Genomic DNA, 72,089 nt, shown 5'->3' with positions numbered 1-72,089 from the left:
GTAATTTGGTCTTTGGAACACCACCTAAAAAGGGCACTATAGGGGTGACAAGAGCCTTGTCCACTATCTGGAAACCCAGGGGTGACAGATGCAGGCTGTTTCTGGCAAAGCATTGAGGTCTGTCAATCATGTCATCTCACTCAGATAGATACTGGACCCCTTAGAATGACACCAGAAACTTAGCCAATTGTTGAAGTCAATCATTTTCTCCTTGGACTGTGGTATTATTCTGGGTGATGGTAGGATGCTGCTCAGGGCTAGGGTCACACCCGCCTGAACTACATAATCAGAGAGCTCCTCCATGTCTCTTTTCATGTAGTCCAGAGAGGTACATCTCAGGTCATTCACACTCACATGTAGAATGACTGAGTCATATTTGTACCTTGTGCTGTGTGCATTATGTGGTGGATCCTGCCACCTGACAGGCAGCTGACTGTTACTTTCTCCTTATTCAGCCTAGTGAGTGAGACATCAGTGTGCCTCACTATTGAGTCACCTATGACTAGTGCACCTATGACTAGTGTGTTGGGCATGCTGTTTTGCCTTAGGGGCTTTGGTTGAGTGGCACACTGTTTAGGAGAGTTATGTGTCTCATGATTAGTGTTGTGTTGTGGTGGTCAAGTATGTTTCTGCCTTGGAGGTCTCTGCTGTTTGGGTAGATTTTTATTGAAAGTCTCCGCAAAAGTGGGTGTGTGGTTTGTGTTTTTATGTGAAGGTAGTGCTGGTGTGTGTTCTGGAGGGCTATGTGTTCCATGTGGTGTGGTGCAAGTGTTGACCTTCTCCTCTTGGCCAGCTATTTCGGTCTTGGCTGGAGAGTGCAAGGCTTCCAGTTTTGATATATAAGTGCATCTCTAGCAATTCTGAGTGTTGGGAGGTAAGAGGAGAGGGTTTTTGGTGTACATGATGCAGTTGCTACATTGCCTCAGGATACCCAAGTTCACCAGGTTATAGGAAAAAGCACAGGGAACTGACCTTTAGACATGCCTGGAGGGGTGGGCATTAATAATAAGTACTGGATCTGTTTCCTTGTAGAATGTTTAATTGCTACAAGAAGTCTGGTAAAGTGCTAGAATAATAAGCTAGTAAAAGTGCAGGAGAGGCGAGAACTAGTAGATCTAATGATCTAATAGAAAAATTGAAGAGCAGACTTTGGCACTGCTCAGATGCTTACAGACAATCCTGGATACAGCAAGTCTGTATCCGGACTAGACTAGTTACAGGAAAGGTGGGAAACATGTGCAAACATGGGCTTTTAAAACCAGAGAGTTGAGAGAGATGGAAAAACTGTTCAAACAGCCAATAACCAAAATTTCTGAGCCAGAAACCATAGGCAACCTAGTACTTACCACTCCCATTGATAGGCTAGAAGGCTTCCCTCCAATACAGAAAAGCTTGGTGGCTCAGAAGATTACATAAAATCCTGGATACACCAAATCTATATCTGGACTAGACTAGTTACAGGAAAGGTGGGAAAAGTGCAAATGCGGGCTTTTAAGCCAGAAAGTTGAAAGAGATGGAAAAACTGCCCAAACGGCCAATAAACTACAATTTCTGGGCCAGAAACCACTCTTCTTGTGGTAGATAGGCTATCTAGTGCTTACCATTCCCACTAACAAGCTAGAAGGCTTCCCTCCAACATAGAAAGGCTTGGGGGGCTCATAAGCTTACAAACAGTCCTGGATACAGCAAATCTGCATCTGGACTAGACTAGTTACAGTAAAGGTGGGAAACAAGCGCAAATATGGGATTTTAAACCAAAAAGTTGAAAGAGATGGAAAAAATGTCCAAACAGCAATTAAACCACAATTTCTGGGCCAGAAACCACTCCTCTTGTGGTAGGTAGGCTACCTAGTGCTTACCACTCCCACTGATAAGCTAGAAGACTTCCCTCCAACACAGAAAGGATTGGGGGGGCTCAGAAGCTTACAAACAGTCTTGGATACAGCAAATCTGTATCTGGACTAGACTAGTTACAGGAGAAATGGGAAACAAGTTCAAATGCAGGCTTTTAAACCAGAAAAGTTGAATTATATGGAAAAACTGCCCAAATGGCCAATAACTAGGATTTCTGGGCCAGAAACCACTCCTCTAGTGGTATATAGTCTACTTAGTGCGTATTACTCCCGCTGATAAGCTAGAAGGCTTCCCTCCAACACAGAAAGGCTTGGGGGGCTCAAAAGCTTACAAACAGTCCTGGATACAGAAAATCTGTATCTGGACTAGACTAGTTACAGGAATGGGGGGAAACAAGAGCAAATGCACTCATGGTGTGGAGGGCTGTGGAGATTGTGTGTGTTTTTGCCTCGGAGGTCTCCTTTGTTTGGGTATGTTTATGTTGTGGACCTTCGCATATGTGGGTGTGTCTTGTGTAGGTGTGGGTGGTGTGTGAGGTGTACTGATTATGCTGACAACCTTTTTGGTGCCAGATATACTGGCTTGAGAGTGAGTGAGCATGCACTCTAGGTTCCTAATGTAATTGCATCTCTCCCAAATTGTGTTCCTAGGTGGTGGTAATAGATGGTTGTCCGTGTACATGCGGCAGGTGGTACACTGTGTCAGGATACCCATATCAACCAGACTGGCAGGAGAAACTGTAGGAAGTTGCTCATCCATATTTGTCAGAATCTGAGGGAGAAAGGCCAGAGAGACCTAAGGGGGGGGGGGCTAAAGCCGATGTGCTTAAACCAAAAGTATGAGGCTTACAATAACACTTACAATTTAGACAGGGTTTAAACAAGCAGTACTAAATACAGCAGACAAGAAACAGTTGAACACTTTAGAGAACAAGCAGCAAGTAGCAGGAAAGAGCAAGATGAGCAAGAAAATGCAAGATTTATTGCCACTATGTTGCTGATAGTCACATACATACTATGTTGATAGATGGCGAGGTATCATGTGGTAGTTAGCGGAGTTTAGTACTGGACAATCTGGATGTGCAGGGTGTGTACATAGTGGAGAGCAATGTAAGTGGTCTTGTGATGTGTTCCCCTAGTCTTGTCTTTCAGAAACCATGTACAGACAGAGACACCCACCTTCTTCTGCTGCTGAAAACAAAGTGATAATGGATGGGCTCAAACTCCATCACAACATCCTGCTTTCTAGGAGTCACCAGAATCAGGAGCACAATGCTGCACTGTGGGCTGACCTCATTGCCTCAGTGAACCAAGTAGGGCTACAGGAAAGAAGCTATAAGCAGGTCCAACACTGGGGGACTGATATGATAAATGCTGTACAGCAAAGGGACACTGCTGTGGCCAGGGACCATGCTGCCACTGGTGGAAGGCCTGCTGCAGAACAACCACTCTCAGCCACAGAGGAGTACCTGGCATCAACCACCAGCTCCGAAGCATCCATCATCCCATACATCATGGAGGTGGGTGGCACAGCTTCCACAGCAGAGAAGCGTCCAGGTAAGCTTCTTGTGTTCATCAATGTAATACTGTAGCAGTCATTGTGGCAGCCTCTGCATACCAGTACACAGATGTCGGGTCAGTCTGCATGGGGGGGGGGTTGTTTGTAATGCACACTTGTGCACACATACTCAGAATGTCAGCAATATGGGCAGTATCAGAGTTCCTACTGTACATGTTGAAATAAGCACATATTATCCTGTAACAATGCCACATTTGTCTTTGCTGACAATACCTCTTCCTCACATTTTCATAGGTACAGCTGGTGTGGCTGGAGTCCAACATCTTGCAGTTGGTGAGTGTGAAATTGTTTTGTTATGACTCACATGTACCCTAAGAATGTTAAGGACAGCAGGTTTGCCCTAAACACAACTGTTATGCTTAGCCAGAGTACAATACTTGTATGTTCAGTTTTGGAGGGGTTTACTGCAGTGCATTGAATCGGTAATCATAGTAGTGTATTTGCAGGAGCTGTTACATATTTGCACTTATTGTTGTGAAGGTCTATGCAGTCTACTATACCGGGGGCAATAGTATGGTGAAGATGGGTGCACTGTGTTGTAGGTGTAGGTCCATCACATACACTGACATATCGCTTATCTCACAGGTGTATAGTACTGGCAAAATTAACCGGATGTAGCTGCAGTGCATGTTATCAAGGTCCTGTCTTGTCTGTGTATGTTGTGGTCTGCTTGTGTGTTGTGCATGGGATCAGAAATAAGACATGGTATGTATAATTCAGTTGTGCCACCTCACTTGTATGTGTGTGTGGATCAGCAGACATAATAGGGCAGGTATTAATGTAAGTATGTTCTCTTCCTCCTCACAGGTGACCATGGGGGTTGGAGTGTGTCCCACTCACAACCTGATGCCAGTGTCTCATCGAACTCTGATGATGATGGTGGCCATAGTGAGGCACAGATGGGGTTGTTGGGGGCTGAATCTATTCCATGGATTGACATCCCACTTCCTCCCAAATGTTCCCGCACACAGTCAGTATGTCCAAACATACCCAGTCCCCTGTGGCCACAGATATTGGACAGTCAGAGTTTGACAGCATTGAACAGGAGAGTGTGACAACTATGGCATCAGTGACTGTTGACACTAGCCATAGCCATACAGCTGGTGAAGTCCCACCCAGGCAGATTGATAGGGGTGCTCGAAGGAGGACTGCTGCCCATCCAGCATCTGTCACAGGTATCACATCACAGGTCACTCGACACATGTTTTGAACCATCATGGAGGCACAGGCATATTCCAAACACACCAGATGGATGCTCAGGATCATGGATGCATCACTCTCTGGCATCCTTGACTCCATCCACAGCATTGGTGACACCACTGATGTAGTGGACAGATGGTAGGGTGAGACATTGTCAGTCCTTGACTGTACATTGCTCATACTAGAGCATGTGGTGGGAGTAGAGCATCGGACATGTGGCCGTAGGTCAGCAGCATCTGCTGAAAGTCCACATTACCATGCACACTCATGATCCTGTAGTGACAGTACCTTTAGCACTACAGAAGGGGGGTGCTGTCCACACCATGACATGACAGCCCATAGGCACGTGGTTTTGGGCAGTCCTGTGAGATACGCAGTCCCAGCAGACACCAGTCACCTTCAACGACTAGTATCGCATCTGACTCTGGGCATGGTGGTGCCAGTGCCACTCCTGGCAGAGCCAGTTCCCATGTTCATGGCTGGAGATGGTGAACTGTTCAGTCTGCCATGTACAGTCCACTGCTGTCCAACATACCCATGTGTAGGGCTAGCACATGGCTTGACTGTACACACACACACATATACACACACACACACACACACACACACACACACACACACACACACACACACACACACACACACACTCATTCATCAGTATCACATGCAAGTCACCAACAGACACACACGGCACCTCTCCATAGCCCAGCAGACCATCACCCCTTGCTGACCCCCACACATGATGTCAACTGTTTGGCACAGCCTAGGCCTCTGGCACCCCCACACCACACCCTGTGCATGTAATGATACCTGTGCCACATCACTGCCATCTATAAAATCAATGCAGGGACATGGAAATATGGGTCTGAGGCAGAGTGTGACTATAGTACATTACATTACATTGTTTACTGTGGTTCTGTTAAGCCATGACAGGTGCTGTCTGCTGGCATGTGTCATGAGTACGCATTAACGTGTTGGTTTCTTTGTTGCATGATGTTAGATTGGTGGAGGTGTCGCAGAATGACAGGTGTATCTCAGAACTTTGTATGCATCTGTTGTAAGGGTCTGGTGACTATGCTGTGGAGACTTGGTGGTGATGCAGTGGCTCAGGATGGCATGGTAGCAAAGCAGACATATTATATCAGCAAGGTGAGGCTTTATATGGCCATGGTTACCTAGGTGCATCTGTGTAGAGCAGTGTGTCAGGGGCAATGGGGCAGACAGCGTACTCCTGCATGCATACCCCATGACAAGGCATGTTACCCTTGATACATGTCACCTGAATGTTGTGTACCTACAAATGTAAGTAGTGGCAAATAGCATTTATGCCTAGGTAGATGTGGGCTATTTAAGGGCAGCAGGTACTCACAGGGTCTTAAAATGTTTAACCATTGCACGCACATAGCAAGACACACTGTTGCAAGGGAGTATATTTACATACATACACAAACAGAGCTTGTCTTCTTGAGATTAGAAGCCCTACCTATCTAGTTATAGATACTATAGTACTATGTACTAATTACATGGGCCACAGAGGTTATGTGCTGTAGGAGTGTCTTCCAGTACTGTTAAGGTGAATTACATCAGCAACCCTTGTAAAGGAGGCTAATTAGAAAGTCGACAGGTTGGCACAGGGCCTTAAAATGTTACACCATTGCACCCAGATGGGAAAGAGAAACACAATGCTGCAGGGAATATATTTACACACACACTGACAAAGTTGCCATTACTAAGAATAGAATTCCTGCCTATCTAGTTATGTACACTATAACACTATGTATTTATTGCATGCGCAAAGTAGCTTATCTGTTTTGAAAGTTTCAGCCAGTGCTGTCAAGGTGAATTACATCAGCAGCCCTTGTAAAGGAGGCCAATGGAGAGGTCAAAAGGTAGGCACAGGGCCTTAAAAAGTGTAACCATTACACAGAGATTGCCAGAAGGATTTCTATTTCTACACACTTAAAGTTTTCTGTTGTGAAAGTAGAACTCCTACCTATCTAGTAGTATATGCTAGAGCCGTAAGGACATATCATGTGTGCCATGGTGCTGATTTATTTTGAGATTGTCAGCCAGTGCTGTTAAGGTGGATGACATCAGAAGGCCTTGTAAAGGAGGACAATGGGGAAGCTGGCAGGTAGGCATAGGGCCTTAAAATATGATCATTGCAGAGAGACAAGTTAGAGAGGCACACTACTGCAAGGAGATGTATTTACATGCACACACACACACACACACACACACACACACACACACACACACACACACACACACACACACACACACACACACATACACACACACACATACACACACACACACAAACAATTTCCGGTTGTGAGATTTGAACCCCTACGTATCTAGTAGTATACACTACAGCGCTATGCCCTTATCGTACATGCCACAGAGTTTATCTGTTATTAGAATGTCAGCCAGTGCTGTTAAGGTGGGTGACATCAGTAGGTGTTGACAGGGAGGAAAATGTGTAGGAGAACAATACTCACAGGGCAATAAAATGATTCACCATAGCACTCATAAATGCCAGATGGCCATATGTGTGCCTATGTTAGAGAAATACCTACACACACACACACACACACACACACACACACACACACACACACACACACACAAGGTGGCTGCAGTGAGATTAGAACCCCTACCTACTATTACACACTATAGATTGCAGTACGTATTGCATGTGCCACTGGTAAAATCTGTTGTAGACGTGGCTGCAGCCACAGTACTTGTGGACCATGCAAAGTGGCCTTGTATTACACAGCATGTGTGACCTGCAGAGTGAACCTGCTTTATGCTGTTAGTGTATCTAGTGTCCTAGCAGTGGGGTACATGTTAATACCCCTGCTATGTGTGTGCAGGTACCAGTTCCACCATGTCTGCCCAGTTGCAGTTTTCTAGGTGGACAATTGGCCACTGACAATATGGCCTGTCCATGTCCTGCATTGACGCCATTGCACATTACACCACCTGCTCACCATTGTCTGTCTACAGGGTGACATTCCACAGGCAGAGGGTTCTGAGTTTGTGTGGTTATTTCATTATGCGACCTTGGTCTGTTACCATCAAACAACTGCTGTGTATGTAGGCGCAGATAACTCCAGCATCCTGCATGTATGTTTGGACATTCGTACATCTCCATACACATATACACATGTGTATATATGTATATATATATATATATATATATATATATATATATATATATATATATATATATATATATTTATATATTGCTGCTTATTTTTTCATTGTAAAAAAAATCATGAGTATTATACTTCACTGTAGTTTTAACATTACGTTTTAAATTTCTCTTTAACTATAACTTATGTATTGTAAATTTCTTTATATTAGAGTGTAAATTTTATGTACCTTAAATTGTTTATATCGGAGCTTTTCTTATCGGGTCTTCACATAAAATGGGCTTCTGGCCCAGTTGAACTAACCCGGTTAACAAATGTCAAAATTAAAAAAAAAAAAAATATATATATATATATATATATATATATATATATATATATATATATATATATATAAAAATGTGTGACTGTGTTATACAGATATATGTGGAGGGTCTACATCATTCTATACTTTTATGTAGCTCTGTGTGTGTGTGTGTGTATATATATATATATATATGTATATATATATATATATATATATATATATATATATATATATATATATATATATATATATATATATGTTATCTCTGCCACAAACTGATAGATTGGGTAATCATGTATGAGAAGGATAGGGAGAGACAGATACATATATATAGTTGCCTGTATGCACACACATATTTTCATATATCAGTTCCTCAGGCAATGAGGCATCAGACATGGGCTCAATTTAGCTCAGACATGGGCTCAAGTTAGCTAAGTGTAGGAGCTTGCCCAGTGTGACTGTCAGTACTTACAAGGTGAGACCAGGCCAGACTTACCTGCAATCCAGTCCAGTATTTTGTGTGCTTCAGCCAGTTGGCTGCTGCACCTGATTCAAAAGTCACCTCCTTAATATTTTTTCCAAGGCATTGGCTGACTGTGTGCTAAATGTAATATATATGTCTCATACCTATCAAGTGTGACGACTGTAATTAAATGTACAGAGTTCTGCATATGTATGTTATGTTGTACATAGTATTGTTGATTTCTGGTACATTATTGGCAAATCATTATAAGTTAACATTAGGACATGCTGACAGACATTTCAGTTACTGACTCCATACACATCAGCAAACCCATGCTAAAGCAAAGCTTGTTATTCTCTGCACTTTATACATTTGTCTGGCCAGTAGTTATTCCTTCCCCTTGTATTTGGGCCTTTGTCCCACCACTGTTCATGGCTTTGTCCAGATTTCCTGCTCTAACTGTTTGAGAGGTATGAATTGTGACTGGGGTACATGATGTAACACCACATACAGGGTGACAGTCTTCACACCTCTCACTGTACATGTTTTTGCAGAATGTCCAGCATTCCACCCCATAAGTCTGGTTTGTTCCTCATACAGTTGTGTATATTCAGTAATCTACTACTAAATGCAGTCCACTGAATTGTTGTAAGTACTGACACAGTTAAGTGATTGCCTATACATCCTGCTGCTAATCTGACCTATTGCAACCTGCTGTTATACTAGCCACTTACTAGGTTACTCAGAGCATATATATAATGTCTGTTTGTTTGGCCCTCTGCCACCCATTGTCTCTGCATTTGTCCAGGTTTCTGGCATGAACAGATCGGGATATATTGACAGTCTGTAGGACTCCTACAATAGGACTACCTCACATGCAAAAGTTGCAGGTGCAGCCAGCTTCGAACCATCAACACCTTTAACCATCCTAATGTACTTAGCCCAGTGAGCCACCAGAAGGTGAGGTTTAATTCCACACACTATCAACAGTAGGCAGACAGATATAGACTGTGTGAGCTCTACTGTGACCCCTGCATTTTGTGTAAAATAGGACATTTGGGCAGGTTCTTTGTGACCACCCTGGGATTGTGTGGTCTGCGGATATATCCTTGCAAACATATAGCTGTTACTACAGTTGTATGGGAACATTGTATGTTGGGGGTAGTGGACTCTGGCATTGACAGTATTACGTCTGTCTTATGACCCCGCTATTTGGCATTCCCCTTGCATACTGTTGTGGGTTTTCCAGCTCTGTGACCTCATGCATATTATGGGGTGCCCAGCATTGGACAGAATACCTGTTGTCCTAAGTAGCTGTTAGTTTTCTGCAAGTAGCCCAGCAACCCACTCAATTCCCTTGCATACATGCAGCAGGTCCATACATATGCTACCACAGTCTAGTACCCAGTACATTTGTAGAAAAGGAGAGTGACTTACCTTGTGGATGCAGCAGTTGAGAGACCTGTGTTTCAGGATTGAATCTGTCTGATGCACACAGTACACAGCTAGTACATGGTAAGGTAAAGATTGTGTGGTGTAGCTGGTATCCTTTTTACTATGTATACGAGCAGAGTAAAGTGTTAGTCCCTAGGACCCTAGATTGTCAGTGCATGTGCTGTATGTTGCCTCTTTGCCAAGGCCAGGGCATACTAGGTATGACTACGTCTGCCTACAGGGACATCATCAGGGAGTTCCTCCTTCGAGTACCCCTGTGCCTGTAGCTGTGGGGACCTAGGATCTGGTGGGGGGCTGTGTGTCCCTTCCTTCTGATGGTCCTGCCACAGCTGTTTCCATAGGATCATATTGTGTAGCATGGCACATACTGTGAACATCTATGCACATGTTGCTGGAAAGTACTGCAGGGCTCCACCTTATATATCGAGACAGCAGAACCGTGACTTGAGCAACCCAAACACATGCTCTATGATGTACCTAGTTTGTGCGTGTACCTCATTATGGTGTTCTTCAGTAGGTGTATGCACATTTCTGATTGGTATCATCGTCTATGGTTTCAATGCTTAGCCAGCATCCCCCAGCAGATGGCTTTATGACATGTCCCCCCGGCAAACATCTGGTACAGCTGTGCTGCATACCAGATATGGGAGTCATGATGGCTGCCAAGGCTGCTGGCACACTCACTCATGATAATGCCCTGAGCATTGCACATGACCTGGCATTTGATGTGGAATGATACCCCTTGTGGTTGACGTAGATTCTACCCTTCTCACTGGATGGTGTTTTGATATGTACATGAGTGCAGTCTATGGCACCCAGCACTTCAGGGTAGTGTGCTACATGGTGGAAGAGATGCATACTGCTGGCCTTCTCCTCAGGGGTGCAGGGTAAATAAATGTTCTCACTGACATGTCTTTGCATGACATCCAGGAACTGCTGGAGTACCCTGGATCCAGATGCCTGTGAGACCCCTATTATGTCCCCAGTTGGTCTTTGAAAAGTACCTGTAGCTAATATTCTAAGGGCTACACATACCTTTGTTTCCACTGGGATGGTTTCCCCCTCTGTTGGCTCTGGGTCTGAGTTGTGGATGGCAAGGCTCGTTGAGTTCTTGTAGTATGTCCCTGTCCACCCTGTAGTGCTCTACAATCTCCAGCTCATGTAGTCCCTGGAAGGTTACCCTGGGCCTGAACACTCTTCTCTTTCTCAGTCTAGGCCTATTGTCAGCAGCACCATCAGAACTGCCCTCAGCATCTAGCACATACAGATGTAGCAGAGCAGCAGCAGCCCCTAGCATTCTGTCAGTTACAGTTCCCAAGTATGCACTCCAATGGCCCAGCGTACGTGGGAAAAATCATATTGTAGAGTATATGCATACTTTATAGTGGCATGTTACAGATGCAGCCTGTGTAATTGGCTAACTATGATGCATTCCAGCTGTCATGTATATCACTGAGGGGTTTGAATGGCCCAGTGTCTGTGGAACAGGGCTTAGCAGTACTTTATACATGATTGGCTTTCCCAGGCTATTATCTTTTTTTTTTCCATAAAATACATTCCCTGCTAACCACTGCGACATGGTGCTCAAACCCACACTGCTAGTATAAACACTGCTCAGCAGTCTGGACACACCCCCATGAACAGGCACACTCAGCATACCTTAAATAAGCTAAAACACACACCCCACAGTGAAACAAAGCTTAGCAGCACTAGACACACACCCTTGTTTAGCTGAGCTGCACGGCACACAAACAAGCACCTCTGATCTCCAATCCACTTAAACAATGTGACACACCCCATTTTGGTGTCAGCTACCTCTTCTGTGGACACCAACATGGTTCAGGGACTACAACAGTTTTATCTGTAGACACAGTAGCCCATGTTTGCTGTTCAGTATCTCCAGCTCATTTGCATACTGATCCATGCATACAACCTGGATACTTCACTATTCCAGGACTTGCCTCCTTAGCAATCACTGAAATCTACTATTGTACATACTGCTTGCAGGGCCCAATAATGCAATATTCTCACATATGCCTTGTTTTTGGATTTTACAGGTTTTTTTTGTATAACAGCATGTTTACACACCACTGTGTGGCACGCAAACATGATATAGCTATTAAAAAATATATATTTTATTTTATTTTTTACAGATGCAGAGCACAGTTTTGAAAATATTTGTCCCTAATATGCAATCCCTGACCTTCTAAAAGAGTTTTTATAGCCCCAGTTCAATTTTTAATTTCTTGTACACAGTTATTTTCTGTGTACACTTTGGACACCTACACAGGGTCTGTACAACTACCTATCTGCTTGCTGGATCACTCCCACACCCTCATTTGACCTAATTTGCATGAAATTCACCTCTTTATGTGGTGATTTGCATTCCACAGACAATTCCCTGTCCTCACACTTGTGCATACTCCTCTCCTCTATTTACTGGATTGCACGGCTGCCGGTTTCCGTGTTGGGGCCATGCCTCTATGTCTAAATGGAAAATCACTCCATGTAGGCTTTACTGAATTCTCCCCAGAAATAACATAATATTGAGGAAAAAGAGAAAATCCTCAGTCACACTGTCAGGCAGTCTCCCACCAAAAGCCCTTACATTTACTTGCTGATGGTCACACTTCAACACACACACACACACACACACACACACACACACACACACACGTATGCACATGCACACACGTGCAAACATGCAAACACACATGTGTGCGCGCACTCTCATTAACTTACACAGTCACAGACACAGACACAAAGTACTCACCTTACATAGAGAAACACCATAAGTACATTTAAAAATTCGGTAAAAAAAGCACCATGACTCACATGCATTCTCTGACCTCATACTTTATAAAATGGGAAACAGACAAAAAATCAGTTATTCCCATATCTACAAAGAACTACTTCAAACAACAGACATGGAACATATATGAGAGAAGAGAAAAAAAAATGTAGACATATAAATAAATATATATATATATATATATATATATATATATATATATATATATATATATATATATATATATATATATAGTATGGATACATGTGAGCATGCATTTATATTTTTAAGCACACACACAGATACAAACATATGTATATTTACACATACTCATATATAAAAGCAAGCAGACTTTATATTGGTAGATAGATAGATAGATAGATAGATAGATAGATAGATAGATAGATAGATAGATCGATCGACAGATAGATAGATAGACAGATAGATAGACAGGCAATCAGTACTAACACCGATTTAAAAATAAAAACTCTCATTTTACATGTCGAGGCCAATGCTTGCTGGATATAATAAAATGAGGGCTGGGTTAAACTGCTATCATAACTGAATAGGATCTCCCCATGAGTATTGCTAAACATTAGAGCAATAGTTAAAAGAAGTTATAGAAACACTGCCATATATTATAGTTATCCATGTGCTGTTTGCCTTCCCTAGAAAGTTTTATAGCATGAACTGGCATATGACTGCACAGGAATTTTTATTAAAATACAAGTTTTTATGAAAGGTAAAATAATTCACTTTGCTGTATGGCACTTCACACCTCCTTTGTATACAAGTGATGGGCATTTCTATCCTATCATGCTTGCCCCATCACTAAGTTCTGTAAAGAACCACTTCTGTTATGAAGCCATATGGCTCTAATGGACTGAAATGAAGAGTCTCCTGGGTCCTACTGGAGGTATGTCATTTGGAAACAGATGTTTTAATGAGCAGAGTACAACTGTGTGCAGACTGCTGATAGACTGGAACTACAAAAATGTGTTGCATTGTTTTATTATGTGCTATATTCTATTCCCTGCCATTTCTAAATTCCTGCTATAACGACATGCACTCAGAGGCAGACAGAAACCTATATCTGTTTATCTGCACACATGCACACACATATTGTATATTTATATTTCAGTCTATATTCTGTCTATCTATGTAGCTATAAAGATGAACATATGCATACATACAAAGCAGTGGTAGAAGTAACAGGACTAATAAAATAAGAATTTATAATTGGACTTAAATATGTTACCAATACATGTAACCCCATATGAACTGCAGATGGAGGCAATTCTGGGCACATTGTAGAGACTGAGAAGAGCATTCTTGGCTAACATCTAAGACTGAAGCAATACTTATTTCATGAACTTTAATAATACCCTGACTTAGGAACGGGGTCCATTCCCATCAAGGTATGTAAAATAATCTAAGCAGTTGGAAAAATTAAAGCAAGAGATTAAGAAAAGAAAAATCATGTGTATTAGTCATATATTATAAAGCTGAAATTCTTCCAAACTACATTTTATTTTATCACTCAGTGCCAGGAAATGATAGCTATGATGCTATGACAGGTGGACATATGATTTAAATACAGTAAATACACCTATATAGGTAGCAAAGCAGTGTTTAGCAGGGTGACTTCGTAATTATACTTTATAACAGATAATTATAAGAAAATTTGGTTTGAAGAACTTGCAGTAAAGAAGTGTGCAGTTCTGCTGATAACCTCTTTCAAGACCTGGTATCTTGAAAGTAGCTGTACTAGTTTGGACTTAACCAGCTCCTGACTTAATTTCTTACGTCAATATTTTTTTTTAGTTAATACACTTGTTAACCAGCTAAGCCAACTGGGCACACCTGTTCCTTTTAAGGAGTGACCTAACCACAGTGTCATCATGATGCAACCTGTCATAATAAAAACACAAAACTGTCAAATGTCTATTAATCAACTGTCTGTTTAAGAATAAGACAGCATTCTTAAATTATATAGATATACCTACTAGCAAAATGCTATTACCATGTCATTTAATTTCACAATTGCAGTCCCCACCTCATTTCTTTAAGATTTACTGTTATGTAGTTAAAAATAAGTTGGTGGTAAACCTGTCCTAAAAGTAATACCATAAGGCTAAAGTCAATATTCTGCTCTCCATTCTGTGGCTGGCAGCATCCACTAAGGTACTGTTACGCTACAACTAGATCTAATAAGCAACGCATAATCTGCGACAATTCCACTGTAATATTTTACATCAGCTGAATCTAAACAAACCCATCAGAAATACAGGCATTTTAATAATTGGCCTGAAAAATGTTAAACTATAAAAATTATGTCCAGCATAGGGAGGACAGATTTGCAAATCCTAATAAAACTTTAGTCGTGCCCTGTTAATTCACTCGCCAATGAACACACAAAGCATACAGGTCACATACAGTACAGTGAATGGCATCCCCAAAGTCATGATAGCCTGTACAAAGTTGCCACCTAAACATCACATATACACCAACTAAGAGTCATTTCAAGTAATACAAAAGTTGCAAGGATTGGGAGAGTTATAGGTCAAATAGCTAAAATGACTTATGTATTACTTTTGATTCAAAGCACAAATCTGATTTAGGAAAGGGGTATTTCAGGTGACCATCCCAAAGACATACACTTGAGCTCTCACTTGTTTAATAAAGCAAACATGCAATGAATGGTCAAAACTCATAAAAACTCCCATCCCATTGTTAAACTTACCAGCTGCCTCAATAGTACAGCAAATCTTAATGATTGTTTACTAATGCTACAAGACCTGAGGAGCCCATAGATAAGCAGTGAACCAAAGGAAAAAATGTTAATTGTCAATGGAGCTGGGGGGTTTCCAAGGGGTGAAGTGTCCCAGGTCCTCACTAAATGTTTGGAGAGACACCTATGAAGTTGTGCAATCGTAATCATTCTGACTTATACTAGTATGGCTGGTCACTGGTTCCAGTCTAGCTAAAATCTCACCTTGCCCTGGCTCACATTTATATCACAGAATCCCACCAACCATAGTAACCTCCATGGCTTTACACAAATCATTCAAAGTCCAACTAGAATAGATAAAACCTCAAAAGGGCAATCCATTCTAGACTGGACACTAACTAATAAAGCATGACTCTCGCAATACCCCGAGCTTAGTGACCACATACAAACCTACCAACTTTGTCAAAGGACTTATTCTCATAAATATACCATTTACTGCCACATCCGAAATAAGAAAAATTTCAACACCGAAGCCTTTATATCCTTACTCAACCACTGTAACTGGACTCAACTAAAACACCTGCCCTTAGATGCAGCCATTGAATATTTCAGTGCCACCTTCCTCAGTATATTTAATAAATTAGCACTTCCTAGGACAATACAGTCAAAGTCAGACTATGCCCCTTGGTTAACTAATGAAACTAGAGCTCTACACAAATTGAGAGATAAGGCCTGGGAAACATGGTACAGAAATAAGTCTCAGTGTAATCATCTAGCATACCAAGAACTCAGAAACAAAGTAAAAAAACAAATTAAACAGAATAAAATAAAACACTATTCCAATATCCAAATTAAACATAAAAGTAATCTACAAAAAGTTTGGTCAGTAATAAAAAAAATCCAAAACCTGGTCAAGCATCAACCCCACACACCCCTCTTCCTCAAATAATCTAGGTCCTATAGCTGAACAATTCAATAAATACTTTAATGAAAGCATGCTAGTACTTTCCAGAAGTAACTGCTCCTCTACAACAACAGTCACACAGGCAAACAACAATGAACATACCTTTTCCTTCCAGCACATTCCAACAAGTAGCATAGAAAAACTTATCCAAAAACTTAAACCAACCACTATGGCAGCTGATAATCTGCCAGATGAATATCTAAAAGATGCCTCACAGTAAGATGATGTCCTGTTCAATTCTCAGCTAAAGCGTCTTCTATGTGGAGACATGCGTGAATGGGCGTACCTTCGTTGAAAGTTGTGCATCAGGGCTGGCAACTCGGTACGTAAAAATCTACTGCCAATCATTAGTGGACCGGAGTTCCACTGTGGCGACCCCTAACCGGGAAAAGCCGAAAGATACAACAACATCTGCTGATGCTATTTCTCATCGAGTCTCAGTTCGTATCAATCATTCTATCACTGAACAGCAAATTTCATCTGTCTGGAAAATTGAATACATAATCAGTTTACATAAAGCTGGCACCTCTACCGAGCTGTCAAATTATAAGTCTATTGTTATTCTACTCCCTCTATCCAAAATTCTGGAAAAATGTAAACATTCAAAACTTCTGGACTACCTTTCTACTAATAACCTATTAGCCACATCACAACATGGATTTAGACCTAATCACAGTACTACAACTGCACTCCTTAGCTTCACAAACTGTAAATCAATACAGGAATAAAGGTAAAGTAGTGTCAACCATCTTTCTAGATCTGTCAAAAGCCTTCGACACTACCTCCCACCCCAATCTGTTGACAGTACTCTCTAGCCTAAATCTTAGTCTCTCTACACTTACATGGTTCAGAAACTATCTAACAGGATGTCAACAGGCTGTAAAATAGGAAAAAGACCTCTTTTTCTCTACTTCCAGTTACTCTAGGTATACCCCAGGGTTCTAGTCTTGGCCCCCTACTCTTTATTCTCTTTACTAGTAATCTTAACACAGCTACGTCTCTTGCCTCCTTAGTCCAATATGCTGACGATTCCACACTTACATGTGTTGCTCCTTCCATACAACTCCAAGATATAACCCAAAAGTCCTTCTCTACAATTGAAGCCTGGCTTTCAAAAACCACAACTCATACTCAACCCTAGTAAAACTAAACTTATGACATTCCATTCCACTAGAGCCAATGACCCCTCCCCTTTCTCCATCAAAGCTATAGATAATACAACTATTACACCAGTATTCTCCACAAAACACTTAGGTGTCATGATTGATAATAATATGAAATTTCACATACATATATCCTAAACTATAAAGAAAGTTCACAAAAAAACTAGGTACACTTTATAGAAATAAATAAATTCTAACTAGTAATACTAGGATAGCCATAGCAAGAACATACCTTCTCTCTTCTCTCCTCTATGTTTCACCCATACTCACCAACCTGAAAAATGCAGACCTAGGAAAACTTGAAGCTTGTTATAATAAAATAGCAGCATTTGCTACTGACTCTGCACATTGTTCACACCACTGTCTATCCCTGAAACAACTCTCCTGGTTGGAACTACCACATTTATTAGCTTATAATCAACTGATAGCTCAAAAACTACTTAATTAGACAGAAAAGACCCCAGTTCTTAAAAATATAGTTGAACCATATTCCAATAATTGAGTATTGGACTCCATTACTAAATCGATACCAAAAGTAAACAAAGCTAAAAACACTGCAGGAGGCTCTCTTTTTTTTCAAATCATGTAGCTAAAATCTGAAATTCTCTCCCTCATGCCGTGAAATCCGCTACTAACACTGCTTATTTTAAAAAGTTACTTAAAACTCTTAACTAGTGCATAGCTCTGTTCATGTAACAGTCCAGGTTAGCGTAGACCACCCACAACAGACCTCACTACCCCACATAAGCAATATCTGAGAAATCTAACTTCTGCTTCTGGCATGATACTATACCTATCTCACCTTCAGTCTCTGTAAGTCTAAAGCCCAATTTCATTTCTTGTAATATCAATCTAAATCTAAAACCTGAATTTAATTTCTGATCATTTCAAAATATTACACTACTATCTATATTTCTAGAGATCATAAAATCCTCAACTTACCACTGTATACAAGATTTTATATATGAATCAAACTTTTTGCTTTGTTTAAACTGTACTTGTGACTGCAATAGAAAAGAGTGCTTAGGTGTCTGTATTATGTAGGTCTAATTGCATGTATTGTTTTATATCTCTATCTTTTTAAGTATTACCTTGTGCAGATTTTCAACATATGTATAGGTTCATAGGTTCAGACAGGTACTAGGCTATCTGCCCGAAGGCATTTATAAGCCTAGCTGGAATTGTGTTGGCTTTCGCCACCCCCTTAGCTTAGTTCCCCGTGCCTCTGTCCAGCAGAGCTATTGAAGTGATCCCCGGGGTAAACTTTCTATTTCCCATCCACTAGTCAAGGATCCTCTTGAAGAGTGTTAGCGAGGAGCTCTGCATAATGTACATCGAAATCTTGTTCCAGAGCATGGGAAGTCTCTGGGACAAGAATCTATCCCTCCAGCATGTTCTATTTATTGTTGTGGTGAGGTTCAGATCCCTAGAGGGTGGTATATATTACCTATAAATCGTATTTCTTATATTTTTGTTGATTGTATGTGTAGCTTTACTCCCCGGGCCTCTGTTGAAAATGAGTTTTACCCAGTCAGACTTTCCTGGTAAACAAATGTGAAATAAATAAATAAATTAAAATTTTGAGCTAGCATGAAATTATATAACTTCTGAAGTTCTAATTAATCTATTAACCATTTTCAGACATAATTCTGCATTTTTTCTTTGTGATATTGCCCAATGTACATTAAAAAACTAGTATTCTGTGATCTAGAGCCAAAAGGTCAAATAGATGAAGCTGACTGTCAAAAATAAAAAAAAAAAAAACGGCCCAGAAGTAAACAGAAAATTCCCTGCTTGTAGCAATAGTCAACAAGTCAATATAGTAAACCCAAACAGTATGAAAGTTTACAAATATATGAGACCTGTTCACAAGTTCTCTCCTTTTTCAGCTGAAGTATCTAATTAGTCTAATGAAGTGCTCTGTCTGGATTACCTAATGTTACAAGCATGGCTTACAAAGACCTAATTATATATTAAGATCATATGCAGTTGTATAAGCACTGCACCCTTAATGTCACACTCCTGCATTCATAGATGTAGATAGTTTCTAGGATAGAGAAGAAAGCATTAAGTCAGGTTCCAAAAGACTTGAGGAAGTCAGCCAAGTACACCAAGTTCTGCTTTTTGGAAAACCAGGTGATATGGTAATGCATGCTAGTATGGGAATACTATCTCTGTGCAATGTAACTCATACAGGCAGCCAGTTATATCAACGCAACAGTATGCTTGAAATGAAACCTCATGCCTAACATACAATGACCATAAGCAAATATGGTCCCATTCCCAGGGCATGTGTAAAGATGTATGCAAATCCATTCATATTTGTCTGCCAATATGCCCAAAGGTATGACAGAACATCAACAAACATCAGTAATATCCCCTGTATACTGTAAACATTGTGGAATCCATTGCAAAATGCAATGAAAAGCATGCAATATTATACACATGTATTTGCAGAATATGTTGCAATCCACAAAAAAAAAAAATTAAAAACATTAATTTGGGGTTACACAAACACCACATCACCAGCACGCTTTAGCTAACAAAAGAAAAGTGCAGGACATGTGTGGGAAACACAACATCACCAGCACTCTGTAGCTAACAAAAGAAAGGTGCAGGACATGTGTGGAGAACACAAGTAACACCCCCCCCCCCCCTCCAATTAGACAAGGTGATAGATAAGCAAATGGAGGGTGAGAGATAAGAAGAGGGATACACACACGGGATGAGTGAATAGGAAGGTCAGAGGGAGAGTCAGAGAGGCATGGATATTTTTCATTTTCTTTTTTTTTTTTTTTTGGTGGGAATTAGTACCCCTTTTTAATTTTCAGAGTAAAGAAGTATTGGAAATTCTTGGCAAATGAAGCAGAAGAAAAGTGTGGGTAAGAAACATATAACAAATATCACACCAGAGGACATACAAAGGTAGGTAATATACAACAATTGCAGGTACCGTACACAGAAAACACACATGTGGACTGCACAACATGGGCAAAGGGAAGTGAACGAACAGGGTAGGGATGCAAGCTAACCATAGTTTACCACAATAATACATTATGCTCCAATGCAAAAGCAGTGCTATGATATTGCAAATCGTGTGACAGTCATAGAAAAAAAGAGTAGGGCTAATGGTAGGCAGGTGACAGAGAGCACTAAATGGGAAAAAAGGGCATGCCATACACAGTAAACATCACTCATTAGGCTGTCAGAAGTGCAAGTGTAACCCAGTCAACAGCAAGGCAGATTGGATCCTCAAATAGGATCACACAAGCAAAGATCAGATTAGAAACCTCAGTCCATTCAAGAGTCAAACATCTATGCACAAAGCCAAGCATCACTACTGTAGCAAACATAACAAGGGGCTGTGTAATGACCAAATAAGCATAATAAATTTACAGTTAGTCAGGAGACATGTGAAGCCATTGTACTAGAGGACATTATATGCCAAGGGCAACACCAATGGCATTCTGCAATGCAATTGGGGCATGTGTTGTGGTTCATAGTATACAACTGGAACATCCAAAATGTTCTACAAGCAGAGACCAAACAATGGCCTGCAATGGAATGCAATGCTGTGTTGCCATGCATAATGGTCATGGTGATGTGGATACACTGGACAACAGCATAACAGTTGAATAACATCAAGGCTGTTCAGTAAAAGATAAGCAAAAATAATAACACTTACGTCACAAAAACATGTCACACCAGTACAGATAGCATCCATGGGAAGACTCACATGTGTGTGTGTGTGTGTGTGTGTGTGTGTGTGTGTGTGTGTGTGTGTGTGTATAGGTTCATAGGTTCATAGGTAGTTACTAGACTATCTGCCGGAGGGCATTTATAAGCCTAGCCAGAGTGTGTCGGCTTTCGCCATCCCATTGATTAATTAACTGATCCTCTGTCAAGCAGGGCCAATGAAGTGATCCCAGGGGTGTATTTTCTGTTACCCATCCACTCATCAAGGTTTCTCTTGAAGAGTGCTAGTGAGGGGATCTGCCTGATGTAATTTGGAATTTTGTTCCAAAGCATGGGGAGTCTCTGTGACAGGAATCTATCCCTCCAGCATGTTCTATTTATTGTTGTGGTGAGGTTTAGTTCACTAGAGCACATGGCTCGCAGTGACTTGGATTTCTTTAGGTGGAGCATGTCCATCAGTTCTGAGTTGGACATGGCTTTTTAAGTAAGGCAGAGATTACCTCTGAGTAAGCGATATGCCACAGAGTACAGCCGGTGTTATTTCAGTCGGGCTGCATAAGACATATGTTTGAGACCAGTAATCCTCTTGGTGAGGTACTTTTTTGGTCTTTCCAGCTGCTGGAAGTGTCTTGTGAGGTACATCCCAAATGGGGCATTGTACTCTATGATGGGTCTAATGAGTGACGAGTAGAGGTGCACTATAACCTCTTTATTTCTAGATGCAAACCCTTTATCAATTAGATGGGCCACATAGAAGGATTTCCTAACTACTTTGGCAATATGATTGTCAAAGGAAAGATTACTATCTACCTGGGTCCCCAGATCTCTTATTACCTCTTCTGCATTAAGGGGGCTGCCACCTATGTGGTAATTTGTGGGTGTTTTGTTTTTCCCAAACGGGATGACTATGCAGTTTTTGGCATTTAGCTTGAGGCCATGACTTTGACACCAGGTGTAAGTCTCAGTAAGGCCTTTTTGGAGGATGTCCATGTCAGACAGAGAGTCAATTATGGCTCCCAGTTTGCAGTCATCAGTGAACTTGGTTAGCCATAGTCCTCCTGCGTTTGCCTGTACTTCTGAAAAGTATATGCTGAACAGTAGGGGTCCCAGGACCAAGCCTTGTGGGACACCACTTGTGACTGGTTTAGAATCGAACCTGGAGCCCACTATTCTTACCGTGTGAGTTCTGTCTGTAAACCAGTTGGCAACCCTTCTTGTGAAGTAGGGGTTTATATTCAGGCTGGTGAGTTTTTCTGTAATACCCAAGTGGGAAATGGTGTCAAAAGCCTTGGCAAGGTCAAGGTAGGCTGTGTGAACCACCTTTCCCTCATCTATGGCCTTGGTGACTGTCTCGAAGACGTCCACCAGGTTTAGTAGGCATGATCTCTTCTTAACAAAGCTGAACTGGGTTGGGTCAAGTGTTTGGAGGTTCCCAATGTCTTTGTTAATGAGTTCAATTATGATGCGCTCCATAGCCTTGCAGACCAGACTAGTCAGGCTTATGGGGTGATAGTTACCAGGGTCAGTTGTGGCCCCTCCTTTATGGAGAGGAATAACTGTTGCTGTGCACCATTCTATGGGCACATAGCCTGTGGAAAGGCTGGAGTTGAACAGTGTGTTTAGGTGGGGGGGGTTAGTTTGTTCTGTAGTTCATGCTAGAGACAGCCTGGGACACCATCTGGTCCCATTGACGCTGTATTTTTGGCTTTTGAAAGGGCTGTTTTCACCTGTGTGTCTGTGATTTTTAAGACATTACACTTTTCCGGTATTGTTGTGAGCCCTTTTGGAGGTGAGGGGGGAGGGTGAAGTTTGCACTGAATCTATCTGCCAGGATGTTGGCAATATCAGTAAGTTCAGTATATTTTGTGCTATTTTGCACTACTTCAGTGCATATCTGCAAGTTGCCTCTTAGATTCTTAACATAGCTAAAGAACGCTTTGTGGTTATCTTTTGAATCCTTGGCTATTTTTCTTTCGAAGTTAGCCTTGGATGATTTCATGAGGGACCTCAGTTTCTTACTGATACTGATCAGGGATGTCTTTCCTTCTTGGGATATAACCACATACAGGAATAGGATAAATATATATATATATATATATATATATATATATATATATATATATATATATATATAAAGATAGAGACAGATGTACTTTGAAATATCAAACTGCTAAACATCGATCCTGCAAGATCAAAATTGAAAAGCACAAAAAAACTCATTTTTTTGTAAGAGAGAAGACCTCCCTGCAAGGGAGGTTCTACACCGGGTCTACAGCATATCATCGAATGTACTATTTAGTGAACACTTATTAGTTAAACACTAATAAGTGAAAACACTAAATAGCGAACATTTGTTTAAGAAAAACATTTTGCTGGGACCATCAGCCATCCTCAGGGATTTGTCCTCTTCCCCACTGTAGTGTTATCTCAGAGTTGCTATATTTAGTTAGGCGGGGTGGGGGTGTTGGGGACATAGCCCCCCACTATGATGGGTTTTGTTTGGTGATGTTTTTCTGTAGTTCACTGGGTTGGCCAACTGTTTTTTAACACAGTGAAATATTTTGCTTAAATGAACATTAACTATTTAGTATTTTTGCTTATCAGTGTTCATCTAATAAGCATTCACTAAATAGTACTTTTGATGATATGATATAGATCCATCTGCACCCCCACACCCCTTGCTAATTATATACTAACTTTGAGATTGCTCTAAAGTGGGGAAAGAGTAAATTCCCCAATCCATACTGCTCATGAATTCATATGGACTTAGTCACTTCTGTCAGTGTAATGGGTAAAGTTGAAGCTCAACAGTCTGCCAGTGTAATGGGTAAAGTTGAAGCTCAACAGTATTCTTCAGATTACACAGATATAAGGGTTAATATCAGAGTCTTGTGAAGACCAGAGAAATATACAGTCCTCCATAGTCTACTTGTGGTAAGCATTTATGCATGATGAAATTTATACAGGTTTACACATAACATAAATGAAGTATCTGTACATCCTACTATATTTAAAGTTCTTCAAAAATGTGTTGAACATGAAAGAGAATATGAAAGCTTATAAATCCACAGTCACAAAGCTCCCCCACTCCTGCTCTGCTGATTAACCTGTTGAGCTACTCTACATGACATTGCTTTTATGGTTCTAATAGGAGTTTGATGTGTATACACATATGTTAAAGCAATAACACAAGTATGTTGATAGGTAGAGGATTATTCTGTAGTAAAACATTGCATAACTATATCTAAGCTTTTGTTCTACTGTGGATAACCACAGAATGTGTACTCACGCTTGTATCGTGGAAGCTCATTCTGTAGTACATCACAGCTGTTGATGGTAACACAGCTGAGAAATCATGATACTACAAAAGCAGTCAGAGCATTTTAAGCATGTTTGCTCTACAATTTACTATCTATGCAGATAATGTTACATTCACCTGAATGTAAATGATAAACTGTGAAAGTACACATAATTAATGGACAATACCATTTTAATACTTACAAAGCCAAGTGTTAGGTTCTGGAATATTTAACTTACTATAGGAATCCAGTGGCTGTCTGCAGGCATCTCAAATCCTCATCAGCAGTCAATCCCAGTCCTTAAAATGATGGTCTTCATCTCGAAAGAAGCAATAAAAAAATTTCTTAACAAATATACAAATTACAGATTAACAGAACAACATTTGGAAATAATTAATAAACCTATACCTATGATGAAACTCACAACACAAATACATAAACTAAAAAACAATAAATCCCCAGGAAATGATGGAATAATATCAGAATTATATAAATTGATGCCTAAAAAGGCTATAAAATGTTATTATATACATTTCAATCAACCAAAAACTTAATGATTATCCCCCCATCTTGGAAGTATACATTAGTCTCATAAGGTCTATATTAGATAATCGAACTTTCAAAAGTTCGAGTGTCATATGGTTGACACCATATGATCTAACTTTTAAAGGTTCAAAAATCTAATAAAATAAAAACTGCACAAATAACCTACCTGAATGTTTTAAGCAGGGGGGCAAGCCCTCCTGTACCCCCCACACCCCTGCTCTTTAAATATACCAACTCCAAGATCACACTACAGTGCAGAAAAGGGAAATCTCTGTTAAAATGTTCGAACTTTCAAAAATTCAATCATGTGGTGTCGACCATATGACAGTCGAACTTTTAAAAATGGGATCATCCAATATAGACCCAGTCTCACCAATCTTGAAATCTGATAATGACCCAAAGAAATGTATATCTTATAGACCTATATCATTATTAAATGTAGATTATAAATTATTCATATCCATTTTAGCTAACAGACTTCAACAATTCCAACCACATTTAATTAATAATGATCAAACTAGTTTTGCTAAAACAGGAATAAATATGTTTGATAATATCAAAAGAATCTTAACAATAATTGACTATGCCAATAAAATAAATGATCAATTAACATTGGTAAGCTTAGATATCAACAGTGCATTTGATACAGTTAATTGGGATCACTATTATTACAGGAGTGTGATTTTCCAGTAGATTTCATACAACTCATAACTAACTTATATGAGAACTCTGTAGCTTACATAAAAATAGGCTTGCATATTTCACAATCAATTCCAATTACTTAGGGTACAAAACAAGTTTGCCCTTTTTCTCCATTATTATTTACGTTAAGATGGAATTTTTTTTCCTGGAAATTCTTGCATAAAGCTTTTATTACACCACATAAAATGGAAATGATAATTGGGGAAAAACTGATTGTTGGAGATGTAATTTTAATGTCATAGCTAACTGGCAACATATGATTTGTGACTGTAATGTAATTAAACCCTTTTGGAATAATATTAACTCTTTCCTACAGGCTATTTTTAATGATAATTTTCATTTAAGTAATTCATTGCTCTTGTTTAATACCCCTATTCCTTCATGTGTTAAGAAAATTGATTTCCCTCTTCTTTGGTCCCTCTTAACAACTGCAAGAAAAGTGATAACAAGAAACTGGAAAAGTAAGACAAGCCCAACCCTGAGAGACTTTTACAACATTGCAATTGAAATGTGCCAGATGGAGATTCGATTGATCAAAGAAAGAATCACTAGACAGACCTCTATATTAAATTTGTGGATGAAACTTGAGAGATTATTAAACAAAAAGATAATTTGATTTGATTTTCTTTCAGAAAATTCAAAGTAACTGTTCTGTTTTTATAGTTATCATGTTAATTTTTTTGTTTGTTGAATTATAAATGTTTATATCTGTTCTCTCTCTCTCTCTCTCTATATATATATATATATATGTATATATGTAAATTTTATATTATGTATTTCTGTTATTTATTAAAAAAAATTTTAAAACATTTAAGAAAAAAAAAACGATGGTCTTCATAATGGTGACAGACCTGCACTCCAGTCCTGAAGATCCAGGTTCATCCATGAAGCTCCCTGGCAATACAGTTCCAAATGCTGATCATAGTGAAGTTCCTCTGGTGTGCCTGTATCCTTACTTCATGTTGGACACAAATGGTCAACAGCAGCTTTGCCTCATCATCTATCCAGTTAGGCACTCAGACATACTACATTCTCCTTCTTCAAAGTTGTTGATAAGACATTTTAGAATGCTTTCAGAGAAATGCTCTTTGAGGTACTACTCACTTCACAGTTAGCAAAGGAATTCTCTAGAAGTATTGCATTATCATGTTTAAAATTGGTGCAGCAAGGTTACTAGTAGGCCATCTGTGGATATTGAGCATGTGTTATAGATCTATACATACACCAGCAAGTACTGGGCATTTGCACTGAGCACTGCACACTTACACTGAGCTACTGGTTAATGCACCAAGATTTGGGAACTTAAGTGGACGCCCACGGATATGACTCCTAAACATTCTATGCTAATGAAGCTCATTAATTATGTATGGAACAAATATTACTTAATAGCTGTGTGTGCTGAGGTGCTCATAGTATTAGGCATACTTGCCTAACTTCACTTGCAAAAGGTGAGCATTCAGCAGGTGACTTGCTGGTGTTTTTACATTCACAAATGGAACCTATTCATGTTCAAAGACTGTCATAATGTTCTGTGTATACTATTTTATGTCATAAGTTCCGAAGAATACACCGATAATTTGTAAGAAAATGTACATGTCTTGAGATAAACAGCCCAGGCTGGCTTCCTACCATAAACACATATTCACCATTCATTAGTATTTAGCCGACACTGATAGATCCCAACAATTTCCACCAGGACAGCTGGTATACCTGTTAGAATGTAGCACAGTTTGCAGATAATGATGGATTAAGGGACTGTCTGCAGGGTAGTATTTATGACGTGTCATTTCTGAATGCTGAGTGACATTGCAGCATATTATTTGATAATCCCATCGCTTTCTATGGGAGTTTCAATGACATCAGCTGTCTCAGCATATATCCTTGTTAATGTGATTATACTGACATATTACTTTTAAGATGTAGTTGCACATTTGTTTCTAATGTGCTGATGTGATGTGTTCTACACATAATTAGCTTTCTGGCTCACATGATAACTCATATATATATATATATATATATATATATATATATATATATATATATATATATATATATATATATCTATGGTCAACACATTGCACAGGTCTGTAGCTCATTGTGACCTACTGTATTAATGCCTGTCCCATATGCCCATTATATGCAGGTTACATGATAGAGATATTGAGCTCTGCAGCTGAATGCAGGTATGGAGGCACCTGCGGACAGAGCATAGGTGTAGTGGTAATAATGACTGTAAAAGACTAGGAACACTACCACAGACCCATGTTTAAAAGCCATCTCTGGAATCAAGTCTAACATATCATAAGCTGTATACTGGGGTGATTGTGAAGCATTTTGTTTATATTTTGTTGTAAGTAGATATGTGACACGCGTTCGTTGTCGTGTTTATTACATATATATGTAAGACGTGGCTGTATACTTCTTACACTTGCATTTGTTCTTTTGTATTGAAATAGAACATTTATGTGGGGCAGTAATGCTTCATACACTGCTAACGAGAATCTGTCAATAGGTGCACTATATTTATACATCCTGATGGGCACATGTATTTGTATTATTTTTTATTTTGTCTGTTTACTGGGAAAGTCCAATTGGGTAATACCCATTTTTAGAGGAGGCCGAGGGAGAAAAGTTTCATGTGCTTACATTGGATTATAATCAGTTCTAGTTAAATACAGAGTAGTTCCATTTCTATTTAAATTTATACACAAACAGTAGTTACATTTATAAATTCTAAGATTTTACAGAGGTGAAAGCTACTAATGAGAAAACCCATGTGCAACTTATTGGATTGTACAGGCAGCAGCTATGCATAAAAATTGTTTTGTCATTTCAGTGAGAGGTTGAGAATATTCTGTTTAAGGAGAGTATTTGGAGAACATTGTAAGTTGAACATAAAGTCTTAACCTTGTGATGAGCATGTGCAGGACCAGGACTGGTTAAGATTTTTTTTAAGCAGTAGTTTAAACCTATTGAGTTTGTTGGAGAGTTTTATTTGTGTGGGATACTATTCCAGAGTTTAGCAACATATTAGGAGTAGAATGAATCTCATGCAGCATCATTTGACTTATTTGTAAGTAATAAGAATTTGTTACTAGAATGGAGGTCCCTTGCTGGACAGTAGGGCAGTAATACGTTTTGTTGTGTAAGGCACTTTTCTGGACGATGAATGAGTTTGTGAGCTGTAGTTAGTTGTGTATATGTTAGGTAGTTGTGTAATTCAAGAAAGTTTAATTGCTTTAAGCTATGACAATGGTGGCTCCTATGAAGGAGATTGGTGGCAAATTTAGTTATTTTATTGTAGCAGGAGCAAGTTACTTTCTTTGAGTATTGTTCAAGTTTTTTAGGATAGGAGTAGTGTGTAAGAGTGTTGACAATAAGAAGGTGGTAGCTAGAGTTTTTCTTGCAGTGTCTGTAAGGAATCCATTGACCCTATAAAGAGAGCCTAGTTTCTGGTATATAGATTTAATGGTGTGCAATATATGCTGGTCATATTTCAGATTGTCATCTATTATAGAAGTTTACTGCGAGTTACCATTTCAATGACAGTATTATTTGCTGACTTTATGGTAAAAGATTGCTTTTGATTTTGACAACATTTTCAGGTAAAAAGCATTAACTTATTTTTCTTGGGGGTGAGTAGGAAGTTTGATTCTTTGTGCCAGGTTTCTCCAGCGGTGAAAGATTTTCAGGTAAGGTCTTGGAGCTTATTTATTGTTGATTTACAGGCATAGTGAACTTAACTAGCATGGTGAGTGGAGGTGTAGAGGTCATTAATAAATATATTAAATAGGAGAGGACCCAGGATTGAACTCTGAGGAACACCTGAAGTAACTGGTTGAAAAGATGAGTAGGTTTGTTGCCATTTAATGGCTTGTTGCCTTCCAGATAAGCAATTAAGAAGTCTCAACAAGGAGTATTGTGAAAGTCCTATTGAGGAGAGTCAAACGAGCAGTGGCTGGTATGAGACAGTATTGAATTCCTTTGACAAGTCTAACAATATGATGGACAAAATCAGATCATAGTTTCTATGCTGGTTTGTTACACTGATAAAATGTAGTAGGGCAATAGTGGTGTTATGCTGGGACCTAAATCCATATTGTGTTTCTGACAGCAGGTTATCTGAGGTTAGGTATTGCATCAGCTGCATATGGATGCATCTCTCTAATATTTTGAAGAAGGGGTGAGAGAATTGCTATCGGCCTGTAGTTGTTAAACTCTGTGGGTGTGCCACCATAGTGCAGTGATATGATGTAGGATTCTTTCCACAGTGATGGGACTTATCTTTCTGCTATGGACCTATTAATTAGTATGGACAGAGGGAAGGCTATTGACTTCTGTGGCCATTTTTAGATAGTCTGATGGTAGTTGGTCTACAGCTACAGAAGTAGTTTTTAGTTTAAGGAGCAAGTTCATTATGAGTGAGGTAGGTAGTGGACTAAAATTGTAGAGCTGTAGGTAGTTTTTATTGGACAGGGGTAGGGGGGCAGATGTATTAGTGTCTAAGAGAGATAATATTGATTGTGTAAAGTAGGAATTAAACTGTGTGGGGACAGACTTTGTCATATTGTCTGTTTTTGGAGAGGGAGTGGTGATCTTGCCAGGGTGGGGTAGTTTATTTAGTGATGACCAAAAAAGTTTTGGGTTGTTTTTATGTTTGTCTTGTAGGTTGGTATAGTATGTTTGCTTATCTTGTTTGACATGGAGTCTTACAAGGTTTCTAGGATGTCTAAATTGCTGGAAGGCATTTTGAGTTCTATTTTTTACCAGTTTTTTACAGGCTTTATCCCTTTTTATCATGATTTATTTTTTTGGTGTGACATCTGGACAGAGGAAGGAGGACAAGGAGACCTGGTGTTGGAATGAGGAAGTACAGGAGTGTATACAGAGAAAGAGGTTGGCGAAGAAGAAGTGGGATTGTCAGACAGATGAAAAAAGTAGACAGGAGTATAAGGAGATGAGGTGCATGGCAAAGAGAGAGGTGGAAAAGGATAAGGCGTATGGAGAGTTGTTTCAAAGGATGGATACTAAGGAGGGAGAAAAGGACCTGTACCAATTGACTAGACAGAGGGACCAAGCTAGGAAAGATGTGCAGCAGGTAAGGGTGATAAAGGTTAATGAGGGAAACATACTCACAAGCGAGAGGAGTGTGTTGAACAGATGGAAAGAGTACTTTGAGGGGGCTGATGAATGAAGAGAATGAGAGAGAGAGAGACAGAGAGAGAGAGAAGGTTGGATGATGTGGGCATAATGAATCCGGAAGTCCAATGGATTAGCAAGGAGGAAGTAAAGATAGCTATGAAGAGGACGAAGAATGGAAAGGCTGTTGGTCCAGATGACATACCTGTGGAATCTTGGAGGTGTTTAGGAGAAATGGCAGTGGAATTTTTAACCAGATTGTTTAATGAAATTTTGGAAAGTGAGAGGATGGCCGAGGAGTGGAGAACAAGTGTTTTGGTACAGATTTTTGAGAATAAGGGTGATGTGCAGAGCTGTAGTAACTACAGGGGGGTAAAATTGATCAGTCACAGCATGAAGTATGGGAAAGAGTAGTAGAAGCTAGGTTAATAAGGGAGGTGATGATTAGTGATCAGCAGTATGGTTTCATGCCAGGAAAGAGCACTACAGATGTGATATTTGCTCTGAGAGTGTTGATGGAGAAGTACAGAGAAGGTCAGAAAGAGTTGCATTGTATCTTTGTGGACTTAGAGAAAGCATATGACAGGGTGCCTATAGAGAAGTTGTGGTATTGTATGAGGAGGTCAGGAGTGGCAGAAAAGTATGTAAGGGTGGTACAGGATATGTACAAGGGTAGTGTGACAGTAGTGAGATCTTCTGTGTGAGTGACAGATGCGTTTAAGGTGGAGGTGGGATTACATCAAGGATCAGCTCTGACCCCTTTTTTATTTACAGGGGTGATAGACAGGTTGACAGACGAGATCAGACAGGAGTCCCTGTGGACTATGATATTTGCAGATGACATTGTGATATGTAGTGAGAGTAGGGAGCAGGTTTAGGAAACCCTGGAGAGGTGGAGATATGCTATAGAGAGGAGAGGAATGAAGGTCAGCAGGACTAAGAAAGAATACAAGTGTGTGAATGAGAGGGAGGATAGAGGAATGGTGAGGATGCAGTGAGTACAGCTGACGAAGGTGGATGAGTTTAAAACCTTGGGATCAACAGTTCAGAGTAATGGCAAGTGTGGAAGAGAGGTGAAGAAGAAAGTACAGGCAGGGTGAAGTGGGTGGAGAAGAGTGTCAGGAGTGATTTGTGACAGACGAGTACCAGTGAGAGTGAAAGAGAAGGTCTACAAGAGGGTAGTAAGACCAGCTATGTTATATGGGTTGGAGACAGTGGCATTGACAAAAAGGCAGGAGTCAGAGCTGGATGTGGCAGAGTTAAAGATGTTAAGATTTGCACTGGGTGTGATGAAGGTAGACAGGATTAGGAATAAGTATATTAGAGGGTCAGCCCAGGTTGGATGGTTTGGAGACAAAGCCAGAGAGGTGAGATTGCGTTGGTTTGGACATGTGCTGAGGAGGGATATTGGGTATATTGGGAAAAGGATGCTAAGGATGAAGCTGCTAGGTAAGAGGAAAAGAGGAAGGCCTAAGATAAGGTTTATGGATGTGGTGAGAGAGGACATGCAGCTGGTTGGTGTGACAGATGATCCCCTGTGGTGACCCCTAATGGGAACAGCCAAAAGAAAAAGAAGAAGAAGAAGATCATGATTTATTGTTTTGTTTCTTTTGTTAGTCACAATGTGGAGTTTGACTTTACTCTTTCATTATGTACTGGTGCTGTATTATTTAAGGTCTGTAGGAATATGTTATTAAAGTGTTCTACAGCAGTATCTAGTGGCATTGTTCTAAGTATATTCCAGTTATATTGTTTTAGTGTTTCATTAAAAATATTTTTGCTGAAATTTGATTATAGATAACATGTTATCATGAGTTCTTTTTTTTATTGATAATTTGTCAAATATTACATGAAATCAAAAAAGAAAATGATATATATGCAATTGTAAAACCTATAAACTTTAAATAGATTATATAACTATATACATTGGTGTCTGTTAAGAAGAAAGCTATAAATAAGTTTAAAGTGTAACATGAAGAATGATATATAAGTTCATATATCTTTGTCCATTTTCTCAATTATTTCTAGTATTTTCATTCAAGAGTTGTATAAGGATCTAGGTCTGGTAGTTCTGTTCTTCAGTGTAGATATTTCCATTTGTCCAACTGTTCTAGCTAAATTTTTAAATTCATTAAATGTAGGAGGAATCTCACTTTTCCAGTGAATGGTGATGATTTTGCGAGCTGCTGCCATTAAAGTCCATAAGATTTTAAAATCTTTTTTGGCACACAATCCAGAACAGGAGAGTTGAATAAAATCATAGATTTTGATAATTGATAATTATCATTAAAAACAGTCTGAAAAAATAATTAATATTATTCCAATACAAAGTAAGACAGTTACATTCATGAAAAATGTGTTGCCAGTCAGCTCTTGTTTTAGTCTGACATCTCCAACATAGATCTTCACTAGCATACATCTTAGATACTTTATGTGGTGTATAAAAACTTCTATTCAAAAATCTCCAAGTGAATAACTGCAAGTTTATTGATAATGATGACTTCTTAGAAGATTTAAAAATAATCTTTTTTTTCTTTTCATTAGGAAGGTGATTTTTTATCTGTGTATAATAATTCCAATAGGTGTCTGTTTGGTATATTTTTATTGTTTTAATTATTTTGTAAATTTTAGATAGATATCCAGCACCTTGATAAGGTTGATTATTAATTATAATAATATATTCAATAAACTTTGGGACAGTATGTCTACTGCATCTTGCATTTGTCCAATTCTATTTATAAGATATTGCCTTAGATTTTGCAGAAGTAGCCATGAGTCATTATTTATATTGTATTTTCTGATTATCTGATCTTTAGTTAATATTTTGTCTTGTTCTACCAGCTGATGCCAGTAGCTTATTGAGCTTATCTTGAGGATATTGATTTTCTGAATTTGGAATGTATCAAGGATAGTGGGTGTGAAAGCTATAGGGAAGGTCAGAAAGAACCATGAATTAATATTTGGTACTTTGCTTATGTATGTTTTAAATGTTGTCAGCGTGATATTTATATATTTGGATGGGAGTTTATTATTTTTATTTTTACCTTCTAGATAATCTTTTAACATCCAAACTGAAGGAAAAGGTATTATAGTTAAATGAACTGATATGTTGTTATGATTAAGTTCAATATAGACCTGTTCGTGTAATTGTTTCCATATAGGTTTGTAGTGATCGTTTAACCATAGGGTTATATTTTTAACAACAGAGGACATAATATATATCTCAATATCAAGTAAATTGATTCCTCCATCTTTCCAATTTGGTAAATGTTTATTTAAGGCAATTTGGTGTTTGTTTGGGAACCATACAAAATTTAATATTAGTTTATTATATCTCTGAGTGATATACTTGGGTGGTGGCAGTGAAAAACTTTGTATTAGATATAATACTTTAGGAAAAATAATTGATTTAATAAGATATAATCTATCTCACATTGTAAACATATATTTGTTCCAGTTAGATATTGCTTGTTCTATTTTATCTAGCATTTTATTATAATTATATATAAGTAAGTCAGTTAAGTCTTAAAGTAGATCTATGCCTAAATATACTATTTTATTATCTTCTGCTATGTATTTGGAATATTTTTTTGTTTATATGTTTCTTTCTAGTATTACATGACATAATTTTTGTTTTGTTTTCATTGAACTGTAAACCTGAGATAGTTTGAAAATTATTTATTTCCTTAAACAAAGCTTGTAAAGATGCATTGGTGTCTGCTAGGGTAAGAAGTATATCATCTGCAAATAGCTGTAGCTTAAGAGATAAAGTTTTGTTGATGCAGATGCCTTTAATATTACTATTTGATCTGATCTGATTTGCAAATAATTCTATAAATAATGCAAATAACAGTGGTGATAAGAGACAATAATAATTTAACATATGCTATGGAATCTTTATATAGTGACTGGATAAGGGCAATAAAGGATGTAGGAAAATTATATTCTTTTAGAATTAGCGTAAGGAAATTCCAGTTAACAGAATCAAATGCTTTATTAATATCTAAGGATATTATGTTTAAATCTAAGTTTGCATGTTTACTATAATCTATCAATGACAGAATTCTTTTAAGATTATCATATGTATTTCTTCCTTTAATAAATCCTGTCTGGTCATCATGAATTAGCATGGGAAGAAAGTGTTTAGTCCTGTCAGCATATATTGCCATGAACATTTTATAATCGATATTTAATAAGGATATTGGTCTATATGACGAACATTGTTTCTCATCTTTGTCTGATTTAATTATTGGTGATATCAATGAGTATTTCCATGAAGGTGGTATAATTATATCTTGATTAACTATGGAGTATACTTTTAAGAGTAAAGATATAGCTTGATTAGGTATTACTTTATACATTTCTGGTATTATGTTATCTGGGCCAGGTGCTTTATTTAGTTTAAGATTTTTAATCTGTGATCTTAATTCTGTCATAGTAATTGGTTTACTTATAGTATCGATTTGTTCCTGTGTTAATCTAGTAAGAATTTTGTTTTTAAGATTTTTTTTATATCTTTGTCAGGCTTTCCCTGAATGTTTGAGAGGTTATCATTGTTATTGTAATCTATATGCTTCGAATATATCATTTAGGTCTGTGGCTTTTTTCCTTGTATTAGGGATATATAATTCTTTTAGTTTCCTCGATTTTATTATTATTTTTTGTTCTATTAGCTAGTTGTCTCTGATGTGCTGGATTTGATGAATAAGAATTTAATTTTATCTTTTCTAGGTTAATCATTGTCTTGTGATGTAAAATTTCTGCATATTTGTTGTTAATTTGTAGTAATTCTTGAATTAAATCTTTATTTCCTTCTTGAATTTCTAATTTTAATTTATCAGCTTTCTTTTGTAATTCTAGCATGTCTTTATTCCATATTTTTCTTTTATTTATATACCAGGATAGTACTTTTCCATATATATATGCTTTTAAGGAGTCCCAGATGTATATTTCTGAGATGTTCTCCATGGAATTTAGTTCAAGGAAAGTTTTTATTTCACCTTCAAAAAATTCATTAAAGTCTGTTAATTTTGTAACATATGAAGGTATTCTTGTAATGGGATTATTATTTATATGTATAAGCTCCATTTCAGAAACTAGAGCATTATGATCTGATAATGGACAATTTATTATTTTGACATTACTTATTTTTGTTGTTAAATCATTGGATATGTATATCCTATCAATTCTTGAACTAGTCTTATATCTATGAGAGTAAAAAGTATAAATTAATGAGTCTGGATCAGCAAATTCATTTATATCTTTTATGGAGATTGTATCTATAAATTTTATAAGTGTCTTTGATATAGGTAACTTTCTTCTCTTACTTTTTGAATCTGTATCTTTGTCATCTGTTGCACAGTTGAAGTCTCCTGCCATTATTAGACTACCTTTAGTTAAATGTAATATTTCTTCAAAATGATGTTTTACTGTTTCTACAACAAGTCCTGGTATCCAATATAGGTTAACTAAAATGTATATTTTCCTATTCAACTCTATATTCACTAAGCAAAACATACCAGATGTGTCTTGAAAAGTGTTAATTGTTTTGGGAGAAATAGTTGTATTATGCATTAGTATGGCTACTCCTCTCTTCTTTTGTTTATATTGAGAACTTACTAATGCTGTGTAGTTATTAATATTGAGATTGTTTATATCTTTATCTAGTAGATGTGTCTCCTGAAGAAATACTATTTGTGTATTGTGTAGATTTATGTATTCATATAGACTCCTCCTTTTGATATTATTATTCAGTCCATTAACATTTATAGACAGATATTTCATGTGTTGGTTTATGTTTAATTTGTATGACAGTAAATATGCATAGTTTTATCTCTTGGCTTACACTATATGTATACTTTACACTATTCTTTATATGGAAGTTCTGCTTATCTTCTGTAGACACCAAAACAGTATAAGAAAACAATGACACTTCTAAATTAACTAATTCTAATTGGTTACACCTTTTCCTATCTCTATGAGGTAATGTACCTCTTTGCATGAGTAACATAAGTACCCACACAAACCTTCTAAATTTGTGAATAGTATTTAGACTAATGTCTCTTAACCTCATAAATTAGTATGTCACTGTTTACATATATCAAAGAGTTAATATGATCAGCTAATAGATAATCATATGCAATTTTGTGTGTAAGTATTAATATTTAAACATCAATAACATGCTTATATTAGTTTAATCTTACTTATAGAGTTTATTATAATCAGGGTTCCAAAAACAATTTTGCAATTACATTTAACAAAATTTGTTTCATCTTAGTACAACATTTCACATATTAATCTAACATGACACAGTTGCTTTAATTCACACTGCTAAGACACCAATACCTTGGTGATTAGATATTATGGTTAAAATTCTCATATTATTTATGTTCTCTTTAGATTGTAGTTTTATTAGACTCATAATTTGTTTAAGGTAATTTTTCACTTCTAGAGTCTGTATCATGTAATATCTGTGCTATAAGAATATTATCTATTCTATAGTTATATGAGTATTTCCCATTTTCTTCCTCACTTTTAATGAAATAATTAGATTTATTATCACTTAACTTTTGAGAAAGTAGTTATTCAAGTCATATTCCAGAACTATTTACAAAATTTGTGTCAACTTATATGACATTATATATGCATATATACATTTATATATACTTACATATACATGTATTGGTCTTTACACATCTTAAGGTTCAAAAAACATTCAAGTAAAACACACTGGAGAGATAGATTCCTGACCCAGAGAGTGGCCAGACTCCGAAAAAGAACCTTAATGATTGGATGGGAGAGAGAAAAGCACCCCGGGGATCAAATCAGCCACCTTACCAAACAAGAGTTCAGGTAAGCAAATAATGTGGAAAGAAACAGCCAGGAAATTATTATGATTAGGCTTATATAAGCCCTAGGTTTGATATTCCAGCACCAACATATGAACCAATGTAATTATTTATGATTCCTGTTGTATATATGTAATATTCTAGTTTTGGAAATTCTTAATATCAATCTCTATATCTACTTATACAATAGTGTCTTACTGCATATCTAATAATATTTAACTTTTTTCTAACAATAACTATGTGTAAGTTGCTATTTCTGTTAGCATATAAAGTAGCTATTAAAAATGTTTTTAGTGTCTGTTTGCTAAATCTAATCATGTTTTATGTGCTTAATACTGTAATGATATATGTGTCATAACTTCTCTTATGTCTTATTTGTTAGTTTCATAATTCAGGTGTACTAGCACTTTAAGAAGTGCTCGTTTTGGGATTTACTTCCTTGACTTGTAATGCTGCAATTATGTTTTATTTAAGGGACATTATACGCATGCACGAAGCGCTTGCAATGAGAAATTAAACATTTAGGTGTTGTTTGCGTGTGTATTTAATGCTGCTGTCTCGTGGACGAAGCGGGAAAAGTAGTGAAGACCTTTCTTAATGTTCAAGGCATCGCTCATGGTAATATTTTTTATTGTGTAGTTTTATCTGTGTTATATGCGGGGCATATTTCATGACACATCCTAATAAAACAAACAGCACCTAGTGCATTACTGCATATAAAAGATTCTATATGACATTCTAGCAGAGTAAAATAAATTGCTGTAATAGCATATAAGGGTTTAATCTCTTAACTAACTATAACCATCCAGTACAGCTCAATGATCTTCCTTATACATATACCTTTTCTCCTTGTAGTTGGAGAATTTTAAGATGTGCTAACGAAAAAACTTGAAAAACTGTTGAGAAAACCAGGAGACCAAAGAAAAAACAAATTTTTTTTAGCACTTTCATCCACAAATTTAATACACGAACTTCTTCAGAAACACACAATAAACCCAGTTCCTTAAATACTTAACAATACAGGAAATGACCTCATATTGATTAATTGATATTGTTGAAAAATATATATATGCATAAATGTAAATAAAAAATGATGGTGAATGATCATGAATAAAAACAACCCAGTTAAGGAAAGTATATTACAGTGAAAATATATATATATATGTATTACAATAAAAGAATAATGATGTAATAAAAAAATGTGTAATTGTATATATGTATGTAGTTAATTAATACATTGTCTATACTTTAAAAAACATTTTAAATTAATAGACTCATTAAGGCCAGGCGGCTTATTAGCCCCTAGCACAAGTTGCCACAGTGTCTCTTTACACTCCAAAATATTATTAAAATCTCCTCCAAAATTGCTGGTGTTGATCTTGTCCAACACTGAAAACTCAAATTTCTTAAAATCCCTACATGCTGATGCATGTTTTGCCAAAGAATTGAGCCTATCTTTGTTTTTTATTGCTAAATTATGTTCATAAATTCTCCTTTTCAAAACCCTCTTGGTTTTACCTATATAATACTGTTCACATGCTACACAATTTGCAATATATACTACATAATCCAAATTGCAATTGTAATAACCTTTAGCCCAAATCGTGTAGTTTAAAGACGACAAACACACAAGTACTATTACTGATAAATCTACATTGTCAACAATTATTACATGCATATGTACCCCTCTTGATACTAACAGCTCTAATATTGTCCTGATATCTAGCATGATCTATCTCAAGCATAGATTTCATGCTGGTTACCCTTTTGTAGGTAAAAGTAGGTTTAACCCCTAATATACCAACCAAATCTTTGTTACCTAACAACACCTTCCAATTGTTAATGATAATGTCCTTAATGGACCACATTTCATTAACGACAGGTAAAGGAAAGGCAATGTTATATGTGTTGGGAACATTTACATGAGTGGATCTAGAACTGATGCCTAAATGGTCAGACAAAAGAATAGGTTTAGCAATACCCTTTCTGAGCTTAATAACTTCCTGCTCTATATTTTGAATCCAATCTAAGGTGTAACCTCTACATAGAAATAAAGATCTCAGGAATTCAATTTCTCTAAAAAATATATCATCATCTGTAGTTAGTCTGCTCAGACGAATTATTTGCCCCGTAACAACACCTTTTTTCATGTGTGTAGGGTGTAAACTATCTTTGTGTAGATACTGGTTAGCAAAAACCTCCTTCCTATATACCTGACTATTGAAAGTGTTGTTGACCATATCCACAGTAAGTAAAACATCAGGAAAAGGAATACTTTGCCCAAATCCACTTATTTTAAAAAACAAAAACAGTGTAGTTTGGTTCAAATCATCCACTAATGCAGAAAACTCTTCTGAGGTACCAGTCCATAAAAATAATAAATCATCTATAAATCTAAAATAGGAAAGTACCTTGTTGAAACTGGGATGATTAACCAAAAATTTAAGCTCCCAATTGGCCATTACCAGATTGGCAAATGCTGGTGCCACTCTGGCCCCCATGGCCACTCCCAAAATCTGTTTGTAAATGTGTTTGCCAAATCTAAAGAAATTGTTATCTAACACAAGCTTCATAAGGTCACAAATTGTGTTAACTTTGACACTGTCAACATCTGTGTGGCTAGTCAGATACTCCCTCAAATATTCCAACCCTTCTTCTTGTTTGATGGAAATATATAAAGATTTGGCATCAAGCGTAGCAAAACTAACAGACTGCAAAGGAATATTTGTTTTGCGTAGTTCTTCCAATAAATGCCAGGAATCTCTGATATAAAATCTAGATTTCTGCACAATTGGGTTTAATAAATGATCAAGCCAAATAGATATATTCTCTGTTTTGGATAGCTTTGCTGAAATAATGGGTCTAAATGGTGGATTGTGTGCATCCACGTGCAGTTTCAGAATACCGAATAAAGTAGCCAATTTGGGATGTTCAACCAAGAGGTATTCATAACTTTGGTGATTCAATTCACCTTGACTAAACATATCAAACAATAGTGTGTTAACCCTTAGAAAGCTATTATTCACATCAGCGGCACAAACCACTTTGTATGTCTCACTGTCTTGTAACATATTTAACATTAAATCATTATAGTGAGAAGTGTCCATGACCACAATCTTGCCCCCTTTGTCAGCCTTCATAGTTCTAATGTTAGAATTTTTGCACAACTCATACAAAGCTTGCCTTTCAGATAGAGCCAAATTTTCTCCACACATCTCGTTATTCATCTTTCTAAACTCCTGTTCACACAAGCTCTGAAATGCCTGAAGAGTATTGTGCAAAGGAGGATTAAAAGTACTAGCTTTCTTTGGTCCACCAATAGACAAAGTGTGAGGTGGAGCCAACACATCATGCATAATATAACATAAGTTGAGTTTTCTCAAGTATAATCAAAAATCTATTAGCAATTTCCCAATGTTAACTTTGTTATTCAGGATAAAAGAAAAACCCTTCTTTAAAACATTTACCAATTCAGTGGACAATACAGTGCTTGACAGATTTGTTACACTAATGCAAAATTCATCAACCTGTCTAAAATTGTACACTTGTATTTCCTCTGATTGGGATACTTCCCTTTCCCCTTCCCCTTCCATTTGTGATGAAAGTTGTTGTTCCACTTGTGAGTCTGTTTGTTCAATGTCATAGATGACTGAAAAGGACCCTGATTCTTTACCTGTTTACCACCAGCTACTGCTTGAACGTAGTTTGTTTGTGACTGATGAGTTGGATGTTTGTTTAAAGATTGAAAAATTGTTCCACCCTCCTCATCAGCTGCAACAATTTGTCCAGTGTTCTTGTCTGAAATCTTAGTTCCAACATGAACATCTACTGGTGCAGATACTGTATTTGGAACCTCTTGGGCCCCATCGTTTGTATTCAAACATACAGTGTTACCTTTACCATTAACACTGTCCAAATTCTCTTCTAACCTATCATGCAATACATAGGCCTGTTTCAATTGGTAAGCTAAAATGTCTCTTTTGGGTTTATTGTGTTTCCTGGCCACTAGTAGAGTAAAATAAATTGCTGTAATAGCATATAAGGGTTTAATCTCTTAACTAACTACAACCATCCAGTACAACTCAATCATCTTCCTTATACATATCCCTTTTCTCCTTTTAGTTGGAGAATTTTAAGATGTGCTCGTTTTGGGATTTATTTCCTTTCCTAGTGATATTGAAATTACGTATTATTTAAAGGGTGTCATACGCAATCATGAAGTGCTCATAATGAAAAACATAACATTTAGACATTGCCTGCATGAATATTTTAAGCTGCTGTCTCTTGGACGGAGTGGGAAAGTAGTGAAGATTTTTCTTATCTTTCAAGGTATCGCTCATGATAATATTTTATATATATATATATATATATATATATATATATATATATATATATAATATATATTTTTTTTTTTTGCATAGCTAAAGCACAGTTCAAGCATCTTCAATAAACACATCATTATCTCCCCTTCTAATCAGAAAGCTTTGTTTATGTACGTTAAATACAATAAGAGCCTATGTGGTGCACCGGGATGTGACAACATCATATATCATACAGCCAGATATGTGCGCACACTTAAACTGTCTTTCTATCTCAATAAAGTAAATCATTACAACAGCAGTAATGAATTAAGTACTTCAACCATGCAAAATATCTAACACAAACATATCATTCGTCAAAAAATGTATTTATCCCCACTACCCCCCCACCCCGGTCGGAAAGCATAGATTAGACATATTATATGAATAAAGCATTCAGAGATTTTATAACAAATTCCTAGTATAGCTAAATATATGATGGGTTGGTTGTATCAGCTTGAATCAAATATCAATTAGCACACATCTTAAATATATTGCTCTATGCATTTTGCTTGTTAATGATTAAGTCAGAGATGTAGAGAAAGAAAAACACTGTTATCAGGTTTCAAATATATTTGTATAGGCCTAAGTGATAATGATTAATTTACTTAGTTTATATTTATTCTAAATTAAAGTGAGATAAAATAAATAAAAACTGTACCTGTTATATTACTATGATTTATGACTGGAAGATTTCCTGTTAGTTTTTATGACATTGTTTAAAGTTTTGTATTAAATGTAATATATAAGTTATTTGTCCTTTAGTTTTTTTTCTTTTGCTCAACAGTCTTCCGGTTGTTTACTTCTGCATTTCTTTTTGGTGTACTGTTTGTTCAATCCATAGATTCTTCTTGTGTTAAAATGTTATTTGCTGAGTCCACTGTTTCAAATATTTTTATTCCTAATGGAAGGAAAATTCGAAGTCTTGCTGGAAACAAAAGATGAGTTTTCAGTTGTTTCTTTTTCAAGATTTTTATTATTGGGGTGAATTCCTTTCTTTTGAGAACCACTTTTGTAGAGTAGTCATTATCAAATCTAATTAATGCATCATTATATTTAATGGGTGAGTTAGTCCAAGCATTCTTGAGGATTAGTTCCTTGTCTTGCGTGGAGAAAAGTTTTACAATTATGGATCTTGGTTTGTTTTTGATTAAAGATGCATTCCCTGAAGCTGACAATGACCTGTGTGCACGTTCTATACCATAAGAAAGGGCTTCCGGTAATTTTAATACATTTGGGATCCAGATAGTAAGAAAATTTATTATGTTATCTCCTTCTGCTTTTTCTGGCAGACCATATATTCGGATATTATTTCTTCTCATTCTGTTTTCCATATCATCTATTTTCTCCAAAAGATGTGTATTTTGCTGCAGTAAAAATTCAGTTTGTTGTTCTTCATGTAGGAGTCTGGAATCAATGTCATTTAATGACTGTTCTATGACAGAAATTTGACCTTTCTGTTGTGTGAACATTTCCTGAAGCTGTTCAAGTTGTTGAGAACATTTTTCTTTAAAAGAGTCCAATTTATTATCCATTTTATCTATTTTAGTTGTCAACTCCTGAATATTTAAAATAAGTGAATGTAAATCCTTTTTGAATGTTGGGTCCTGAGGTGGATTTCTGAGATGGCTCATTCTGAGTAGCTGATGCTGCTGTTGATTTTCTAGTAATTAATTTGACAGGAATTTTCCAATGAAAGTTGATAAAAATTATTCTGATGATGTCTCTGGGTATTACAAAGTAGTTAGTAGTGAAAATATCCTCTTATTGTTCTTTTTTTCTCAAAATTCCTGTCTGAAATATTATTGAGGAAAGAGAGCTGTGAGAAAGTGCTGTTACCAGATCACCATCTTGGCCACGCCTTTCATATCGTGGGTTCTAATGGATTATGTTGGTATATGGTCACTTATGCTATCTGAGAGGCAGCTGACTTTTATCAGTTTGTCTGGTTTGTTTGTAAGAATCCAGTATAATGCTGAGTGTCTCCATAAAGTTTTATTGATTCTAGTAGGTGTGATTATTAATTGTCTGAAGTTATACAAGTTTATGGATTCAGTGGCTGTACTGGAATTTATGAGGTGCCAGTCTAGCAGTTTAGCAGCAGGATGGCAGCGCACCATGCATATCAATGAAGGCACGCTGCCTGAGCTCCTAAATGGACACGGAACATGTATGAGTGCAGGGGGTGTGTCTGAGAGCAGAGCTCTCAGAATATACATGTCCCAGCAATGGAGAACAGCAGTGTATGAATAAGAATGAGCGAGACTGGTCATAGGTGTTCGCATACCCCCAGCAACTTCCCCCCTCAAGTTTACAAGAGCAATAGTTAAAACATTAAATATAAAGTGTTTTTTTTTTTTTTTTATAAAACAGATTAAATTTAACCGAAGTTGCGTGGGTTTGCCCATTACTTAGCTACGATTAATGCAGCTTAAATGGCACAAGAGGATAAAAAGCAAGATATATGCAAATGAAACAGTACAGCATTAGTTTAGTAGGCAGGGCATTCACCTTATGAGCAGTCATTCCCGGTTCAAGTCCCACTCCAGAACAATCCATTTTCCATGTCAAATCACTTTATGATCAATTCATTTTGTTGCATAACCTATGACATGACATACATTTGTGAACTGAAGTACTGCATTAAATTCAGATGTGAGGTGTCATTGTTATAATGTTGTAAAGTCCAGAGATAATCACAAGTGCCCCATACAGTATATGTATACAGGAATCAGGGATACAAATGGAAGGTAAAATGTGTAATGAATGATAAATCCATACAGTTTCCAAATCCATCACCTTCCCAAGAACCATTAGACATTACTGTCTAAATGAGTGCAGTGGTAAGCAGGAGTAAGCACTAGTAAGCAAGAGTAAGCATATTTAAGCAGTAGTAAGTGGGAGTAAGCATATTTAGGCAGTAGTAAATTAGTTTAAGCCTGTTTGCATGAGGCTAAGCAATGCACACATAGGTTAAGCAATATTGAAGCTAACTCTCTGTAAGCATATTTAACTGGAGGTTAGCATTGCTTACCTTCACTCAAACTCACGCAAACCCACTTACAATTGCTTACAAGTGCCTTAATCACTCTGTATGCATCAGCCACTGTTCTGGCCAGAAAAATAATAAACAGCCTTTGCAGGTCTTGAACCCAGGACCCTGTACACTATAGTCACAGTAGTTAACCACTAAACCATCACAACAGCACATAAGATTGAGGTATTACCAAACAGATCCTCACTATAGGAAATAAAAACTGAACATGCAAAAGGAATCTATATGCAGTTTTATATTGTATAACCTACTACAGGACATAAATATGTGAACTGGAGTACTGCATTAAGCCCAGATGTGAGGCGTCATTGTAATAAAGTGTTGAAATCCTCTAATAAACACAAGGACCCCATACAGTGTATGTGCACATGAATCATGAATACCAAACACATATATAACATGTAATGAATAATAAATCAATGCCAAAATGCAAATATAATGCAAATTAAATATTAAGCAATGCTAAGCATTTCACAGCCCAGTTTAGTAGGTGTAAGCAATGTGTAGGCCAGCTAACTCAGTCGGCCCATTGGTATACCCCTTTAAGCAATGCCAACCTTAGGTAAGCAGGTTTGCCCATAGCTTAGCATTTTCAAAACTGTCCAATCACAGCAAACTGTGGGAAACTGGCCCTATTTAAACCAAACAGGTGGGAATACATCTCATAACTGGTTGTAGCTTCCCCTTGTAGGCTCTATGTCTGGAATGGGAGAGAGTGTGTGCTTTCCAGTGCAGCGCTGGGGAATCCAGGAGCCAGAGTCATGGCAGGACTCCTTGTGAAAGACCATGACCAGAGACTGCTACAGGGCCAGTACCAGGGTTCCCAATACAAAGTGGAAGCCTCGAACCGTCTCGCCAGTGACCTCACCAATGCCACTGGCATACCCCGAACTGGTGAGCAGGTCAGGCATAACTATGCCGACTTGAAGTGGAGAAAGGGGTATCTTTTGGATCAGTGGATCCAAGAGGCTAGGAGGACAGGGGATGTCCAAGTCATGTGTAGGTATCAGTCCATTACCTGTTTAATAATTGCCAGCTCATGTATATTATGGATAGGTATGGCTAACTATTCCTCTTATGTCTTTCACAGTAACAGGTGAGCGGGCTGTGAACAGGAAGCCCATGGCTGTAGACTGCAGTGGTTGCGACGCAAGGCAGGTTAGTAATACTCTTGCATGTACTGTCATAGGAAATAAATTTAAAAGTAGTAGTAAGTTAATTGCCTGTATAAAACCTGTATTGTTTAAGGCATGAACTGCATACACCAGAGAATAGGGCAGGAAGAATTTCATATAGGTTCTATGTAAATAAAAGCATAATAGCCTAACAATAAAGGTCTAGCTGCTGGACTGCATGTGTTCACTCTGGTATCATATGGTAATGTAGAGTTGCAATCACTTAATAGTACTGTTGTATTAAGCACTGTTACCCACACTGTGCTACATAAATAAAATGTGTAGGAATGTCTGTATATGACTGTTGTAATCCCAAGAGGGCAAATAGTACAACTGAGAGAGACTTAGACAGAAAACACGGAAAAGACAAACAACATAATCCAAATAGCACACTCAACTGCGACGTGAACTATTATATGTTTTGCACACACAGCCATGGGTAGAATCCTGGGAGTGGTAGTAGACTGTATAGAGAATTATACACCACAACTGTACAGATATTCCAGAATGTCCAGTAAATTGGTCCATAGCTGCTGCTGCCTGACACCCTGTCCCTATATATAAATATATACATATATACATATATATATATATATATATATATATATATATATATATATACATACACCTACATCTATATATATATATATATATATATATATATATATATATATATATATATAGCAACAGATATATGTAAGCATATATATATATATATATATATATATATATATATATATAATATATATATATATATATATATATATATATATATGTATATAGAGATATAGAGATATATAGCTATAGATATAAAAGAGAACATAACAAATACATTAATGACCACAAGCACCGTTAATGGATGTGAGGGGGCCCAAGCTACATGCATCTTGTGCATATTGATATTAAACCCCCCTACAGCCGAACAGGTCCGCCTTGCAATACAATACAAACTGTTGCAAGTCCCATGCCCAGGACCCAAGACAACATGGGCATAAGATGTTAACAGTAATCCATCCCACCTGTATGATGTCAGGCTGGTATCAATAACATATCATGCCGTACAGTCTGGCTACCACAGGGAATATACAATGTGGAAGCAATAAACATTCCTAAGATACATATACACACACACATATATATGCAGATATGCAGAGAGAGAGAGAGAGAGAGAGAAATATGTAACTACACACACACACACACACACACACACACACACAGATATGTATCAGAAGATACATACTTAGAGGGTGCACACCATATGGAACAGCCAGTATTCCTACAGTTGCCACCTTATCAAATGGACACTGTATGGGTCACCCATACAAAAGACAATTGTTGCCTGAAACATATACCCACAGACAGGTCAACGGATATAACACCACAAACAGGTTTGCATACATGAGAAAGCTTTATTTGTGTATTATTACAGTTGTATATGCCATGTCATATAGCTGTTTAGACTTTGAAATACATATAAACAGACTAATGTAACTCTCAAACAGATCAATTAATACAGTATTCCGGAAAGCATAACATATGTTGCTGTCCAGGCCAAGGCCTTCAAGTAGGACAACAGTAAAGACAGACTGGGCCGCAAGATAACAATCAATCAACAGTAAGTGATGCAGATGTATAGTCCAGCAGCCTCTAACTACACTCTGTATGCAGTTCATAGGGGTACAAGACTTCAGTTGACACAATGGGATGTATTTGTTACATAACAAGGCATAACTGAAACCATAACAATCACACTGACAAACTGAACAGTCTGTATGGCAGGTAGCAGTAGGCCTGCATTTTCCCAAGGTGAATTGTATGGTAATGTACATACTCCTGATACCCCTTACATGTTGTAACAGCCTAGGCTAGTTATGGTGCACCCCCCCCCCATAGACTGACATACAGGGGCATATACCACTATTACATACACTGACCTCTGGACTGCAGAAGGACACACATGTATTGTCCAGATGAAGCCCACACATATATGGACCCAACCCCACAATATGTGTGGGGGCCACAACAGCAGTGGAATGGTGGCAGGAATTGCAGCATGACATACTCACAGGCCACTGCATAACAACCCCTGACAGCATGTCATATGGACAAAGACTGGTATGTAGGTGGAGGACAGAGGCCGGAACACATGCCCATGTGTGAAATAGTGTTGTCATACACTAATCAAGTTGCTGGTGTTACAGGATAGTCTGCAACATACCCTTTGTCAGGAATATGAAGTCAGAAACACAAATGGATGTGAAAATGTACTGATAGCACTCAGCATACACATTGCCAGTGATATATCTGACTCAAGACCTGTGTGGTGGACAGACAAAACATAACAGGCACACCTCTGGCCATCAAGTGGATGGGCCCACAGTTGAGAGCTATGCAGGCAGACTGCATTCCATGTTAAACTAGTATGTACACACAAACCCTGTAACACTGTTGCTATACAATGCATACAACAACACTACTCACATTCTGTCTGTAGTTCTGGAACCTCATACAAATATGTAACTGGCCTGAGTGTGCAAGTTCTCTTATAAGAGGTATTGCTACCTGCTGTCTGTAACACTGCTGCCCACACACAGGAATGATGTCCACCATACAGGAAAGGTAAAGGGACCATGCCCACATGATGTAGGGATTTATAGTATAGGCTTGCCATGACAGTGGTAATTGGAAGTACAACACAGCATGCTGCATGCAGGTAGCAAGTGGAGGACACTGATTGGTGCAGAGGCCTTCACCTGATCATGTGCATCACCTACAAAAGCATTGCTGTAATCCATTCCAAGCAGCTCAATCCATTTACTGGAGTGAGAGAGAGAGAGAGAAAGAGAAACCAGAACCACAACCAAAACAGAAATTGAAACAAAGAAAGCAGGATAAGGCCAAAGCCAAGGAGAAAAAAAAAACTCTTACAAGGAAACCATCCAAAACAGACCTCATTCCCACAACAGGTATGTGAAGTATATATGTATGTAATTGACTGAAGTACTTGATCCATAATACTGGGACAGATGATGTGGAATGATATATATGTGCCATCAGGTGTTGTAATGATGTTCAGCTGAACAACTGCTATGGACAATAGAGTCTGTCCCTGTGGGTAGAGGGCCATACCCATCAACTGTGCAGAGCAGCACTGACTGACAAGATGTAAGCCAACATAGTGTGTGCTGTGTAATGGAAAGGATGTATATTACTGATGCCAATAGCTGGGAGTGGAAGTAATGCCATAATGATGGATATGTGGGTTCCAGAGCCCACCACTTGCAGGACACTCAGGTTAGCACGTATTGTAGCATGCTGAAATGCCACATAGGTGTGTAATAGGCTTACCTGCAATCTGGCCCTATATATACCTTCCTAATGTTAGGCTGTGTCCATATGTGACACCTGTCTGTGATGTAGCAAGGAAGAACAGTGCAGGTGTGCAGGAAGGAGAGTTCCAGATTGTGGACCTGATGTCTGAATGTACCCCATATATAGGTATGTATATTTGTGCATATATATATATTTATATATATATATATATGTATATATATATATATATATATATATATATATATATATATATATATTTATAATGTATGTCTACAGATATACAGATACCCATATGTAGATATATATATATATATATATATATATATATATATATATATATATATATAAATGCATATATACAACATAAAATATATCTACACACACACACACACACACATATATATATATATGTGTGTGTGTGTGCGTATGTCTACATATATACAAACACACACACACACACACACACACACACACACACACACACACACACACGTATGTAAATACATGTCCCCTATATTACCACCACATTGCTGCATGCTATGTGTGAGGGAACATCACATATAGCAATGCACACAGATATATATGTGTGCAACATGGACAGTTATGTCACATGTGAACCCCTTATTGGGACCACATTGCCCTTGTCTGTGAAGTAGGGAATGGGAATATGGGGAAAGATAGCAGGTATATTTGTGGAGGTGGTTCGGGTTGGTAGATATAGAGGACAGCCTACAGGGGTGATATATGGCACATGTGGTGGGTAAACATCCTGGATGGTGTGTGTGGTCTGCGATGTGGAAGCCCAATGAGCCCTCATATGGAAACAATGGGAACAAGGCCCCCACCCATTGCTAGGCATTTCCACATCCCTGAAGGTGTCTGGCTTGGAGGCTGAGTAGGAGGAGCATGTGGACCCTGTGATTGTGTACTGGGGGCCTCAAGGTGCTGTAGCACATCCCACAAGTTCCTGTGGTGCCCCCTATGGCTCAAACCCTGGACCTGACCTCAGGTGCAGGATCATTTCTGTGTGTGCCCCCGGGGGGGGGCACCATCCCCTAAGGTTGTTCCACCTAAAGCTAGTGCTGGACCAGTAGATGAGTAGGCCCCAGGGTGGGTCCCTCATGTGATGTGGCCTGGTAACATGGCCAGATAAGGTGGGAGAGGTGGTTCTGCTGGCAACTATTCCCCAAACATGCTATTGTGTCACTGTTGTAGAACATATGTGGGTAGTAATAGTCCACACAATCCCGGAACATGTCCAACAGCATTCATAGATATCCCCAGTAACACAGAATGACAGATGTGCCGCAATCACATAGCAAGCATACCACATGTATATATGGAACCATAGTGGCCCTGACAATGGCATGCAGGTGAAATAGTCCATAACAGGCCAGTAATGATAATGTTCATACAGGGAACATGGCTACAAACATGTAGCACAAAGCGTGGTACCCAATGGTAGGTAAGCTGTAGTCATACTTATTGAGTTGTGTGAACAGTTTGTTGTCACTAATATGGTGGGGGGAGACAGAGATGTGTATTAAGAACTATGGTAACCTTGGTGTATGAGTTGCTCAGACCTGTTTCCATCTTTATGTCTTTCAGGCAAGATGTCCAATGGCTGTTTACCAGGATATTCAGCGGCGGAAAATGAGGTCAAACTGAACCATTTGATACAGCACTACCAGGTTCCCTTTGGCAGGACAGCCCATGAGCAACAGAAGCAGACCGCCCTGTTGAATGATCTAGACCATAGGGTCAATGATGTCGGCCTGCATAACCGCAGTTAAGAGCAGGTCTGGCATCACTGTACTGACCTGCTTCGCAATGCCCATCAGTGTGCTGCTGCAGTCCGGGGGATCACCTTGCAACAGGGGGGTCATGCCATCCATCCCCCCTGACATGTGTTGAGGAGCTTCTCGCTATCCTCATGGCACCTGCCCGCCCGCACACCAAACAACTGGCAGAAACCATTGTGGAGTTGGGGGCTATCCACACACCAGTTGAGGAGCATGCAGGCAAGGCCACAGGGCACATCAATAGACCACTGCTGCATATGCATCTGCATCTGTACAGGTAGATCATGCATATGTGAGATTTCATATATATAGTCTGTTGCTGTGCAGTAGTAACAAACAGATGTGCATAAGCGGTAGTATTGTGGACTTGTACTGTTGATGTACTGTAATGCTGCACCCACCCTATAGCAATGCCACAGCTGTGGCCACTGACATCACATTTCTCACACTCTTATGTAGGTCCATCTGGTATACCACCAAGGCAGCAGCCTGTAGCTGGTGAGTATGGTTTATATTCATGCTTGCCAACACACCGGGCATGTAATGGCTATGGTATATTCCATGCACACATCTAACACACCTACCCATAATGCATGCCATACATGTTTACGTATTGTTGCTGTTAAATGCACTGCATCACAGTGGTGACCATGTTGGGGTATCTGAAGGGTATGTCAGACACCTGCAAGATAACTAACATCCTGTCATTGCAAAATGTGTCTACAGGGGTGAGCATAATGGTGGGACACATGGCCTACAATAGGGACATGTGTGAAACATCACCCTTATACAGTGCTACAACAGTGTATATACCAGTATTACAATGGCAACCATTACAGATCTACACTATGGCATAACATAATACTATGGTCCACATTATTAGCTGGGACTAGGCTGTTGCACATGATGTTCAGTGTCTGGGTCACTGCAAACTGACACATATGTGTAGGCTATAGTTGTCAAGCATCTGCAAAAAGGCTGAAGGTAGGGAGAGTATGCCATCATGACACACCAGTGCACTGCAGCAGGGATCAAAAGGATGCTAAGAATGGCTGTATCTGCATGCAGTAAGGTTCAGGAACTGTGGCAGATGTAAACTTAACTCCACAGCAATAGTGACGGCAATGTGTGAACTCCAGAGAATGTGCACATGAGTAGACCTTGCAATCATGCAGTGTTGGGGGACATGTGTAGGGCAGACTGACCATATACTGGCAAATGTAGATGGGCCATGCTAGTATACCCCTGCCAGGAATAGTGACTGCTGTAGTACACATAACAATAGGTGCAACAAACCGTCATGATAAGGGAGTGCACACATATGCACCCACAGAGGGTATGCATCGCGGTCAGCATCTGCACACCTAACACATTTCTTAGACATTGCATGTGAATGTACAGGACATATGTCACATATCAGGCTCATGTAATGTTAACATATGCAGTGATGTGGTCCCATGGCATATCAAGGAAGAGAGCGTCATATCAATAAAGGTGTGTACACTCCCCATAGCCATGGTAAGGTCTGATGGTTGTCAGTGTAATAGTATTGTATTGGTCATACATGCACGGCTGATGTTGAGATCTGTAAACCAGACATCAGGCATTCACAAATGACATCTGTCCACATACCATCCCAGGTATGTGTCGCTCAAACACATAGGGGCTGTGAGTATTAGAGCAGACATAAGTGACAAAGTAATACACATTAAGCAATAGTTTGTACACCTGTGAGGTTTGGTGCACACTACATGGCAGGGTGCAGAACAGGTCCACAGTAATACTGTGTACATGGGTGCAGTATTTTCCAGGTGAAGGGGCATCACCTACTAACACAGCCCATGCATCACACACATGTATACTGTTGCTAGCATGGATTGACTATAGCTGCGCTGCATGCTGTTGAGTACCATATGTTATGCATAATGACAGATGGGTAATGGGAGGACTGTGCGTATTATCTTTGTGCAACCTCACCTGTAGGTTTGTGTTTGTGTGGGTGGGGGGTTATTTTGTCTGTAAGTGCAATCTGGTGGAGTGGAGGGGGATTGATGCATGTAGGATGTCTGTGTGCATGTGTGTGTGTTTGTGTGGGTGTCCATGTATGTACATGTGCGATTGTGGGGTTGTTCATACGGCAGTACTTCCCTTTGGGATCATGCAGTACATGGACATGGACTGACACATGAGACACCAGAAATACTTGTCTGATATGTAATCACAGGACAGCTGATAGTATACCCTTAATATTGCAATCAGCAGAATGGTGAATGACTACCCAGTATGCAGCACTACAGATGCATTGGGGAATTTCTAGACAACACCAGGGAGTGTAGCTATATGTTACTGTTGTCCACATGATAAGTTGATTGAGTAGCAGATCTGGCATGTACTGAGCAATAGTTACATATGCACTCCAGTGTGTGACATTATGGAGGGAACGTAGTAGCCCCTAACATATAGAGGCCATGCTCATGATGTCCAGACATACCCAGGGTGAACACTGGATGATAGCAGTGTGGACATGTAAAACTTACTCCACTCAAGTCAAGGAGATAATGGAGTAACAGGTCTTGTGTTGTGATCACTCGTCTAGGCATTTAGAGGAATGATAAGTTGATGAGTGGTATTAATGACTGCATGTTACCAAGTGTGATGTAGGATGGGGAACATATGTGAATAAATGTGGGACTGTCTCTAAACTCATGGACAGGTAGGTATTAAGGTGGAATGTCAGTGTGTGTGTGTGTGTGTGTGTGTGTGTGTGTGTGTGTGTGTGTGTGTGTGTGTGTGTGTGTGTGTGTGTGTGTGTGTGTGTGCGTGTGTGTGCGTGTGTGTGTGTGTGTATGTGTGTGTGTGTATGTGTGTACTGTTATGCATTGATGTACAGGTCTTAAAGTACATTTCTTGTTTTCCCCCACAACTGGTGAGGTGGGTCAGGGTCCCTCCTGCATGTAATCTGATGTTGGTGTCCATACAGACACCAAAGATGATGATAGTACTGTTGAAGCACAGGTGGGGTTGTCAGAGGCTGAAACTGCCCCATTGTTTGACATCCACTTCTTAGCCACCCCAAACCCGCACACAATTACAGTGCCTATACATTCCCCATCACCAGTGGCCATAGCAGAGGGACAGCTGGTTGGTGGCAGTGCACAGGAGACAGTGGTATCTATGCCTATTGTGCCTGGTCGCAGCAGGCATAGCCAGATGTCCAGCAGGCACCACATAGGGTGATGTACCGGCGAGCTCATGGTAGGGCCACAGGTCATCCTGGCAGAAGCACCACAACTGGTACCACCAGGCACATGTTTCAAACTGTCATGGGGTGCAGGCACGTATGGAACTGTACACCAGACAGGGCCTGAGGCTGCAGAGGGCTGCTCTCTCATCTGTAAGTGACAACTTCCATGAACTTCCTGGTGCCCTCCATGATTATACTGAGGTCATGGATAGATGGTTGGGTTTGTCCGTGCTCGAACATGTGGTGGGAATGGGGCAAAAGCCACGTGGACGTGGGCCAGCAAGACCAACAGCTGGTGATCAACGTGGGCATGCTAGGACACCAAGGCGCTCCCGCAGTGGCAGTACCAGCCCCATCACTACAGGGGGGGTGCTGCCCACACCACACCACAGCAGACCACATGCACATGGCCCTGGCCAGTCCCAGGAGGGACCTGGTTCCAGCAGACATCTGTCATCATCAGGGGAGAGTAGCACATCAAGGCCTGTACCTGGACATGCCCATGGAACCCCTGGCAGGCACAGTCTGTGTGTCCATGGCTGGAGGAGATGAACTGCACACCCTGCCAGGTATGGTCTGCAGCTGTCCATTAAACACCTGTATAGGGTGGCCACATGGCAGAACTGTATGCATGCATACTCACACACTATACGGACACACCTAGGGCAACCCCATATCTCCACACACCACATCACCATACCCATTTCAACTAATTTCATCCCTCACCCACACACATGGTGTCAAATGTGTGGCCCACTCTCGGTGTCTGGCAAATCAACAACACACCCTGTGCATATGATGATACCTGTGCCACATCCCTGTCATCCATAACATCGATGCAGGGACAGGCTACTATGGTTCTGTTGCACACGGTGACTGTACTACAGTGTACCAGTCTACTGCTGTGTAATATGTTGTCAGGAGTAATGTTTAATGCATACATGTCAGGTAGTGTAGCTGTCTAGCCATGATGCATTATAGCTGTTAGTAACACTGAGTCATTGTGGTCTCCATAATGTTATGCATTTGTGTTGTAGGTGTATGTGTGTCAGCAGGAGGATGGTCTGTAGTCATATTCCAGAAGGGGTATGGCACTGTGGTGACACCATGGCTGTGATATATCCTGGGTACAGTTGAACACATCACAGGTTTGTATAACAGTTACTGCCTGTGCCACATGGACAGGTGACCTGCTGGGACATGTATAATCAACAGCCTGATGTAGATCCATCCACATACATGCACACTCTTACTTGGCAACACTGGGGCTAGACCCCTACCTAGGTATGTAGTGCTACTGAAGTGTGTGGCTTTCATTGCACACACCACACAGAATTTAGGGTGAGGTGTGTTTCAGGTCACATGTTACATGCAGAACATCCCCAGACATGTACAGTATGGTAATGGGGGATGTAATGGTTGTATATGGACAATACATAGTGTGACATGACATCATATACACATTAACAGACAGATAACAGGCAGACACACATCCGAGAGACCTGGGCCTATCGGTGCTAACTAACTTATCAGTGTGTCCAGTGTGTTACAGGTAGGCTGCACACAGCACATGCATAACTGGGCTGGATTGTGGTATCAGTTACCTGTATGGTTGATGGTGACAGTGGTCACCATACAGTGGTACATGGGACATTCACTGGATGGACCAAGGTGTAATGACAGTGTACACAGCACCCACATCCCACAATGGATATTGTACTCACTGGAAACCATGATGACACTGTGACATACCCACCATCACACATTGCCCACGACTGCAATACAACTCATTGTACATCTCAACAGTGGTACTACAAGGATATGCATCTAATGCACATGCCGCAGGCAAAGTAGGGTGTTGCACTGTCATGCCTCACCTATGGGCTACAACAACACCATCCATACTACTGTGTGGCATTGAGTATTGTAATAGGAATATGTGACCTCGGAATGCTGTACCCTGCAGATATAAGTATATGCACACATACACACACTTGTCAGAACTCAATGGGTATCAATGCCTATCGACCCATTTGTACAACACTGTTGTGCTGGTATTGCAAGGCTCATGTAGCTGTTAGGGAGAGGAGCATAACAGGGTATATGTAATGTCCGGTACAGCAGCATCCACATCTTACTAAGGCAATGGGCATTGCAGTGCTTGTGAAGGCCCTCACGTTATTCCCAACTACAGGTGTACTAACACACAGACACTGCTATCCTCAATAATGCACATGTACACATTTGTCAGTACTGGGGTGCATCACTACAGGTGGTCATAGGTGTGTACCTGCCTATTGGCCATGGAGAGATGGGAAGTGTAGGGGATGTGTGTATAGTGGTATCATGGCACCTGCCATGTGCCAGCAGGCAATCTATCAACAGACATTACTGTGGTGACCCTCAGAGTGAGAGTGACATGCATCAGCCAATTCTCTAGATGCCTCCTGCAAATGGGCACTGAGGTGATCCAGTTGACATGTATGCAACATGTATTACAACACATGGTTAGTGTCTGTGATGGGGGCCTGTATCCAAGTATGTTCTGTTGACTGTGGTAGTGTAGTGGAGGTACCTGTGGCATGTGGTGTGCACAGGGTGTTGTCTCCTATATGCGCCAGTTATAACACAGCTGGGCAGACATGTCAGTGTCAGTCAAGCATAGGTTGCCTGTATGTATCCAAGCTGGATACCTGCCATCTGCACATCTGTACAGGGACTGACAGACATCATCTTGGCAAGTAGCTATGCAGTAGGATGAATGTGTCAACAGATAGCTGACTGACACCAATATGTATGCCATTACTACATGTTGGAAGCCCTCACTGATATGTGCTGTATAGACAGTAGTCTACAGTTACTTTCCACATGTCAGATCATTATCCATTAGGGGGTTATATACTGTGACACAGCTCACACACTAGGAACATGACAGTGAAGCCTCAGAGTCCAGCTATGCCTGCAGGGGTGCTTGTTGTCAGTGCTATATTTATCAATCTATTCTTACCTGGGAAATCACTGTCAACAGAAGTACCACCATGATACACTACATGCCAGTGTGACAGCATGTAACCTAGGTTACTACCCTTGTATGTAACACATTCACATGGATAAGAGTGCTGTACAGGTCTTATATACTTGAGTGTTCCAGACATGATACTCACATCCCCTGCTACTGCACTGTCAGTACATAGATGCAAGTTATGTACATGGCATTACATACTCCTACTACAGATGTTATTACAATGCTATGTTATCAGACTGGGATGTGAACACTGGTTACCAGGGCTGAGCCATGCTTAGCATGTGTAAGCATTGTTGCAATATAAATGCTAAGTGCATTTGCGGACTGGTAAGCGAAGCCTACATGATGTAAGTGCCCAAACATTTAACTGTACCTTAGCACTGCTTAGTTTTGCGCAAACCTGCACAAACACGCTTAAAGCTGCTCAAAACTGCTTTAACTACTCTGTGTCCAACAGCCCTTGTTCTGCCCAGTAACAAAATACACAGCCTTTGAACCCAGGACCCTGTATACTATAGTCACAACAGTTAACCATTACGCCATGACAGCTGTGAAGACAGTTGTTTTTCCAATATATCTGTCAGTACACATATTGAATAGTATTGAACAATTGCTTTGAATTCCACAATTGTGTAGTACTTGTTATTAATATTACTGTTGCATTACATATGTTGTTATATGTAAATATACACATATCAGATACATATGGTGACATACATCTGGGAAGGTATACACAACTGTGATGTTTATACATGACAAGAATATGGATATATACAAATACATATGTAGATATATGTCTACATGTACATACACATATATATTCATACATATGTATTCTACACATCTGTATAGTGCATCATATATATGGCCATTTTTGGATCTCTCTGTATATGTGTATATATATATATATATATATATATATATATATATATATATATATATATATATATATATATATATATGTGTGTGTGTGTGTGTGTGTGTGTGTGTGTGTGTGTATGCACATATTGTGTGTACAGATATACATATTTGATATCTATAGCTATATGTGCATGCATATCTATTCAGAGATATACCTATTTATGTTGATATATATGTAGACATCCATACCTGTATGTGCATATATATCTATATATCTGTATATATGTAGACATATATATCTGTGTATATGTATATATTTGAGTTTATATATATATATATATATATATATATATATATATATATATATATATATATATCCATATATGTATGTAGATATGTATATGTGTGTGTGTGTGTGTGTGTGTGTGTGTGTGTGTGTGTGTGTGTGTATATATATATATATATATATATATATATATATATATATATATGCTTACCATATCTCCAGAACATGGAGTGGAGTCCTACCTCAGCACCAATAGTCCCAGCCTCTTAGTGCAAGGGGATGTCATGTGTGTATTGCAAGTATATATGTAGACTGTTGCTACTGTAACAGGGGTTGTCTTAAGAGACATGTTGTGTTTGGGAGGTCATATCTGCTTTTGACATGTACGCCATTGGTTACCGACAGACTTCCTAAGGACATCATAGTACAGTACCACTGCTAGCACAGTAATGATCCTGTGGACTACAGCAGAGATATGACCACTATATGTGGACAGTCTGGCACTCTGTGGTCAGTCCAGAGGTGTACACATATCCCCTTCATGTGAGACATGTGGACGATGCCTCACAATGTGGAAGTTAACAGCCATGTTCATGGGTATATCATGTAAATACTGGACTACATATGCCCACATAGTTTATGCATTCACACACCCCAGTCTGTCCTGACACATAATACCTGGTGGTGCAGATGTCACATGACCACATACTACCCAGTAGTTAGTGATATACATCTGTACAGAATCCCACTGCTTTGTCAGAAATACACAACAGTTATGGTGGCCTGGCAGCAGTATGCCTTGCAAATAACTGGACGTAACAGCACACTGGGTAATTACACTAAGCTCCTAGGCATGTCACAAGGCACTGTGCAAACTACAGGCAGACTGCCACAACACTAGACTACATTTTATATGGGGGAATACACATGTACCTGCAAATATAGCAGGCTCTACATGCATGTCACAGCACAGAGTAACAGACACCTTTGAGAAAGTGCATACCCACAACCAATGTGAACACAGCCACAGCCACATATGGTACACAAGCTTAATATGACACTATATGGACTATCTGATAAACACCATCCTCATATGTACCACTCACACACTAACCCTACAAAAACTGGGTCACGACACAGTGTGGTCCGATGCCTGTCTATGGTATGGGACATGTGTTTGTTTGGCCCTACAGACATGTGAGCTGATAGGGTACCATACAATTGAGCAGCATGTAACATCAGATAGAACAAGACCAAGAACAATGGCATCTACCACAGTCTGTGCACAGCCTATGGTACATATGCTCAATACACATAATGTCGACAATCACTATAAGTACACAGACCCCAGTACTGTACACACACCTGCAGAATTCCCAGGTTATGTCCTCAGAAATAACCCCTACTATACATAACATGTCTAGGAGTCTGACATCTGACTGGCTTGTTATAAGGTATGAGGTAAATATACAATGGTGTACAGAACATATGCACCTCTTACTGCATGATATATGAACAAAGGTCAACAGACTTGTGGCTGGAGCCACAAACACTGGGCCAATATTGATATGTTGTTGTGATAACCTTATATATTTTCTGTCATACCAGGGTTTGTTGTGACGTATGTCCTATGAGGGATATGAAGTCAGTAACTCTCATGGCTGTCACCATGTACTGACTGCAATCCTCAGACTATGCTTCTGCAGTTCTAAGATAGGTGTTCTGTGAGTAACACAAGAAACATATGGCAGCACACACTGTCCAGTCTGCAGGTAACCCTACAGGTGGGAGTTTCCTCAAACACATAACACTGTCATGACAGGTATTAAATCATGTAGACCAGCCATATCCACACACACCCTGTTAAACTGACATTACTCCAAATGCAGAAGAGCAACACTTACATTCTGTAGCCATGTCTGGCACACCCCCTCCTGCCTGTTGGCCTGTCTTCACAGTGTATATTGTTAGAGGTAAATCCCAATACCATCTGTGATGCTGTTTGCCAGACACCAAATTGAGGTCCTGCTCACAGTGAATGAAAAGGCCCAACATCCACATGATGTTCCTAGATACTGAAGTGTGTTTCCATGCAGTTGGCTATGGGAATGTTTCCACAGCTGTTCCATATGCAATCAGCTAGAGGGGAACTGCAATTTGTGCAGAGTCCATTAGCTGATCATGAGCATCACTTACAAAACACAAGCTGCTGCCTAAGCAAAGCATGTGTACTTCTCCACATCCACCAGAGAGGGATCGAGAGAGACAGACAGAGACAAAGTAGTCAGGGAGGGGGTGGTAGAGTAAAACCTAAGCATGTTTGTGTCACACACCTAACAGTATGGGCTTTCAAACCCCTGACTGACTATATATTGCTATCACATATCTATGCAGTTATTCTATGCACCACAGAGCTTGCATGTTGGGGAGCCGTCCAAAGGTATATCTGATGATGAGTGACATCAGCAGCAGTGATATAGGAGTGATAAGGTAGGTGTAGTAAATGTGCCTGTCCACATGAACAAGTGTCAATGTCAACTCAGCCACACTCTCTCAGGGACTCACACACATTAACACAGTTGGCAGGGTCAGGAATAGACTTCCTAACTAGCTAGTTTGCCACAATACAGTAATAAGCAGGTATCACATGCACCACAGGGGTTATCTGGATGATATATGGGCAAAGAATATGTAAAGGTGTCTGACATCAGATGACATGCTTCAGTAGGCCAATGGGAGTTGTAGTGAGTGTGAATGGGGTCATAAGCATCATACTCCACACACAATGACACAGGGTGCCAGTACTGACATGCATGGGTGTATTGCTTCACAGGTGTGTAGTGGTTGACTGTGCCAGAAGGCTGTACAAGGCTAGGTGAAGGGTATACCTTGGCATCAGGCCACATGACAATGGTCTGCAGTGTGGCTCAGGGGTGTAGTGTCTGGATTGGCCCACACAGGTGGGTATTGTATTCACCATCTAGTCATCTGGGTTACTATTGTGTGTGGCCAGTGCTGTGCAATGCTTGCCATGTATGTGTTCTATAGTCCATGACATGGAAGGTGTCTGGGATGTGCTCACATCCCACATGCATGTTCAGTGACATGTGGAACAGTACCTGGGGTGTCTGGATCATGTTGTGTACACAGATTGTTATCATCAGATGTGCCAGTCCTGGCCTCATGTGGCGGGAACTGGTAATAGACACCAGGATGACCCTGCATCTACATTGCTAGCATGATACATGTATTCCCTGGTGTCAGTGGCATTTGTCCATACAGGGCATGTGTTTAAGGCATGGTATGTCCATTGAGGGTCACATTTGATGACACTACATTTGTTGCAGGCATCCAGTGGGGAACATAGTGAAGGTGCACTGTTTGCAATGATGTGCCTATTGTAGTGATGGGATAGGGTGCCATGCCCTCTATAGTCCACTGTAATCACACCATGGTTACCATTTGTGGTCAATATGCAGGGTACTACCAATAAAGCGGTTGTTGCCTAGGCATGTGTGTTTGTGTATGAGACATGGGTTGAGAGTGTTCTCTGGGTAATGCAAGGGTTGCTTACTTTGTTTGCCAAGTCTTGATGTCACATGTAGGAGTATGGATTGGCAACCCCAGCCTCTCAGCTATTTGACATCTGTTATCCTTGTAAGGTGGACATTGTGACATATAATAGGCCCACAATATAAGAAATTTGCAAAACCCACTCCACAATGAGTCTAGTTGTTATGCACTCACAGCCACCTCTCCACAGGATATGAATGACAAACACAGCACACACACACACCAAGTCTCACACTTGCCGTGTCTGGGATTGGAATGCCTATGGAACTAGTTTATCACACTACAACATTACACAGTTATAGGATGCGCCACAGAGATTACTGGCCTACTTTATTCCCAAAGGTGTATTTCAAAGGGAATGACATCAGCAGAGTTGCCAAAGAAGGGCAATGGAGGTTGTAGTAACTGTGAATGGCCTCAAAAGCATTGCTCCCTACACAGGCAAACAAACAAACATCCACACTTGCCATGTCTGGGAATAGATCTCCTACCATTGCGCACTTATAGGATGCTCCACAGAGGTTATCAAACTGTTCCTTTCCCAAAGGTGTATTTCAAAGGGAATGACATCAGCAGGCTTGCCAAAAAAGGGCAATGGAGGTTGTAGTGACTGTGAATGGCCTCAAAAGCATTGCTCCCTACACAGACAAGGAAACACACACACACACACACACACACACACACACACACACACACACACTTGCCATGTCTGGGAATAGAACTCCTTCATCACACTACAGCATTATGCTGTTATAGGATGCACCATGGAGATTACTGGACTACTCTTTCCCCAAAAGTGTATTTCAAAATGAATGACATCAGCAGGCTTGCCAAAGAAGGGCAATGGAGGTTGTAGTGACTGTGAATGGCCTCAGAAGCAATGCTTTATACACAGAAAAACAAACACACACACACACTTTTTATGGCTGGGAATAAAACTCATATCTAACTAGTGTATCACACTACAGCATTACACAGTCATAGGATGCACCATGGATATTATTGGACTACACCTTCCCCAAAGGTGTATTTCAAAAGGAATGACATCAGTAGGCTTTCCAAAGAAGGGCAATAGAGGTTGTAGTGACTGTGAATGGCCTCAAAAGCATTGCTCCCTACACAGACAAACATCCACACTTACCATGTCTGGGAATAGAACTCTGACCTAACTAGATTACCACACTACAGCATTACGCAGTTACAGGACGTACCACAGAGATCACTGGACTACTTTTCCCCCAAAGGTATATTTCAAAGGGAAAGACATCAGCAGGCATGCCAAAGTAGGGTATTTGAATTGTAGTGAGTGTAACTATAATAAAAAGCATTGATCCCTACACTGACAATCACACACACAGTTGCCACATATTGGATTAGAGCTCCTACCTAACTAGTTTATCACACTACAGCATTCCACAGTTAAAGGGCACACCACAGAGATTACTGGATTAGCCCTTCCCCAAAAGGGTATTTCAAAGTAACTGACATCAGCAGGCTTGCCATAGCAGGGCAATGGGGAGGGCAAGTGTGTGTGCATGGGTCATAACCCATTCATCTAGAGGCAGACACACCACACTCAGGCACACACAGGTTTATATTCCACAGGTATGTGTATGCAACTGAGAGATGACTACTGCCTTGTACAGTCATGTTGCACAGTTAGCACTAGCACCACAGAGTCTATAATGCTGATGGTGTCCAGAGGCAAATGTCTACGGTGAGTGACATTTACACATCATGTGGTTGTAGCCATTTGGCTGTGTGCTGGGTGGGACAAGCCGCATGATGTAAGGCTCTTTGTCACTGTCACTCTCTTCTACACATCTATGTATGTGTACTTTTGTTATATTATAGTGTGTTGTCCTTGGATATATGTGTGTATTCCTTTCCAATGTATGTGCAAAACATGACTGGTGCATACTGAGGAGTGTATGCACTAACATCTGCAACTGTCAGATATGTATGGTCCACTGTTGTTGCCAGACATGGGCTTCATTTCTTTAAGTGTGGGAGCATGCCCAGTATGCCCTTCTGTACTGAATGTGTGGATCCATTCCAGGTAGATTGTACTCCAGTGCAGACTTTTGTGTTCTACATCTACCACTAACAAACTGTTTCTGCAGGGTATCTGTAGTTCAGTTGGCAATATAGGGTCAAACTGGGCAAGGGATAGTGGGTACTGTAGGTAATTGTGTCTGTGTTGCTTCTGCTACATGGTCCTGGTGTTAACAGAGATATTCAGACATGTGTACTGTTATACACTGTGATGTTTTATGTCATCAAGTAATGTTAGGTAGACATTTTTGCTCACAGTGATGTCCTGGGGAACACAGGGTGAATGCAGCTGTGTCCAGTATTGTGGTCAAACGCCTACATATTCCTGCAAACTAATGCCATTCTGGAGGGGAAGCTGCAGACACTTGCTGCTGGGTCTGTGTAACTGGTTCAGCACCTTGGTGCAGTGGTGGCAGAGGATTCCCATACTTGTACATCCATCGACATGACAGTATGGCCTTATCTTGCTGTGGCAATACCTCACAGCTGTACAGATTCACACAGGTTACCCAGAGGCAGGGGTCATAACTCAGGACATTACCCCTATTATGGTTTATGAGCAGGTTTGTAGCCACCCATTCTTGTGTTTGCAGCCAGGGATAGTATGTGCACATGGCTGTGTTTCGGACTTCGCACATTCCATGCTGCCCATGCTCCCAGCCCCCTCTATTATTCTATCCTCTTCCATTCATTATGCAAACATTTTATTTTATTTATTTATTTTACATTTGTTGACCGGGCTAGTCTAGCTGGAGATATTTCCATTTTCAGTAGAGGCCCGGGGAGAAAAGCTCCACAGAAGTGAATACATGAAAGAAAACCAGCATAAGTAAAAATAAAAATTAGTAAAAAATTAGTAAAAAACTAACAAACTCTACAATTTAGAATTATTACTACATGAATTAAATACTACCAAACACAGTAACAGTTCAAAATAGTATTACACAAAGATAAAATACTTGTCTGAGAAAGATAACAAGGATAGGAGGTAAGAAAAAGAAGACAAAGTAGAGTACTAGGAATAAGGGAAGTTAATAAGGGATTAGTTTTGGAAAAGAGAACAAGTTAAGACAGTTAACAGGCAAAGAAGCATTAGGAAGATGAAGAAGGAAGAGAAAAAGAAAGCCAAGTGGAGGATAGTGTCACACAAGGAGTAATAGGTAGTTTTAAAGTTGAGTAGTACAAGTGGAAAGTTAATCAGGTTTACTACAGGAACAAAGCCAGTGATTTTGGAAGTACAGTTTAATATTTTGTTTGAAGAGAGGCAATGATGTAATCATTGTTATGTTGCTAGGTAACAAATTCCATTTTGTACCTACTGAATTGGTGAATAGGGAGTCACCAGCAGTGTTATTTGATTCTATAGAACTAGCCAAGAGTTTACTTTCTCTATAGTTATCACCTCATCACAGCAGCATATTGGTGTTGGTCCACAGTTCATGTAGTGGGACATGGTGGACATGTTACTGTGGTTTGTCCACATGGCCTTTCATATGGGTTCTGTGGACTGTGTTATGTTGTTATTTGGGAGTCCATGACATAACATACATTGGCAGTACGGGTGAGACACAGACCTTTGGCAGAGGACTGTAGGCCATTTGGTAGTGATGTAGGCCAGCTGTAGAAGGCCATTGGATTCTGTCAGTCCTACAGTCCCAGACTGCAATACAGTATATTCCCCTGGGGTGACAGGGTAGGTGTGCTAGGTGTTCATGCCAATACTTTCTGTCAGTATTGATCAAGTGGTGTGGATGCTGGTTGTGTGTTGCTTACAGCTAGGGACACACCTGCATTGGACATCTGCACTGCATGCTGTATTCTTTTGCTATTGCCATTCACAGGTGGTGGTCATATTGTACCCATTCCCAACAGAAGGGATAAGACCGGAGAGGTACCAGTGGGTGGTGGTTGGGTGAGCTGGGTGCATGTGTGCTATGGACACTACTTGCATCTGACTCACAGATATGCATAGGGCATTCCACTTATGCTGGCTTGTGCAGGGATATCAGCTGTTTCTCAATACATCATTCCTATGACCTTTGTGATCTGCGAGTGTTTTGCCAGACGACAACTGTATTCCCTACTGCAAGCCCAGATAATGTGCTGCAAACCTGTATGTACAATTCCAAGGGTGTGTCCATTTAATGGTTACACATTATACACTGTCTGTCTGGGGTACTTTCCCCTGTGTACTGCTTGCATATCTGGCCCGACAGTCATGCCATGTCCATCTTTCAGATGGTGACACATATTACCTCAATACATTTACAATGGCTTACTGCTAGAATGTGTTATACTGGGGAGCATTGTGATTGGCACTGCAGTTGTGAGGACTTGGCCCGGTTATCGGCAGTACTGGGCAATGGCCACCAAGACAAACCTCACCATGCATACATACTGACCACTCTCACACAATATGAAACACACACCAACCCAACACATGCATACCTGCATATTGTACAAATGCAACAGTCTATCCTGCTACCTTGGCCACCTCAGGTAATCTGTGCTCCACTGGTATTATACCTACACATACATGTTACTACATTTCTACACAGGATTGGGGGGGGTACACCTGACTGTTACTACATGTCTATATCAGATTTGGGGGGCACACCAGACTGTTCCTACATGTCTACATAGGAATGGGGGGGCACACCTGACTGTTACTACATTTCTACATAGGATTTGGGGGCACACCTGTGTGTTACTACGTGTCTGCATAGGACTGGGGGTGGGCACACCTGACTGTTACTACATTTCTACATAGGATTGTGGGAGGGCTCACCTGTGTGTCACTATGCATAGGAATGGGGGGGGGGCACACCCAACTGTTACTACATGTCTACATAGGATTGGGGGGGACACCTGACTGTTACTACATGTCTGCATCAGATTGGGGGGCACACCAGACTGTTACTACATGTCTACATCAGATAGGGGGGCACACCTGACTGTTACTACATTTCTACATAGGATTTGTGGGGGCACACCTGACTGTTACTACATGTCTGTATCAGATTGGGAGGGGCACACTAGACTGTTACTACATTTCTACATAGGATTGGGGGGCACACCTGACACTTGTACACATTTGCTATGACTGTACTGGTATGTCAGGTACTCCATTTCATTCTGTATTCTAACCTATCATACAGACTAGAGTCATATCAGTGTACAACAGGTCTTAGGTTTGACTGACCTACATATCAGTTTCTGACTTCTTACCCTTCAGAACTAACATCCCACTGCCTGACCTGATGTAGTCTGTCTGTGTAGGCCTGGGGGGAGATTACCCATAGCCATCATTCAGAGGCCTTAGCACAGCCTTTGTTTGTGTTTGTCTACACCTGTCTGTCTGTTTTGGGTATGTGAGGCTCTCTGACTGGCATGTGTGGGTCATATGGACAGACATGTGGCCCAGCACATTTCCTGCAGTGGGTTTTGTCACCATGTGTAGTACTGGCTACTATGGTGACACCAGAATTTGTTACATATAGGTGTCTACTATCTGCTGGCATCCCATTCAGCCACCCAATTCCCTTGCATGCTCACATCCATACCACAGATACAAATAACAACACATACTACTCCATTAGGCAATTGGTAAGAAGAGTGACTTACCTTGTGGCTGTGCCAGTACTGAGGATGGTGCTGGAGGGCTGCCTATGTTGAATGCACATAGTACACTCCCTATACATGGTTGAGCACAGGTAGTATCATGTTTAGCATCCCTTTTACTGTATGTGCGAGTCACAGTGAGGTGTCATTTCCTGGGTCCCTACTGTGTCAGTGTATGTGCTATGCGTTGCCTCATTTCCAAGGCCAGGACATACTGGGCATGCCTCCTTCTGCTTACTGGGGCAGGCTCAGTTTGTTCCTCCTCTGAGTCACTCTGTGCCTGTGCAGACCTTGGCAATGGTGGGGGCTGTGTGGCCCTGCCCCGTGCTGTTCCTGCTGCAGCAATTTCCACAGGTTTATATTGCATAGCATGGCACATATGATGACGATTTGAGTACATGTAGCTGGTGAGTACTGCAAGGCTCCACCTGATGTGTCCAGGCACCAGAACCATGACTTGAACATCCCAAACACATGCTCTATTATAATTCTGGTCTGTGCGTGTGCCTCCTTATGGAGTTCTTGTTCGGGCATGTGTGCATTTCTGATGGGTGTCATCAGCCATGGCTCCAGTGCGTAACCATTATCCCCACTTAGGTGACCATAAGGGATGTCCCCATTGGCAAATCTCTGGTACAACTGTGTCAGATGCCAGATGTGGGAGTCATGATAGCTTCCCGGGCAGCCAGCACACACATTCTTTATAATGCCCTGGGCATCACACATGACCTGGCAGCTAATGGAGGGGAAGCCCTTGCAGTTGATGTAGACCCTACCTGGCTCACCAGGTGGTGCTTTGATGCATATGTATGTGCAGTCTATTGCACCCACTACCTCAGGGTATTCTGCTATTTGGTGGAAGAGACGCATATTGCTGGCCAACGCCTCACGGGTGTTGGGGAAATATACGTGCTCACTGGCATGTGCTGACATGGCATCCAGGAACTGATGGAGTACTCTGGATGCTGATGCCTGTGAGATCCCCATGATATCCCCAGTTGGCCTTTGGAAGGTACCTGTGGCTAGTATTCTTAGGCCTACCTATACCTTGGTATCCACATGGATAGGTTCCTCTCTGTTAGTTCTGTGTGTCAGGTGTGGCCGGCAAAGCTCAACAATTTGCTGTAGAAGGTCCCTGTCCACCCTATAGCGCACCATTATCTCTAGCTCATGTAGCCCCTGGTAGGTTACCCTGGGTCTGTACACTCTGCTCCATCTCCTCACTGTGGGTTTGTCGACAGCATTCTCATCCTCACCACCCTCAGCCTCTTCCACATCTTGATGTACGATAGCTGCTGCATCCCCTATCATTTTGTTGTTTTTGTTTGTTAAAATGTCCTCGCTTGTATAGACCGGTGGTGTAGAGTATGTGGGAAAAAACAGAGGGAAAGGTGTTTGCATAGTTTATATTAGTGTTCTGGGCTGGGCTGCTGCCTGTGTAATTGGCTGATTCTGATACATTTCACCTGCCAGCTATGCTAGTTCTCCTTGATTACCTTCCTACTGCTTTTTTCCCTTCCCATTGCCTTCTTGTTTAAGCCCAGGGGTGCGCCATACAGACACAGTGCTCAAATGTGCACAGAGCTGATATTTTCTGGTTTACTTTTTTTTTCCTTTAAAACCTGGTGCGTGGAGCGCACACCCGCTTAGGCAATGTAAAGAGTGTTAGGCAGCCTCAGACACATCCCCTTGCTTAGCTTTGCTAAGCTAAGGGCAAACCCGAGCCACAGGGCTCCAATCCACTTACAGTATGCCTGACACACACCCCTATGATGTCATCTAACTCTTAGGCTTGAACCATGCTATTCCTGCACTTACATTGTTGGGTGCTGACTAGCATTAAGTGGAAATCTAGGATTCAGTATCATTCCCCTCATTTGCATAGGATTGTCTGCTAATGCTAGTTACAGGTCTCACACTGAGCCACCCCACTTAGCAACCACTATTCACTGGCCATGTTGTCTTCTGCCTGCCATTGAGTATAATGGCAAAATAATGATTTTGGTCAGAATGCTTATTTCAGGTTATTTTTTATATTTTTGGTCCAATCCCATTTGTGCGCCGCTGCCCTGTGCTTAAACAGCCGAAAGCAGCTAAAAAAAGTTTTTTTTTTTTAAACTGTTTTCCATGCCAATGGCCACATATTTGGCCATTGGCATAGTTTCTCATAATATACACACTTTATTTGGAGCTGTCATGACTCCATTTTGTAGTTTGCAAAAATGTACAGGGTTACTAGCCAAGTACATTTCTGCACACTACGCTAGTTGTGCACAGTCGGCTGACAGCTTCCTGGATCACAAATTCACCTCATTTGCATAGTTTTCACCAGCAAATAGGGTAATTTGCATACAGGAGCTGCATCTATGCAGGAATAATGCAGGAGCACTCGTGGATGTCCCTGCAGCTTATTCCTGGATCTCACAGCGGACATATTGCCTCCTGGAGCTCCTGCACTGTTCCTGCACATCATGCAGGTCTTGCTGAATCCGGGGGTTAGTTTTCCTGTTGTTGATTTTTAGGAGCATTATTAGAAGTTTAGCATTGTTAAATCTGGGTATTTACTGTGGAAGTAAGGTAATGGTTAGGGAACTTTTATTGATGATTGCTATACCACCTGCATGCTTGTTTTGTCTGTCATGCCAGAATATATTGTATCCTGAGGTGATCTCATTATCCTTTATTTCTTTTTTTAACCAGGTTTCGGTAGCTATGACTACATCAGCAGTGTATTTGGAAAGGTAGGCAGCTATGTTATGGATTCTATTGCACATACTTCTTAGGTTCATATTTTGTAAGGTGAGCATGGGTTCTGTTTTCTGTTGAGATGTATTAGGACTGGTTTATTTTGAGAATGTGATTGTTTTCTGAACAGTGGGACCTGGATAGGGGTGAATACCTTCTCTAATTTTTTGAATTGATATTTTACAGAGGAAGGAGTGTGGCCAGTTATATTTTGGTCTTGGTTTGGTATTTGAAAATAATTTGGATGTTTAGTTTTGAGATATTTATAGCTAAATAAATCATATATGGTTTGTTTGTAGAGGTAGGGTGTTATGGAGAAAGACTGGCAGGGTAGATGTTCATATTCTTTGTGAGGACTGTTCTCTGTTCTTTGTTGAACTTCTAAGTATTTGAAGGAGGTGAATTTGACAATTGGAGATGAAGGCCAGTAGAGTGAGGAGCAATAGTAAAATAATCTGAGTTAGGGGCATCTTAATTCATTATTATTGTTATATATTTTATGTATATTTATATTATTTATTTATATTATAATAAAATACATTATTTATACATATATATATATATATATATATATATATATATAATGTATAGTGTAGTGTACATATATTATTTAACATTATATATGTATTTAATTATTATTTATTTATAATTATTATTATTTAGTTATCATTACTTATTTAATTATTTTATTACATTCACCTCAAAGAAGCAGACATGATAATTTCTTGGTTTAATTTCTCCAAGTATTTTGGATTTCTAATACCATGATGCGAATAAACCCTATTCCTAAGACAGGGTATGATTAGAGTTCATGAAATAGTAAAATTTTAGTCTTTGATGTTAGGCAAGTGCATTTTTCAGCACCTGCAATGTACCCAGAATTGCCTCCTTCTCTAATTTATATGGGATTATATGTATTGGTAGCACACTGTACACTTTGTTAGATGTATTTGGTAGACACTGTAATCACTTTGTATTGTAATTTCAATGATCAATGCTACTTTTTTTTATGGGCTACTATATCTGTGTTTCTCGCATCTATTTTTTTCAAATGGAAGTAATGGG

This window comes from Protopterus annectens, chromosome 4.part0, assembly GCF_019279795.1.
Source record: "Protopterus annectens isolate FY-2018-M chromosome 4.part0, PAN1.0, whole genome shotgun sequence".
NCBI classification, from domain to species: Eukaryota; Metazoa; Chordata; order Ceratodontiformes; family Protopteridae; genus Protopterus; species Protopterus annectens.
Note: the sequence above shows the minus strand (reverse complement) of the source record.